The sequence below is a fragment of the Diadema antillarum genome, unplaced genomic scaffold (genome assembly GCF_040938485.1).
Source record: "Diadema antillarum isolate AM-2024a unplaced genomic scaffold, OU_Dant_1.0 scf00000084, whole genome shotgun sequence".
NCBI lineage: Eukaryota > Metazoa > Echinodermata > Echinoidea > Diadematoida > Diadematidae > Diadema > Diadema antillarum.
In genome coordinates this window covers 219994-292082 of record NW_027270973.1, presented here as the reverse complement: position 1 = coordinate 292082, position 72089 = coordinate 219994, and the positions used below count along the sequence as shown (strand labels likewise).

The window sequence follows — 72089 nt, the reverse complement described above, 5'->3', positions numbered from 1 at the left end:
TGTGGCGGCATCACAGCGTTCAGAGTGGAACGACGAAGACATAAGGATGACCAAACACGTAGAATGGCGACGGGCTGTGGTAGAGACTCCCTTCACGGTATTGCGATGGATATGAAGAAGTCGGTCGGCTGCTTCGGGAGAGAAAGTCTACAGACATCAAGGGATTGGTGGCGCCCTGCTGCTTTCGATGAGATGTCGTCTGCTGCAAACTGATGATGTCACGCTCCTGGCTGATGCGGAAAGTCGACCAGGAACCCGGTGATCGGCTGCTACGAGACAGGAAATCGATTGACATCGGTGAGTCGTTGATGGCGGACTTCTTGGGCGGCGGTGTGTTCTCCTGGTCGATGACGTCGCATTCCGTTGATCGCTTACGCTTTCCTGTGGATGAAGACTCTGTTCCCTTGATGTCGGTTGGCCTGTTGATCTGGTTGTCGCTGGTGTCTGGTTGAGCAGAGAGGGAGTTGAGTGAAGCTCGACGAAGGCGTGAACGGCGATTCTGGAACCAGACCTGAAGATAAACAAAGAACAAATCTGACGTTAGCATTTTGCTTCATGCATAAACATTTTTTTTTAAACATGAAACGTAACATGTTACTGCCAGAAAAAAAAAGTCATCAAATGTCGAGGAAAACATAAAGGACGTGCTTCTTAACCTCGGTCATTCATATTCTCGCTGTTGTGCTAGGAGTGTTTGAGTCCCAAATTTTGATTCATATCAGGTATTGCATTGTAATAGCAGTCAGTGAAGTGATAACTGTGATTTGAAACCATCAATCTACATTCCGTAATATCGAAACAGTATTAAAAGAGATAACCAACTTTGCTTCATCATTTGTTTTATACATCTTATACATCTACTTTACATACTTGTATTCTGTCTTCATCGAGGCCGAGTGAGGCAGCCAGTTTCTCTCTAGAAACGATGTCGGGATATCGGTCGATGTCGAATTCAGCCTTCAGCTTCTCCAGCTGCCATTCGGTGAACACGGTCGGACGTCGACGACGAAGGCCTTTGGTAGGAACGGACGTCGAGACTTGAGAGAGAATCGAGAGCGATTGACCAGACATAGTGAATTGGATTGGTTTTGTAAAGATGCCGGTTTGTAGGAAAAACCTCAGAGGTGCGACTTTACTTCAATAAAATCTGAATGAGGTATGGTGATAGTACCAAAGTAGCTGGTAGTCTTGCAGTGATTAAGTGGGTTATGAATTGGAGAAGCCAAGCACCACTTTCACAAGCCCTCAACGAGCAAAGTTGTTTGATTGGTCCAATAAACCGACCAATAGGCGTGACAGCATTAGCGACTGAAGTAAAGTTTTAGTTTCATGAATGCCCACCGACTTCAGCCATGCAAAGGGAAGTGCGAGTGTCCTAATCCATGTCGCAAATTACACGTTGTTACAAGAGAGCTATGACTTTTCCTTTGTTCACTAGCGGTCTGATTGTCTGTTCGCTGCCGACAAACCAAACAATACCCTTGTAGTATACCAACTTCCTAAGATCGACAAGGAACAAATGAAGTACAAGAACAATAGATTAAACCCTGCGTTCGTCGTACAGTCGATTATTACAGAACATGGTTCTATTTGCAGATCCTAGATACCATCCCGGTATGGTATTTGAATTAGTACAGACAGACAGAGTGTGATTTGATTCAGTGTCACGTTGCTGTTTGTTTTTGTTTTAATAGAATTATCAGTAAATAGCAAATATATAATTTTTGAAGGTGGAGGTATTTCGTTTAAGAGTATCAGCAATTTTGCACGTAAAGGTAAATTTGGCTAACAGTCAGACTTAATCACCAAATAGTTCATCTCTGAAAATCGTTTTGAAAAGCAAAACCAAATTCTCCCCCATGCTCAAGATGACCCTAGTAAATGCAGTCAAAATCAAACCAAAAAGGCACTGTAAAATTGTCATTAGATACAACTTCACACACGGCCACTAATGAAAAAAATAGAGAAAATGAATAGATTCGAAGTTTAAATAATTTATATGGGGTACTATCATCATCGACGCTTTTGCCTTTAAAAAATACGAGAAACATTGAATTGTCAAATCACATTTAACTCATGTCCGATTCGTTTAATGTTCTTTATTGTTTGTTTTTCTTAATTTTGGTGGCCCAACATTTTTTTTTTGTGGTCCCAGGGCACCTGGTCACCGCTATTGTCGACCATTGTGTAATGATATAATACGCATGTGTGAATAATATTCGATGTTGGATTTGATGCTCACTTTAACAATAATCTCAACCTGCAATTTGCTAAACGTAGTCAAGCGTCGATGTCGCTGTGTAGATGGTAGGAACGGACTTTGAAGTATGATCGAGAACACTGATCTCTTTGTAACTATCGATAGCTTACATAGAGTTTAGTGATCGAGAAGAGAGTGTGATAAATAACCCATGTTGGAAAGTGGATAGACCCTTAATGTAGTATAAGAGGAGAACTTTTGACATGTGAAGCCGAGTGATTCTTTTTTAATTCGATTCACCGTAAAAGTGATTTTGATGGGAAGTTCATTAGTTTCCATTCAAGTCTGATTGGTCAAATTAAATGACCAATGAGATTAAATAACGGCACAGATTGGGACGTAGTTCCGTATTATAAGTGATCTGTCACATGGGTATGTTCTCCCACTGGCTGATATAGTTCCATTCTAAACTGACAGGATGAGAAGTGTGCGGCAATTGAAACGACGCACAAAACAATACGTTGAGACAGTGGCTTTCTTCTCACCCTAAATGAGCACTTCATTATTGTGATCCTAATCCCTAATCCCACGTTTGCCTTTGTTCATGATGGGATGCGAGAAATTTAAGACCTGATGGTATAGAACTAAGTTTGTTGTTTGAACAACCCACACAGAAGAAAGGTATATCCTATCAAAGAGTTGAGATCAAAGTTTTGCCGAAGATTATTTTGGCGTAAAGTATCCCTGTCAATCATGGCCACAGTATGTCAATCGTGTTATCTTTCCATCAGTTAAGTTAAATTGTTCTGATAGTGCTAGACATAGGTTACGTTCAATTACTATACTGAGAGGATGGGTCATTATCTACTATACAGTAAACTGATGTTGATTCAATCCTCTAGGTCCTAAGTATCGGTGTGCGCACTATGTAAGCATACCATAATGCATTTGGTTGGGTATGTATATGATTATATCACTGTATCATGTATGTAAGCTTGTATGTATAAACCTGCTTTTTGATAAGAGAGAGAATATAGATGAGAAGAAGTGAAAACTTTTAAATCTGATAAATGGAAGGGAAAAGTTCATAATTATGTAAATATACGTGCAGATAAAAGTGAATAAAACATATTAAAGCCTCATGATGAAATTAAATGAGACGTGTTTCACCCAGAGCACACACTGATGAGGTCGTCACGCACAAAAGTCAATTAATTAGCAAACCAGCAACCATTGACAATAAGAAGACGAAATGGCAACTTCACCTCGTACTACTAACTGTGATTCAAGAAAAAAAGAATAATTTTACAGCAACTCTTCATCCGTATTCTGCACGTGTCACTTAAGTTATAACGCCATTAACAATATGATAGAATATCTGTATAGTTTTAAACGGAAAATGTCGTCTGAAATTATGTAATTGCTACTTGATATCGATTCCGGTTTTGTAAGAAAGCGTCAAGTCATTCTGGTTTGACAACAAGGAAATGATTTCCGTCTGAAGAAAAACGAGCTGAATGTGCGTATTTTTTGTTCACGCATGGACATATCATAATGCCATATTATTGTATAGACGTACTTCATTGCTTGGGTTGTGAACGTTTAGAAATAATTTTGTGTGTCCGTTTCCTTGTGGAGATTGGTGTTTGTTCGAATGTATAGCGTGTAGAGGTCTATAACAGGACACTTTTTAATGTCATATTATGACCTTTCCAAGCATGAGAAGACTAAACACTTCATTATTTTGCTTTCTTTGATCTCTCGGTCTTCCCTTAAACTTAATCTTTATCTCTCTCATATATGTATATATATATATATATATATATATATATATATATATATATAATAGAACAGAACTCAAGTTCATACTGATTTGAGTTCTGTTGATATTATTGGAATAACACGCTTACTTCTTGCTATATGTATATATATATATAATCATATATATATATATATATATAAGTAATATATGAGTGTGTGCCATAAGTCCGTGTTCATGAGAATGTTGTATGTATTCGCCTTTTCATACCATAGTCCGTTTGCAAGTTTGTGTAATACTGATTTGAAAAAAAAAACAAATCAAAACAGAAACAAAATACATCAAATGCACACACATTCTATACAGATAAAGCATTATAGTACACACACACACACACACACACACACACACAAACACACGAACAAACACATACACACACAAGCGACTATTTATACGAATTGATCCACCCACACATGTATTGTTCAAAGAAATTGATTTGGTAATAGACAGGTGCATTTATTTACAATCATAACTCAGAATTCTGTTCAAAGCTGCGTTACTATGATAACACAAACAAAACCGTGGCTCCACGTCACAGAACAGGTCGTCAAGACGAATGTCCAGAATCCACAAGGCCTGACTATTAATAAATACTGAAATCGTTAACAAAATTAATGATACATAGGATGGCGATGGTCTATAACTTTGCGGTAATAGAGACTCCAATGGTGATACGTCAGTCCTTCGAAAGTTCAGCAGCATCACAGCATTCAAAACGGTACAACGAAGGCGTAGGGGTGACCAAACATGTAGAATGGCGACGGGCTGTGGTAGAGACTCCCTTCACGGTATGGCGATGGATACGAAGAAGTCGGTCGGCTGCTTCGGGAGAGAAAGTCTACAGACATCAAGGGATTGGTGGCGCCCTGCTGCTTTCGATGAGATGTCGTCTGCTGGAAACTCATGATGTCACGCTCGTCGCTGATGTTGGAGATTGACCAGGAACCCGGTGATCGGCTGCTACGAGACAGGAAATCGATTGACATCGGTGAGTCGTTGATGGAGAACTTCTTCGGCGGCGGTGTGTTCTCTTGGTCGATGGCGTCGCTTGTAGCAAAGCATTTCCTCTTACGCAGACAGTGGGTCTCACTTTCTGCAACACCGAGACGGTTGTCGATGGGAGGCGAGTTGGACTTGAGGGAGGATGGACGATGACGTGAGCGACGGTTCTGAAACCAGACCTGGAAAGAAAATGATGAAATCAAGATTAAGCTAAGCCCCCCAAATCAACAGTCTGATGTCATCATCCTCATGCAAAGCCTAATCAATTCTGCCTCTTAAGACATTACACATCTTCGATTACTGCTTGATTTATATAAAAACTGAATCAGTATTCATTCAGTTAAAGCAAGAAGAATTTTAAATGAGAGGTTGTTTTGTTTGCCCCCAATGTTATGCGTACATTGGACAAAATTAAACTGGATATTTCAAATTAAGAAACTCTGTGACTATCAGCAATATTGATATGTAGTGTCATTTAAAAGTCAATTCAAATTATTTGAATTAATCAATAACTTAAATATTGGTCGACTACATCTTTTCATGCCAGATACTATATTTAAGATGACAATGAAACCTACGTGTATTCTGTCTTCATTCAGGCCCAGTGTAGTAGCCAGTTTCTTCCTGGAAACGATGTCGGGATATTGGTCGATGTCGAACTCGGCCTTCAGTCTCTCGAGTTGCCATGCGGTGAACCTAGTCTTACGTCGAGGACGAGGTCGCTTGGAAGGAGCAGACATCGGGACGTGAAGCAGAAGTGAGAGCGACGAATCAGCCATGTCGGATAGCGATTATAGCCTTGGAGATATTTGAGGGATCAGTGACGGGTAATCGTTCAGCCAGGTAAGAAGACAAATTGCTTGTGATTCCCAATTGATTCCGGTCCGTAGTTTTCATTTCATGGAAAGCTATAATTCCTATCTGTGCTGTGTGTATGGTTGTTAATAGTTGATTGGTCAGACTGTGTAACCAATGGGATTAACGGGATGGAGGAGGCGGTAAGTCTATTTCACTTTAAACAAAAGCAGCAGCCTCTGACAAGTCACGGATGGTCATTAATCTGCCGGCAAAGGTCAAACACTGCTTACTACAACAATGGACTAACAATAGCCTGATAGCTCGCGTGCGGTGCGTAAGCTTTAATCATCGCGCCTCTCCTCTCTATTCACGGGTCACACTTTCCGCCTTTGTTCGTGCTATTGTTCGAGATATGAATGGACCTGTCCCCTTTCAATGAGGGTGTTTTACTAGATGTGATTCAAGGTAGCCATTAGGCGCTTTAGTCCTAAAGAGTGTCCCGCGGAGTCTGTCAGTCAATGTCCGTCTGCCAATCACAATCATACTCGATACTTCATAGTGTCGTATAGAACGTTGCAGAACCAAAGTTGAAAAACCGAGATATGAATGCTACGCCAAAAAAATACAACAACAACAACAACAACAACCGAAGTTGATGTTTAAACAGGACATACGGTCATACGATAACTATTACCCTCTGTCCTCATTATTGAAAAGAGTTATCCTTACTCTCGATATCAAATACCCGTTTCGGGTTCATAATGCATAACTTTAAATGAAACAGAACTTTACGAAATTGTTTACTGAGACTACCGTCTACACTTTTGGTATTTTTTTGTTATTACATGTTGTAAATGTACTGTTTATCAACGGGTGTACTGATCTTTTAAAAAAAATCGAGTTATCATATTTGATGTATACGTCTTGGTCAGATGTATCACAAATCATCCTACATGCAGCAAAATTGAAATAGTATATCTCCTAATATTTTACGCTTTAAAGCGTAAAATCTTTGGAGATATAACTTTTTTAATAAACCATACTTGTATTTAACAATACTTGATATTGACCACACTGATTAAAATTTAGACATTCGTTGTTTCTATCCCTAACGCACATTTCAGGACAATTTTAAAACACCATTTAACTTTGATTAAACCTGGGTTTTTGTTTTATCTGCAAACGGTAAATAATGCCTTTAATGTCTAGTCAAAGAGACCGTTTTTGTAATGTACTAAAAATATGTAATGCATTCTTTGTTACTGTCTGAAAGCTTGCCGGAGACTAGCCCTACATATATCCTATATTACATCAGAAAATTAATTCGAGGGAGCAGGTGAAATATCCATGAATTGTAGTCACGTTACAGAAACGGCCCATATACAGTGCGCTCCCGTTATAACGAACATGGTTATAACGTTACAACGAAATAAAAATTCAGACCGCAACATTATCATCTCCATGCCTTTTATTGTTTATTTGTTCAGTTATAAAACGAAATTTCGATATAATGAAAGAAAAATGCTGGGCCCTAAAAGACTTCGTTTAATGGGAGTCCACTGCAATGCCTGCTGACAAACAACATTAAGATGACATAATGTCAAGGGTAATATTATTCCTGCTTTCTGAAAGTGGCAAGTCTAGTGAATGTTTGCCACTCCTTGCTCGTCTAAATGTCCCTAATTCATCATTGCCTGCAGCAGTACTGGTATTGCGCGGGATTGATCTGGAGTTTAACCCATTTCCTTCCACCCCGAAACATACTATCATCACTAATTTTACTAGTATTTGCATAAAATTCAGGTATATATTCTGTGTCTGAGACAAATATGCAATCACTGGCCAGAATGTGGTAGTTCAACGACTTAAGAATTTATTCAATTTTTTGTTTATCAAAAATATATGATGAACTTGTGACAGCGACATAATTTACATTTGAATGAATGAGAAGTACTTGAAAATTGTAATGAAGAGGAACTACCCTCTTCGCCACATTGTCCTATAACTTAGACATCTTAAGAGCTCACCAGCTCTTACCACATGACGTAGGACAATAGCATGTTGCGCTTACGCAGGCATATCGATTATTTTGCTACAAAGAAAAAACCAAAAGAATAAAGCATCAACAACAGTTTGCTCTCACAGTAGACTCACTCTCACAACCACTGGTAAACTAAGCAAATGGGTGGCCCCCTGGAAGAAGTTTCGAGATCAAATATTTGGGAATCATCATCAAAAACAATCTGAAATGAGGTAAACAGTCTAACACTGCTACCAAAGCAATCAAGATGCATAGAGAAAAGACGGCTAATCCAAAGACTAACCACACTCCGTAAGATACTCAACGCAGAACTGTATCTACCACCAGGAGACTATCTTCAGAAGAAGAGTTTAAGAAGTAGGCGAACACACAACAAACAGTTTGTTGTGTTCCAATGTGTTCCAATTCGCAGAATCCTTTTCCCTGAAGCCGTGAAACTCTGGAATGATCTCCCCCAGCATACCGAGGACATCAAACGCAGCACGACCTTCAAATCTGCACTTCAAAATTAATTCAAATCATGTAATTACTGTAACTTCACTCCCGTCCACTCCGAGTTACAAATACTTCCAGCTATAGTCCCTATAGGACCCTTCGGAAGTGACGAGCACAAAGTACAAGGTATAAAAAAAAGCTACAAGCCCGTTGAAGCATTGTTCTATATAGTATCACATTCTCACATTTTCTTGAACTTGAATATAGTCATGATTGAACAAACAATATAAGTAATTGTGCTAGTTTATACATAAAAATCACTACCTTTAGCGCAAATAACTTTTGTTTTATAAGCTTTAACTCTATAGTTACAATGCACTTTTCACACAGGTAAAGCATTTTCCTCAAACTGCAATTTCAACTTTTAAATCTGTGTACGCAATTAGTGACAATGCCCACAGGCAATTAGTATTGAACTTGCCACAAGGCCTAGACATGCACAGAGATTATCAAATGCAGAAGGAAATTCTGAACTACTTTTCCTCATGAAACTTACCTGACCTTACCTTAATCAATGAAAAGAAATAAAAACACACATGCAAGTAATAGGAATGAACAACTGAGGGCATCATGTAGCATAAACTTAATCGCAAACACCAGAAATTAGCTTTGTCCAGTGAATATCCCTGAAATTGAGTTCATCAGTCGAAGTACACGGAGGGTAGTTTGAGTCCATCAACGTCAGGTTTTCACAACTATACCTCCTGATTCTCAGGTCTCTTGTCCACTTCGGTTTTGTTAAAGTTATATCTGTATCTGTTCTTACGCTTCTTCTTGGGAATCTCTGCCATCCCTGCAGACAGGAATTAGATTGGAACTGGCATGTTTATAAGTCACAAATATTCCTGGACTTCTATTCTCATAAGATTCATGAAATCACAACTCCATTTTGATATACCATGTTAATTTCTTCTTCTTCTTTTTTAAACATATTTTTGTAATTTCGCTTTGGTAGTGTGCTGAAAAATAAGAAAATTAACTTAATTCTATAATTATATTATTCAATGCATGCAATAAACAAATTTGGGTATTGTGTCAATTACCAGCGAGAATTATGTTCATCTGAAATGAAAATGTTTACATATAAGAATCCCTTAATAAGACACAAAGATATTCAACTACCAGTATTGTTTTATAAGTACATCAAACTATAAGTTCTCATACATATTGCAGACATCATCATACCTCTCACAGTGCGTATGGGCGTATCCGGGAAGTCAACAGACCAGTACTGAGGTGGAGTTTTAGGTCTACTGTAGTGGCCACGGTGACGGGAACAGGTCTTCATCCTTTCAGCAAGTTCTTCGTCAGTTAAATTAAGACCTCTGTAGTATTGTTTTCAGACAGTGAGAAGAATAAACTGTAAACTCTGATTAGATTACCGTATATTTCAAGTGAAAGTAACAAGGTTTGTTCATTCGACTTTACAACTCAGCCGAATGGAAGGAAAATAAAGATCGCTTTTTGGCTTTGAGTAAGACAATTTTTGGCTCATGCAGTTTTCTGTGTCTTTATATGAATTATGTTGATTTTTTAAATTCTTTCGAAATGTTGGTAGATGACATGAGATGAATAGTAGATAAGGAACTCGAGCAGTAGTTCAGGTGAATTCAAAAAGATATCAGAGAATTTACAGTGTCTCTTCCATTGTTAGAAAGTACAAGGGGGATTTTGTCAAAAATACAGGATATAACTTTCCACCTCCTCCTTATTTTTTGTAGGAAATATATTAACAACAACGGCCCCTTTTTACGCTGATCAGCTGATTTGGGTAGAGAAGTGGTATCAAACGAAATATTGGTTCGTTATTCCGAAGGCTCGTTAGTCCCAAACCTAAATAAGGTTTCACCCATTCGTTATTCCAAAGGTTCGATTGACAAAAATGAAATAAGGTTCATTATTCCGAAGGTCTGCTAGTCCAAAAATGAAAAATGGATTCGTTATTACTCGCTTAATTAGATAAACCCTTTTTTGTGGGGGAGGGGGGACAAAATGGTGTTGAACTTGAAAAAAATATATATTTATTATCGAAATACGTAGATATAGTCGCAGCGAAGAATGATACATTTTTTTTTGAAAGCTTGTGTTGCATCAGCAAGTGGAATAGATTAAGAATCATTATCTGAAGAAAAAAGATAACATGCATTCCCCATATTCCTTGACCCACGGCCCATCATGGTGCAAATGTAGATTCTTATCCACCCTTTTATAGCACAGTACGAGAAAGCGAAGCGAGTATAAGAAAAATACTTTTTATATGAAAAAAGAGTTATTTTTTGACTAGACAAGATAGGCTATCCTTGTGAAAATCATATGTGCATGCTCATGAAAAATGACGGAACATCTGGGCGGGGGTTAGGGAATAGTGTGACAGACAAAAATGAGGAAATCTATGGTCAGCTGGCTTCTTTTAGTCTCCTGAAACCCTTGAGTGTTATGCTTTGGAATCCTCTATGAAATAAACAATTCAAAATTAACATTGATTATTTTAGCTTAAATTTTTTAGTTTGTTCGATATTACCGTTTTTTTAAACCGAAAAATACGACACAATATTTTATTAAGATACCACTTTTGTAAATCCGCCCATCCCCCCCCCCCTCCCCATGTGAAAAAAAACCCACCTCACCTGTCAGTCAGTGCCCTCCCCTTCCACCACGCCCTCCCATTCCAGTTTTTTCTGCTTTCGCAACTAATTATTTCAGCTTCGGTAAAACGAACCTTATTTCATTTTCGGACAACCGAACCTTTGGAATAACAAGCCTCCGGAATGAAGAACCCTATTTTCTTTTAGGATTAACGAAACTCCGGAATAACGAACCTTTGGAATAATGCTTCAAATGTTCGGATTAACCTTTTTCCTATTTTCGGACTGATGAACATCCTGGCATAGGAAATTTGCGTGTTTCGGAATAACGAACCTTCGGAATAACGAACCTTCGGAATAACGAACCTTTGGAATAACGAACATCACCTACTGACTTTCAACAGAAGTACCACGTGGTTTTACGTTTTCCTAGCGGTGTGAATGTTTATATTATGCAGATATTTCATGGCACTTGGTGCGAAGGCTACATGACTGATGCATTGCCTTCACCACAATATTGTTCCTATATACCAGAGACCCGGGGAGTTACCTATAGACGCACTCTTGAAGACTATCGCATTCAAACAAACTTGGGGGAAGCTTTGAGGGCCCGTGGGGGGGGGGGGGGAGGAGGGGGGGGACATTGTACTCCATTTGTGTATTCTATCACACTGGCAAATATAGCTGTCAAGTACAATGTATGTAGAAAGTCTGACAATGCATTTTCAAAAAGGAGATCAAACTGGCTCCTTGGTTGGTCCTGTCCCTTATGGGGCAACCCCCTAGATCTATCATAAATAACCTTGGAAAAGAACATTCACTAATGTACTATTTACTCAAAATATTTCTGATTTTGTTTTGCATCATTTTTTTCCTTAGATTCTCTAGTCTGGTGTGTCAGGGGGGGGGGGGGCATGGTTCCCATACATATTTGCAGGATTTGATGTGATATAAATTTCATGACGAAGCTACGGCTTTTTTTTTTCCAAATGGCGACAGCTAAACAAATCAATTTTGCGTTTTGAAATCTGTCGAACCAGGGAGGTGGAAGACTTTCTTCCACCTCCCTGGACGAACGTATTGCACAAAGAGTTAGAAGCCGATAATCCGATAAGTACACGAATATAATATGTATGGTATCTGAGAGTGTCAAAAGATTGAAATCAAGAGACATAAAGAGCCAGAGAAAGAGAGCATGGGGCGAGGACAAACCGACAGCATTTTAATTCAGACATTGAGCAGGTTTTTGTCACAAAATGAGAGTATGTAGGATGAAACAAGAGGAATATAGGGGAGGGAAACTGAAACTCTACAGAGGTACAACAATGTAAATAGCTGTGAGGAAGAGATACAGCGATACAGATATGAGTGATATCGTCAGGAAAGGTGATATTTCGCAAGAAAAGAAGGATAGATGAACTCAAAAGAAACTGCAAAGTTCCTGTCTCTGGAATGACATAATGCTTGTAAAATGAAATGACACTTACTTGACGACACTCCTCGCAGTCAAAGCCTTTCAGTTTTCGTCTCTCATCCCTCTTTCTTACCACGTCCTTAAACTTGTAGGGAGGTTCCTCATTCTTCTCTGGAACACTGAAGGGAAACAAGCACATGAACTGGTGTTACGGAGAGGAAAATGATACCTGATAAACTTCGGTATGATATTAACTGACTGACTGACTCTTGTTTCTTCTTTTTTCGACACCGATTATTTCTGAATTAATCAAGAGTAGTTTTATATTTGGAAGAAAGAAGCTATGCTCACCTGTCGAAATCCCTCAGGTGGTTACTAGGTCCACAATGGCTTCCTTCAGTCTGATTCTCTGAATCAGCTACAAGCAATATTTTCTCAGCATCAGCAAAACCTGCGCTGTTCTTCGCAGACTTAATTATTCGATTCTGGAAAGTGTTCTGTTCCCCCTTGTCATCTTGGTGATTTCCTCTCCTGTCTGCCTTGCCTGAATCTGATGCCTCATCTTCAAACATGTCTTCAAAGCTGTCAAACTCTGGATTCTCACTGTCACTATGTTCACCAACACTTGTGTGTCTGCAAAATGCACTCTCCCTTGGAAACTCCGGTTGGTTCTCTTCATCATTATTGTCTTCCAGAAAGCTGGATCTAACAGCTGCCTTCTCTGAATTTAGAGATATGGGTCGCTTCCTATACCCCAAGATTTTAAGCTTTGCAACATATAAACTGTCTGTATTATCATGCTTCTGTTCCATGACATGTCCTGCGTTTTGGACGTTTGAGATAATTTCAGGTTCTGCTGGAGGCTGGAGGAGCAGACAAGTTGTGTCAGAATCTCCACTCTCACAATACCCAGGACTCCTTGCCGGGCTTTTATGATAGCTTGTTGAATCATCATTGTTACTGAAACTTTCTGCCGGACCATTTTCATTCTGGTAATCATCCATCTGAGAATCCCCTGTAAGTGGTGACAGCCTATTCTGGTGTTTCTCCTTGTATTTTGTTGAAGATTGTTTCACTAATCGCCAAAATGTCCCTAATTCATCATTGCCTGCAGCAGTACTGGCATTGCGCAGGATTGCTCTGGAGTTTAACCCATTCCCTTCTACTTCACAATCACTGCTATCATCACTAATTATAATAATATTTGGATCAACTTCAGGTATAGATTCTGTATCTGAGACAAATATGCAATCACTTGAATCTAATTCCATTTCTTGACCCAATCCAGATGAACCTCCTCTATCATTTTGAGCAGTTGCGTCTTCTTTTTCATCCCGAGGTGCCTGTCTTCGATTTCCCAGCAAAACACCTGATGGGGTTGGATTCATTTTCAGGGCTATTTCTTGGTAGCATATACTTTTTTCTTCTGCTTGTTGGTGGAGAGCTTGCTGACTTTCCTTTCTATCCGGTCTGACAGGGTATCACTCTGACAAGAGTCTGAAACATATAACATCTTTAAAGCTTAATAACAAATCAACAAATTTTATGAACAAGGTATCCCACTTCTCATCATACAGTAAAGTCAGTATGCATCAAATATTACAGAATATTTGATTTAAGTACATTAATATTTTGCAATTTCGTTGACACTGTCCAAAATAACAGAAGTATGAATATTTTCAACAATTATCATTATTTTCATCAATAATACAACACATCTGTGATATGATAACATGAGTTACAATTTAATTTACATACAGGACGGTTGCCAAGAATAAGCACAAAACCTGACTGTTTAGCAACCGATAATGAACTAGAACCGGAATTTGTCAACACTGACAAATTAGGTGATCCGATCTTTTCGAAAATCAATGATTTGAGTCCTGATCCAAATATTCATGACCATACAGGTTTCATCTGTGTTGACGGGACATTGGCCGTGTGATGTTTGGATTCTCATTTAGAAAAGGGAGTGAGACCTGCCATCTTTGGTACCGAATTCCGTATACACTAACGGAAATACAGAATGAAGTATATTTGACCTTTGACCTCATTTTGCACACCCAAGATGGCGTCTGAGCAAAAAGTGATTATTTTTTATGAAATGATTCTTGTAACATGGTCTTTGCGTGTGCAAAATATGGGAAAGATAGGACATGTATTCACCAAGATACAGGATGAAACATTTATGACCTTTGACCCTAATTTACATACCCAAGATGGTGTCCGATTAAGTAGTTGTTATTTTATGAAATAATGTACGTGACATGTACTAAACATGTGCAAAATATGGGATTGATACCCATTGTTGTTGTTCATCTATTGCACAGAAAGTAGTAGAAAGAAAGAAAAATAAAGAAAAAATAATGTTATTTTATAGAAATTTGAAGGAGAAGCATAAAAAAATCAGAAAAAGATAAAGTAAGGAAAGCGAGATTAAGATTAACTAAAGAAAATGAAGAAAAAAAGTGTTTAAAAAAATTAAAAAAAATATTGGCAGGGGTGAGCCTCGAACCAGGGACCTTAGGATTACGAGTCGGATGCGCTACGCAATGACCTATTTCATTCTCCATAGGCCCTGTGTATTAAGCAAAATGACGCTGCATCGAAGCCTCGTGCCATTTTCAACCAAGGTTTTTGACGTGATGCCGACATCGTATGAAAAAATGGAGGGCACACTAACGATAGCCCAAAGTCTCAGCTACAACATATTAAAATCTGGGAGAAATTCACTGAAGCATAAGTGAGCTAGTGCTCGAAAAAGAGAGTCATGTCAATTTTCACTGCCAGAAAAACTGCTCTCCCATAGAGATAACACGTAAACTGGTCAAATTTGACAATATTACTTTCAATCCATTTTTACGAGGTGATGCCGTCATCCAATCAAAATGTTGTAGTAAAAATATTAATGAAAGATCATTTAATAAGCTACAACATACTGAAATCTGGGTGTAAATTGGCCAAGGATAAGTGAGATACGCTCGAGTGCACTTGAAATTTGATGACGTCATTTTGAAAATTTACTTTTTTTACTTTATTAAGAAATTTGATATCTTTTAATCATTTTGCCAGCATCGTCAACCCATGAAATAACATGTCCAACTCATCAGCTTTTAAAATATGTAAAGAAAATGGGGGGGTTACCGTCCATCCTGACGAGTAAAATCGGATTTAAAATTGGCGTTTTTTGGGCATCGTTGCACTGTATATTGCCATTGAGCAAATATCAGACTTTCTTAAAACGGTTTCAAACAAAATGGTTTCAAATAGTGCCATTCTCTACCTCATACATTTATTAATGAATAGTACAATGTTTTGTTTTTTGTTTGTTTGTTTTGTTTATGTCTCCTTCATAAAGTGCCACAGAGCATTCACTATTTCCTTTATTATGTGAAGATGTAATTTTTGAAAGTATATATACTTATTGTTTTAATTATGATGTGTATGGCATGCGTTGTCAGAGAGTTTATTATTATTAATATAAAAAAGGTTGTGGATCACAGGATCAAGGGCTTAACGACAAGTTGAGAAAATATAATTGTGTCTTTTTATATTATTATTCTCAAAAACGGTTGGATTTTTTTTATAATGTTATGTTTTAGCGTTTTGGTATTGCTTATTTGTGAGATCGAATTTTGGTGTAAAATGCGCAATAATATAACACAGAGCGTTGGTTATCGAAACAATAGTATATTTCTTTGTTAGATATACATATTGTACGTGAGAGTGTGTGTAATAGTGGAATGAGAGTTAGAAGAGAGAGAGAGAGAAAGAGAGAGAGAGAAAGAGAGAGAGAAAGAGAGAGAGAGGGGGAGAAAGAGGGGGAGAGATGTGCAATTATCATCCCCAGATGCTAATTTCGTATATACAATGCACATACAATGTATGTAATGCGAATCATTGATTGACTGATTTGATGACCGTAATGCGCTGTGTATAGATTGCATGTATTCTGATTTGGGAGTTTATGTATATTACGAAGAGAAGATTGTGAGGATTTTTTTTTTAAATCAAACTGATTATCCTTGTTGAGTAAAATGTGTTGATTTGAGTTTTATGATTATTTGATTATTTTTGTTTATCTGACTATCTTTGACTATTTTTGATAAACTGATTATTTTTGTTGCGTAAAATGTGTTGATTTGAGCCGTATGACAACACAACATCTGTATTAATTAATAAGTATAAATGACCGGTATACATAATTAACATAAACTCATTGTTTGTTTGTTTTTTGATAATCATTGAGAATAGTAATATATTATATTTTTAATATTTGATTTTGTTTGGTATTATAGGTTAATCTAATTGTGCAATGGTTCTGATAAATAAGATTGATCCTTTGTTATTTTAATGTATTTTTTTTTCATCGCTACATTGTATTTTGTGAGTATTTTTAATGTATACATGGCTATTGTTAACAATGTCTGTAATTCAGCCTCCGGGCTGCGAAAGATATTGACTAATAAAACACCATTTCAATTCAATTCAATTCAAATTGACGCGCGCGCGGAATTTCAACTTTGACGGGCCCGTATGACGTCATATTGAGTCGGATTGACTTGAAACTTGGTAGAAATATTCCTTGACAATTTAGGCATCCGATAAATGTAAAAAAACGGGAAATTTCCATTGCATATGAGCTGTGTGTGCGAATATGTGCGCGCGCGTACGCGTCCGTCCAATTTTTTCAATTTTTGAAAAAATGCTCTAAATGGTCTGAAACGTGTGCAAAAAAAATTTTAGCTCGATTGGAGCATACAAATATTTCAACGCGCGCGTACGCGCACGTTTTAACAATGCGATGAATTTTGAAAACATGAGTAGAATTCCCTTGAATTGAAATTTACGTGACGTAAACTTCATTGAAAAATTCCATTCCATTAATGAGATATGATTGAAAATGTGTTTTCATATAATGACGTCTTAGTGACGTCACGGTTGACTGATCACTACGATTTTACTTGACCCGTCGTCTTTGGGACATGATACATATATGGTATAATTTTGACATTGATAGGAAGTGGACTTTCTGAGCTAAACTCTGCACAACTTTTGTCCAGACATAAAGAAGAAAAACAAAGAATCAGTACAGATACAGAGGTGATCCGAGAGGATTCTCGGATCACCTAATAACATGAAGAAAAACAAGGGGGCCCAACATGATGCTGGTGGAATAAGGGTTAGGGAAAGAGAGAGAGAGAGAGGGAGAGAGTACAGGGGGAGGGGATGATGAAAAACTCCCGATACTGTCTTGCCAGATCAACTCCATATACTTATATAGACACATATGCACATAATCATAATAAGTTACAGTGATGTATAATATATGGTGTTGTTTTTGTCGTGCAGAAGTTGCATTGAAGTCACATTGAAAGAGAGAGAGAGAGAGAGGAAAAAAGAAAAAGTAAACAAACGAACCATCTACGAAGCGTAACATTGAATCGCCCTTTCAGGGTATAGCGGACTATGATTTGCCCGACATAACATGAATAATGAACAACAGAGAAAGAACGAATCCCAGTTATTGCATTGATTGCAGAGATATAGTAAAAATAGTGAAGTTTGAAGAATTTGATGACCTTTGACCTTTGACCATGAACATGTGTGTTCAAAAGTTGATAGGCACAAATTCATCCACTTACATACCAACGGCGTAAATCCGTACTGAGGAGTGGGGGGGGGGGGGGGGGGATGGTCACCATCACCACGATTACAAGCCCATAACCGGACCGGCGCAGCCTTTTTTTTTTTTGTCAGATGACTTTCGGCGGAAAATCAGACCTTAAAAGTATGAAGACATTTTTTTGTTGTTTTTGAAATATCTGTGAGAGGGAGCGGAGCGACCGAACGGGGGGAAGGTGTGTATGGGGGGGGGGGGGGAGGGGTATCCCTCTCCCACCCGAGGAAGATTTTGCATTTTCAGACCTGAAACTCAGCGATCTGGTGCACACTTTTGGTGAAATTTTTGTTTTCTTTTCTTAAAGAAAAACACAATAAGAAAATGAAATATTCACAATATATCATTGAATGAATAAATCGTGGTATTTCAGCTCTTGCTTCGCCTGTGCGACATCACTGTGAAGGCCTACTAAATAATGGGGCCTACTAAAGTATCACCGGCGTAGACAGGATTTGATCTTTATATAGGAGGAGCGGTTATGTGAGGGAGCGAAGCAAGCGAGGGGTGGGGGGGGGGGGGAGGGTGGTAGGGGGTTTCCCCCTCCCATGGTGAAATCTTTTTGCATTGAAAATTTTGACATTTTACAGTCCGTTTGTAGCTATATTCTTCCCTTTGGAAATTAAGGGGGGCACACCGGGCGCAACTGCTGTCAATCACTGGCAGCAACATCAAGAGAATGGCATAGCGATTAAATGCGAGCGAGCGAAGCGAGCGAGCTTCAAAAATTTTGACATTTTAGAGTCTAAAAACAGCCGTTTGTAGCTATATTCTTCGCTTTGGAAATTAAGGGGGGGGGGCACACCGGGCACAACTGCTGTCAATCACTGGCAGCAACATCAGAAGAATGGCATAGCGATTAAATGCGAGCGAACGGAGCGAGCGAGCTTGAAAATTGACATTTTACAGTCCCAAAAGCTGTCCTTTGTGGCTGTACTTTTTCGCTTTGGAAATTAAAGGTGGCGCACCGGGCGAAAACTGCTGGCAATTACTGGCAGCAACATTAGGAGAATGGCATAACGATTAAATGCGACCGAGCGAAGCGAGTGAGCTTCAAAATTTGGATATTTTACGGTCCCAAAAACTGTCGTTTGTGGCTGTATTTTTTCGCTTTGGATATTAAGGGGGGCGCACCGGGCGAAAACTGCTGGCAATTACTGGCAGCAACATCAGGAGAATGGCATACACGGCATAATGATTAAATGCGAGCGAGCGAAGCGATTGAGCTTCAAAATTTTGACATTTCACTGTCGTTTGTGGCTGTATTTTTTCGCTTTTGAAATTAAGGGGGGGCTCCGGGCGAAAACTGCTGGCAATTACTGGCAGCAACATCAGGAGAATGGCATAATGATTAAATGCGAGCGAATAAAGCGAGCGAGCTTCAAAATTTTGACATTTTACAGTCCACAAACTGCCATTTGTAGCTATATTTTTCGCTTTGGAAATTAAGGGGGGCGCATCGGGCGAAAACTGCTGGCAATTACTGGCAGCAACATCTCAGGAGAATGGCATAATGATTAAATGCGAGCGAGCGAAGCGAGCGAGCTTCAAAATTTTGACATTTTACAGTCCAAAAACTGCCATTTGTAGCTATATTTTTCGCTTTGAAAATTAAGGGGGGCGCACCGGGCGAAAACTGATGGCAATTGCTGGCAGCAACATCTCCCCCAGGAGAATGGAATAATGATTAAATGCGAGCGAGCGAAGCGAGCGAGCTTCAAAAGTTTGACATCTTACAGTCAAAAAACTGCCGTTTGTAGCTATATTTTTCGCTTTGGAAATTAAGGGGGGGGGGCGCACCGCGCGCAACTGCTGTCAGTCACTGGCAGCAACATCAGGAGAATGGCATAGCTGTTAAATACAAGCGAGCTTTAAGATTTTGACATTTTACAGTCCCAAAAGCTGTCCTTTGTGGCTGTACTTTTTCGCTTTGGAAATTAAAGGTGGCGCACCGGGCGAAAACTGCTGGCAATTACTGGCAGCAACATTAGAAGAATGGCATAATGATTAAATGTGAGCGAGCGAAGCGAGTGAGCTTGAAAATTTTGACATTTCACAGTCCCCAAAACTGTCGTTTCTGGCTGTATTTTTTCGCTTTTGAAATTAAGGGGGCGCACCGGGCGAAAACTGCTGGCAATTACTGGCAGCAACATCAGGAGGATGGCATAATGATTAAATGCGAGCGAGTGAAGCGAGCGAGCTTCAAAATTTTGACATTTCACAGTCCCCAAAACTGTCGTTTGTGGCTGTATTTTTTCGCTTTTGAAATTAAGGGGGCACACCGGGCAAAAACTGCTGGCAATTACTGGCAGCAACATCAGGAGAATGGCATACATGGCATAATGATTAAATGCGAGCGAGCGAAGCGATTGAGCTTCAAAATTTTGACATTTCACTGTCGTTTGTGGCTGTATTTTTTCGCTTTTGAAATTAAGGGGGCGCTCCGGGCGAAAACTGCTGGCAATTACTGGCAGCAACATCAGGAGAATGGCACAATGATTAAATGCGAGGGAATAAAGCGACCGAGCTTCAAAATTTTGACATTTTACAGTCCCCAAACTGCCATTTGTAGCTATATTTTTCGCTTTGGAAATTAAGGGGGGCGCTCCGGGCGAAAACTGCTGGCAATTACTGGCAGCAACATCTCAGGAGAATGGCATAATGATTAAATGCGAGCGAGCGAAGCGAGCGAGCTTCAAAATTTTGACATTTTACAGTCCAAAAACTGCCATTTGTAGCTATATTTTTCGCTTTGAAAATTAAGGGGGGGGGGGGCGCACCGGACGAAAACTGATGGCAATTGCTGGCAGCAACATCTCCCCCAGGAGAATGGAATAATGATTAAATGCGAGCGAGCGGAGCGAGCGAGCTTCAAAAGTTTGACATCTTACAGTCAAAAAAACTGCCGTTTGTAGCTATATTTTTCGCTTTGGAAATTAAGGGGGGGGGGGCGCACCGCGCGCAACTGCTGTCAGTCACTGGCAGCAACATCAGGAGAATGGCATAGCTGTTTAATACAAGCGAGCTTTAAGATTTTGACATTTTACAGTCCCAAAAGCTGTCCTTTGTGGCTGTACTTTTTCGCTTTGGAAATTAAAGGTGGCGCACCGGGCGAAAACTGCTGGCAATTACTGGCAGCAACATTAGAAGAATGGCATAATGATTAAATGTGAGCGAGCGAAGCGAGTGAGCTTGAAAATTTTGACATTTCACAGTCCCCAAAACTGTCGTTTCTGGCTGTATTTTTTCGCTTTTGAAATTAAGGGGGCGCACCGGGCAAAAACTGCTGGCAATTACTGGCAGCAACATCAGGAGAATGGAATAATGATTAAATGCGAGCGAGTGAAGCAAACGAGCTTCAAAATTTTGACATTTCACAGTCCCCAAAAATGTCGTTTGTGGCTGTATTTTTTCGCTTTTGAAATTAAGGGGGCGCACCGGGCGAAAACTGCTGGCAATTACTGGCAGCAACATCTCAGGAGAATGGCATAATGATTAAATGCGAGCGAGCGAAGCGAGCGAGCTTCAAAATTTTGACATTTTACAGTCCAAAAACTGCCATTTGTAGCTATATTTTTCGCTTTGAAAATTAAGGGGGGGGGGGGGCGCACCGGGCGAAAACTGATGGCAATTGCTGGCAGCAACATCTCCCCCAGGAGAATGGAATAATGATTAAATGCGAGCGAGCGAAGCGAGCGAGCTTCAAAAGTTTGACATCTTACAGTCAAAAAACTGCCGTTTGTAGCTATATTTTTCGCTTTGGAAATTAAGGGGGGGGGGGGGCGCACCGCGCGCAACTGCTGTCAGTCACTGGCAGCAACATCAGGAGAATGGCATAGCTGTTTAATACAAGCGAGCTTTAAGATTTTGACATTTTACAGTCCCAAAAGCTGTCCTTTGTGGCTGTACTTTTTCGCTTTGGAAATTAAAGGTGGCGCACCGGGCGAAAACTGCTGGCAATTACTGGCAGCAACATTAGAAGAATGGCATAATGATTAAATGTGAGCGAGCGAAGCGAGTGAGCTTGAAAATTTTGACATTTCACAGTCCCCAAAACTGTCGTTTCTGGCTGTATTTTTTCGCTTTTGAAATTAAGGGGGCGCACCGGGCGAAAACTGCTGGCAATTACTGGCAGCAACATCAGGAGGATGGCATAATGATTAAATGCGAGCGAGTGAAGCGAGCGAGCTTCAAAATTTTGACATTTCACAGTCCCCAAAACTGTCGTTTGTGGCTGTATTTTTTCGCTTTTGAAATTAAGGGGGCACACCGGGCAAAAACTGCTGGCAATTACTGGCAGCAACATCAAGAGAATGGAATAATGATTAAATGCGAGCGAGTGAAGCAAACGAGCTTCAAAATTTGACATTTCACAGTCCCCCAAAATGTCGTTTGTGGCTGTATTTTTTCGCTTTTGAAATTAAGGGGGCGCACCGGGCGAAAACTGCTGGCAATTACTGGCAGCAACATCAGGAGAATGGCATAATGATTAAATGCGAGCGAGCGAAGCGAGCGAGCTTTAAAATTTTGACATTTTACAATCCAAAAACTGCCGTTTATAGCTATATTTTTCGCTTTTGTTTGTCCCACTTTTATGGGGGAACCATACCCCCCCCCCCCATCGACGCCTCTGCATATGAGGGTGCTTTTGTTAGTGAAAGATCTGCTGCACACTCTTTGATAAATTAAGGAAATATACGTCAATGTCAAAAGTGTACAAAGTTTATCGAAAGGGATCCGGTATAGCGGAGCTTTTGTATGTTATGATTGGAATACAACGATCTGGTGCATAGTTCTGGCGATATTTGGACAATTTTCCATTAAGAAAGTTTGAGATTTGTCCTCATCTCGGGAATTGCTTGGGGGATAAATGATTTGTCTGCCTAAACACTCCCGCAGGGGCGGGGCAAATGCCCCTTCCACCCCCCCCCCCCCGAGATAGATTCGACGCCCCTGATCTTCCCTGAGTATGCCCATTAATGTATCCTGACTGAGTCATCAGTCACTGTCGTTTCTCAGGAATGATTCAGGAAATGGAGGGAGTTCAAGTATGGCGATATAATTTTTGTTATTGTTTGCTTGTTTGTTTGTTTTCGTATCATATTTTGCAGATGATCCCCAGTTACTCGCGTCATAGCATGTTTACATGTAGGCCTATACTATTTGACGTTGTCAACGTCTGAGCCATACCTCACAGTGTATGTCGATGTTACTTTCTTCGCGAGCGAGCGAAGCGAGCGAGCGCTTCAGAAAATTATGTATACATTTTCCTACAAGGTAGAATACTGTTCAGCTCTGTTACCTGTCTGAAGGCCGGCGTACAAACGTCATGCAATATGCCAAAATTGATACAATCACATTTCTGCTTCCTCCATTTTTTTCCTCAAAATTCAGGGGGGGGATGATTGTACAGGCCATCCCCCCCCCCTCCTCCATTTCAGGGGGGGGGGGGAGGGGATATATCCCCCCAACCCCCCCCCCCCGGGATTTACGCCCATGTTACATACCTTTGTCATGTTTCATTTGCATACCTCAAATTGTTGTTAAATTACGCTGACGGACGGAAAGACGGACAACCCGAAAAGATATCGGCGACACTTCGTTGCGCAGGCATAAAAAAGAAAACAGCCAAGAACTACAGAAACGACATGTAATATAATCTGTATTATTAAATGGACTTTGGAATCTCTTCAATCTGTTTGGTCAATTATCATGCACTGATTTTTCTGATCCACACCGAGTCATGTAGGCCATGGGCTAGTGGGGGTCAACGTGCACCCCCTCTGCACTTAACATTTATTGTTGTTTCCATGTAGCCCTTGGTCTGAAGAGTCAGAAAAGTGATGTTAACAAAAAAAAAAGTTGGGCCCAAGACCCGCCCCGTGACGTTTTGTGACGTCACTTCCGGAACGACCTTCTCGCGAATATGGGGGAATAGCATTTGGGTATTATCCTAATAAAGTGATCCCCATGCCTTTATTTTTCATTGATAACCAAAGATTTTGGTATTTCTAGATTCCTCAGAAGATGGGAAATATGATGCAAAGCAAAGTTTGGCAATATAAGCCCACAGTTTGTCGTCATCGACAACAAAATGGGCAACGATGTCGACAAAATTCAACAAAATTTTACAAAATGTGTGCAATTTTTCAAGTTTCACCCTTTAAGTTTGTATATTTTTGTGAAAAATTTGTTAAATGACTTGAAATTTGGTCTGGATATTAAATGAATATCCTTTTTTATTAAAACAAAAGATTTGGGCCTAATTGTAATCCGATCTTCTTCTGTAGACGTTCGAGTGCGCATGCGCGGTGTCTGGAAATTAGCCTCCGAAATGCCTTTTTTTGATATCCAGTATAAAAAATGAGTTACAACGATTCTTTTTATCATGTAAATTCAAAACTTTAATCAATTTTTGCAATCAGCAATCACCTGATTGAATAAAAGTTGCCTTAAAATGAGAAATCAAATATGACTATGGTTCTTTTTGATGATGACGTTGATCACGACATCGAAGATGAAGACGACGTCAAAGACTAGAAATGCGACATAGCTGGGATTCGTTTGCAAATCTCATTTTCAATTGATTGATTTTAGCGATAAATTTACAGTAAAGGAAATGAAGATAATGAATTTTCAATTCCACTGGCATTTTATTTCTTTGCAATAAACTCAAATCCTGCTTAAAGGGGAAATCCAGTCTAAAAATAAGATAATCTGATGAAAAAAGAGTAAAATCTTACGAGTTCAATGGTAAGAATATGACTGTAATCTGATGAAAAATAAGGAAGTTACTATTTTTTGCTAATTTTTGCAAAAATTTCTTGTACAGTGGATAAGAATATGCAAATGAGTAACCAAACCATGTCATAACCTCACAATTTTCCATTGATCGTGTACAAAAGATAAAGAAAATTCAATGTTTCAGTCATTGAAGTCTGACAAATGATGTTATTCCTGGTTGCATAACTTGGTAATAGTGATGTTAGATATATCATGATTTGAGCCTCGAGTATAATTGCGTTTGAATGAAAAACTGGAAATGTCAAAATTTTATGTACAAACTATATGGCAAGATGTGAGGGGATGACATGCTCACTTTGTCATTTGCATATTCATATCGACCGTTCAAGAACTATTTCCTCAAAAAATAGCGAAACTTCAAAATTTCATATGACTTCCATATTTTTCATGCGATTTCGATCACAATTTAACCATTGAACTCGTAATATCTTACTTTTTCTTATCGGACTAACTTTTATTTGGACTGGATTTCCCCTTTTCACAATTAAAACACTTATCTCAACTACGCTGCACTCACTGGCACATTTCTAAATACTGTATCAGGCGTGGATAATATTTTTGACATGATTTTTCCTCTATTTTCTTAAGAAATTGCATCCACATTGAACTTGTCACCGAAATGACACTATACATGATGCATAATAGAGACAATGGACTTTTAGAGGCCTAAATTACTTTAATGTTTGTTTGGGGTTTTTTTTAATTTGGGAATGCTTACTTGTGGGTTCTTGGCGGTTCTGTGGCATAGTGCATGGGTAAAACTTTCGACTCCTGATCGGAGGACCCGAGTTCGAGTCACGATTCAATCACGATGTACAATTTCTCGATGGGGGGGGGGGGGGGGGGGGGTTGTTGCTTAGAAAAGTGTCAAACTCGTGGACCTTGTTTGCCTAGCTTCAAACTTCCTTCAAAGGGGAAGGTAAAAACAATGTCGAGGCTGATGAGACATTTCATGCTGTATTTCCAAAGCTTGGTGAATCTTGAAATGTTAAAGCTGAGACGATGATGAACTGGAACGATTTACCTTCAGTTCAGTTCAGTTCAGTTCAGTTCAGTTGTTATTTCTGCATTTCAAAATCAATACAAATCAACAAATCAACAAAATACTTACATAGTCATTTACACAGCTAATATTCGTAACGTTTGGATCTTACATACATTTTTTTTTTCAAGAATGAATATCATATATGAAAGGAAGCAATAGGAAATGATAAAAATGAAATGCAGGGGACCATCATCATAAGCTAAGCTTGACGAGGAAGATGGCCCCAGGTAAAGCGATACATAAAGAAAATCTTGCCACTCACTGAGTGGGGGGTAATTGTGCAAAGGGCACAACGAAGAGATACATAAAGAAAATCTTGCCACTCACTGAGTGGGAAGTAATTGTGCGAAGGGCGTGCGGTGCAGTGCGGTGTGCATTGTGTTGGGATGAATCTTGGTTTGTACGTTGAGTGTTATTTTGTGTATCAGTGTGATGAGGTGAATGTTACTTCAGTTATGGCCGTGAACTCATTGTTTAGGGTGTTTGTTGACCAGGTGGTATGAATATTTATGTGTCAGAAGTATACTGGATTATGAGGGTGTTTTTTAGTTCTCGTTTGAAAATGTTCAACGACGTACGTTGTTTTAAATTAGGGGGTAAAGAATTCCAAATATCTGGTCCATTGTGCTTTAATGATTTTTGAGCTAAAATGATTCTGGGGTTTTCGAGATGGTAATCGGACGACTGACGTGTTGGATATGAATGAACGGTGAAATTTGGAGTGAAGAAGCCATCAAAAATTTTTGGAAGACAATTAAATGTATATTTATACATAAAAACAGCAGTTTGAAAGGTGTGAAGATCCTCAATTTTCAATGTTTTTAGTTGACGAAATAGGGGATTGGATGGGGATAAGTAACGGGAATTGGTAATCAAACGTACAGCACGTTTTTGGAGAGTAAAAATTGGATTAATTTTAGTTGAGCCACAGTTTCCCCAAACGATATTGCAGTATGTGATATGTGGTAAGATCAATGCATTGTATAGAATAGTCGGGGGAATTTTGAGAAATGAATTCAGTCGATATAAAATTCCTACAGTTCTTGAGACAGACGTGTGGATATTATGAATGTGATCGTTCCAAGTTAAACTCGAGTCAATTGTGATTCCTAAAAATTTAGTAGATCTTACTTCAGTTAAAGATAATCCATCAATATTGATATTATAACTGCTGTTAATGTTCTGTGAAGCAGTAGGTTTGAAACGTATAAAATTTGTTTTAGAGACATTAAGGGATAATTTATTACATATAAACCATCGGGAGACTTTGTCTATTTCCGTGTTCAGAGTATTAAACAGTGTTTCAAGGTTCTCATGGGAGTAAAAAATATTAGTATCATCCGCAAAAAGTACAAATTTAAGAGTTTTTGATGTATTTATTATATCATTAATATATACAAGGAACAGTAGGGGGCCAAGAATTGATCCCTGGGGAACACCACATACAATATTAGAATTCGGAGCTTTAGATGACTTAAATAGTACATATTGCTTTCTGTTGGATAAATAATCAATAATCAAAGAAAGTGCTAAACCACGAATACCATATCTTTTTAATTTGTAAATTAATATATCATGATCTATGGTATCATAAGCCTTTGATAAATCCATGAAAATTCCTATAAAATGTTTTTTATTTGCAAAAGATTCAGTAATCTTATCTAACAATTGAATTATAGCTAAATCGGTGGAATGGCCCTTTCTAAATCCAAACTGATTAGGTATAAGTAGGTCATTTACATGAAGAAAAATGTACAGGCGTTTATGAATAATTTTTTCCAGAATTTAAGAAATACTAGGTAATAACGATATTGGTCTGTAATTTGTTAAAAGAGAAGGGTCGTCTTTTCTTTTGAAAATTGGAACTACTTTCGCAATTTTTAATGAGTTTGGGCATATCCCAGAAGACAGTGAAAGATGTGCCTTGTATGGTAACAGAAGAAGGTGAATGCCCTCCAAACTTGTTTCAGTCCAAGTGCGGTGAAACGGCTAATGTCACAAAGGCAATAAACTTTGATCTGGCTATGATACCGCCCTGCTGAAACGTTTTAGAGCAGCATGTCCTATGCAATTATCAAACAAGAATATGAAAGCTAGCAACAAACCCAAACGAAAGACATGATGGGCAAAGGATGAAGACCTAATGCGACCTCTGTGGACCTGAAGGGAGGTGCTGCCGCGTCAGCTTGGGGACATGCATCCTGGAAGTCACTGTGGCTGATGAATCGGAGCCGATACTGGAATGGCAACAGTGACATGAGTAAAAATGGATTAATTCAGCATATACCGCACTCAGAAAATGACCATTATGGATATTGGAATTTGATTTGGTTCAGAACTCATGCGCAAATGAATGTCAGACACTGACAGGATGGGGAGATGATTCCGCATCAGCTTGGGGACATCTTGTTAGGCACCATGACCTATGAATCGGAGTCCGATACTGATAGCGACAGTGAAAATAGTGAAAATTAATTCATTCAACCAATAGAATCACAGAGTTACAATGATAGTGACATCGGAATTTAATTGTAACAGAGTTCATGGGCAAACGAGTGTCAGACTTTGAAAGGATAACTTAGAGCTGGTAAATGACTCCATCAATTTCAACATATCGGTATTAAACCAGTGGTAATCATTTGAAGCATTTCGATGTTGGACCCTCAATAATTTCATGGGAAGTAAATCATGCTGGAAAAAATACATAATAATTAGCAAATAATTTGTTATGAAACATCATGTAACCAATTCTACTGTGAACAATGTTACATTTACAAAGTTTCTTTATACTTTCAGATGGAATAAAAAAAAATAAAAAGAGGTATCACAAATAATTGGTTGGTGTTGACTATCAAGTATGAATGCTAATGATATTTTCAAAGCATAAGTTACGAAACCTGACTAAACAAAAAAATACTCATGAAAAAAAGGCTATTGGAATTTCTAGTATCTAACAGCAACCAACTTTTAGCAAAGAATGAATGTATTATATATGCCTCATATGATCTTTGAAATCAAATTCCTATTACTGAACTATCATTGTCTTATAACCATTTCAGATAATGTCCCATGAATTGGGATATTGCTTATAATAAACATGCCTTTATAGTCACATTAAATGATTTGTCGTGGTAAATTATGATAGAATTATGTTGTCATTATGATCAATAGAAATGGTGACAAGAAAGCTGTATAGTTGCCTCAAATTTCTCATTTTAAGCCAAATTTCTCTTAGTTATTTTCCTTTATATTTTCTTTCATGCAAATTATAATACTTGAAGTTTCTGATCTTTTGACGAAAAACTGATTGCTAGACAGCAGAAAAGAACTAACGGCGGCTTGTTTCACACACCTTGCATGCACACTAAACATCTTAAAAGACTTCAGGATTGTTATAAAAAACATACTAAATTCTCTTTAAAGGATTTGAGTTTGTTGAGAAGGCAAAATGCAGATGTAATCAAAATCTTCTTTTCCTCATAGCTAATAGTGTTAATCTTTAAAGGTCGTCTTAAAGTAATTGCTAAATTCAGTTGAATTTGGTATTTAGACGAAACTCCAATGTAAATTTTGTCATCGATGCCGCTGTCTTTGCCGTCATCACTGAAGTCAAATGTATGTCAGCAGGTGTTTGATGATTTAAACAAAATGATTAAAGTTCCGATTCTACTGGAAATATACGAGTTAATATATCAAGTTACTAGTCACCAAAAAAGACACTTTGTTGGTTCTTATTTCGCACTTATCCTGCCCTCTTGAACATCTACAGAAGAGGCCAGGATTAGAATAATGGCTCATTTTGTTATTTTTTAAATGAAAAATGGCTGTTTATTTAAAGGAAAAGTTCAACTTGACAGACATGTGACATGTGGATTGAGTGAATACACCAATATTAGTAGAACACATCAGTGAGAGTTTGAGGAAAATCAGACAATCCGTTCAAAAGTTATGAATTTTTGAAGTTTCTGCTCGCTCACTGCTGGATGAGAAGACTAATACAGCTTGTGATGTCACTGTCATGTGTAGAATGATATAAAGAAAATAAAAAGAAAATTCAACATATTTTCACTTTTCTTACAAAATAAAGAACACTTGACTTGTCTCTGTCAGAAGGCAGGAAGAATAATATCCTTAATATAAGGTACTGACTTGTGGAAGAAATATGCACGTGTTTCAAAAAATAAGATTTTGTAGAATTCTCTTTATATTTTCCTTACATGTATATATCGTTCGTTCTACGCATGTGACATCGCACACTGTAGTAGTCTTCTCATGCAGCAGTGACAGTGCAGATACTTTAAAAATTCAAAACTTTTGAATGGATTGCCCGCTTTCCCCAAACTTTTACTGATGTGGAATTCTACTAATATTGCAGCATTTACTTCACCTACATGTACACGAAGTTGGACTTATCCTTTAACATCCAGACTAAATTCCAATTGATATAGTGAATTAACCACAAAGTAATGAATATCTAAGTTAGCATAAGAGCTTGTGCTGACTTAGTTTGTCGACCTCACTTATGCCCATTTCGTTGTTGATGACCTGCAAGTCTCTATTGCCAAATTTTCGAAAGAAAATAGTGAAAAAAAATCAAAATAGTTTAGGTCATACTGCGTATTAATCAAATGAATATAAATTCAGTGAAATCAACGGAATAAACAAACAATCAGATATTGACGTTGATAAAATCATTACCAACGAGGAAATGTACATATTTGACTGACCCAACTACAAACATGACTTACAATATTTTACGAAATTCTAAAAGAGACTAAAACATATCTAAAATAACCTCTGCTATATCGTAATTCTAGTCTTTGACGTCGTCTTCATCTTCGATGTCGTGGCCAACGTCATCATCAACAAGAATCATGGTCACCTTCGATTTCTCATTTTAAGGCAACTTTTATTCAATCAGGTGATTGCTGATTGCAAAAATTGATTAAAGTTCTGAATTTACATGATGAAAAGATTCGTTGTAACTCAATTTTGATACAGGACATAAAAAAAGGCATTTTGGAGGCTGATTTCCAGACACCGCGCATGCACACCTGAATGTCTACAGAAGAAGATCGGATTACAATTAGGCCAAAATCTTTTGTTTTCGTAAAAAAGGATATTTATTTAATATCCAGACCAAATCTCAAGTAATTTAACAAATTTTTCACAAAAATATACAAACTTAAAGGATGAAACAATTTTTAAAAAATTTTGTTGAATTTTGTCGACATCGTTGCCCATTTTGTTGTCGATGACGACAAACTGAGGGCTTATATTGCCAAACTTTGCTTTGCATCATATTTCCCATCTTCTGAGGAATCTAGAAATACCAAAATCTTTGGTTATCATTGAAAAATAAAGGCATGGGGACCACTTTATTAGGATAATACCCAAATGCTATTCCCCCCATATTCGCGAAGAGGTCGTTCCGGAAGTGACGTCACAAAACGTCACGGGGCGGGTCTTGGGACCCAACTTTTTTTTGTTAACATCCCTTTTCTGACTCTCCAGACCACGGGCTACATGGAAACAACAATGAATGTTAGGTGCAGAGGGGGTGCACGTTGACCCCTACTAGCCCATGGCCTAATGCGTCCGGTAAAATCCGAACGCATTGGCCGTGCGTCAGGTAACATCCGAACGCATGGCTCAAAGTGTTGTGTACCACACTCGTGATGAAAAAAGGTTGAATTTCATGAGTTTGCAGGTCTATTTACAAAACGAATGGAATGATACACAGGCCTATTTCTTAGATCATTTAGAATGATATGTTGACGTTTAACTCCAGAAACAGTCTGAAACCCACGAGCGCAGCGAGTGGGTTTGAATAGTTCTCACCACCACTCTGTCCTGTGCGTAATTTGTATAACACTGACTGTGTCTGGACAACAGATTGGAAGCTACAAACAAGTGTATGTGAAAGCACAATAAGAACAGAAGATACCGCAAAATTAGTTGTAAATGGATCAATTTTTCAGTCATCGTAGTCACAACATCATGCAACAAGTAGCAAAAGCTAAAAATAGTCTGTTATGTAGTGGGATAAATTGACAATGTATGTAAATCCGTGCATAAACAATGTGAAAATGAATATTGCTTTGGGACAAGACTCCTCAGGGTCAAGTCATGCCTTGCTTTTGTGTTCGATTTCTTGTAAAACTGTTTCTGAAAGAACATACACGACATATTGTGAAAGTGTGCACTAACAATTGTCTCTGTATAATCACAACTGCACCCTATCATGGGCGTAAATCGCGGGGGGATGGGGGATGAATCCCCCCCCCCCCATGGATGAGGGGGGATGGCATGTATAATCATCCCCCCCCCCCCCCCCGAAGTTTGAGAAAAAAAAATGGAGGGAGCAGAAATGTGATTGCATCAATTTTGCCATATTGCATGACGTTCGTACGCCCGCCTTCAGACAGGTAACAATGCTGAACAGTATTCTAGCTTGTAGGATAATGCATACATAATTTTCTCAAGCGCTTACTCGCTTCGCTCGCTCGCGGAGGAAGTAACATTGACATGAGGTATGGTCCAGACGTTGACAACGTCAGATAGTATGGGCCTGCACATTAACTTGCTATGATGCGTGCAACTCGGGGCCATCCGCAAATTACGTACGAAAACAAACAAACAAACAGTAACAAAAATTATACCGCCATAATTGAACCCCCTCCATTTCCTGAATCATTCCTGAAACGACGATGAATCCGATGACTCAGTCAGGATACATCTATGGGCATACTCAGGGATGATCAGGGGCGTCGAATCTATCTCGGGGGAGGGGGGGGGGGGGGTGGCAAAGAGGCATTTGCCCCGCCCCTGTGGAAGTATTGGGGCAGACAAATCATTTGTTCCCCAAGCAATTCCCGAGATGAGGACAAATCTCGAACTTTCTTCGTGGAAAATTGTCCAAATACCGCCAGAACTATGCACCAGATCGTTGAATTGCAATCATAAGCATGCAAAAGCTCCGCTACTGGATCCCTTTCGATAGACTTTGAACACTTTTGAGATTGACGTATTTCCTAGTATTTTATCAAAGAGCGTGCAGCAGATCTTTCACTTACAAAAGCTCCCTCATATGCAGAGGCGTCGATGGGGGGGGGGGTGGTACCCCATAAAAGTATTGGGGACAAACATATCATTTTGCTCCTCCTCGTAACTCCCGAGATGTGGAAATGTTCTTACTTTTTTGATAGAAAACTGTCTAAATATTTCATCCAAAGATGGCTGAATTTCAATTCTGCAAATACAAAATTTCCCTCGTGTAAGAGGGGGTTAGGCCTACCCCATGCCTCCCATACCCTCCCCGTTCAGTCCTTTTCACTTAATACACTTTAGATTAATAGATTTTAGAATGTTTAATCCAAAGTTTGCACCAGGTCTGTTACTTCAGTTTTAAAAATGCAAAAGTTCGGTGGGTGGAGATATCTAGATACTTTCAATTAACGGAGGGTCCCCCCCCCCAAAAAAAAAAAAAAAAGAAAAAGAAAAATCCTGATGTTGCTGCCAGTAACTGCCAGCAGATGCGCCCGGTGCGCTCCCCCCCCCCCCCTTAATTTCCGAAGCGAAAAAATAAAGCTACAAAAGGCAGTTTTGCGACTGTAAAATGTCAAAAATTTTCAAGCTCGCTCACTTCGCTCGCTCGCATTTAATCGCTATGCTCCCGATGTTGCTGTCAGTAATTGCCCACGGTTGCACCCGGTGCGCTCCCCCCCCCCCCCCCTTGTTAATTTCCAAAGCAAAAAAGTATAGCTAACGGTAGTTTTTGGACTTTAGAATGTGAAAATTTTCAAGCTCGCTTGCTTTGCTCGCTCGCATTTAATTGTTATATGCCATTCTCCTGATGTTGCTGCCAGTAACTGCCAGCAGTTGCGCCCGGTGCCCCCCCCCCTTAACTTCCAAAGCGAAAAAATATAGCTACAAACGGCAGTTTTGCGACTGTAAAATGTCAAAATTTCAAGCTCGCTCGCTTCGCTCGCTCGCCTTTAATCGCTATGCTATTCTCCCGATGTTGCTGCCAGTAATTGCCAGCAGTTGCCCCCGTTGTGCCCCCCTATTATAATTTCCCAGGTGAATAAGTATAGCTACAAACGGCAGGTTTTTTTAAGAATGTCGAAATTTTCAAGCTCGCTCGCATTTAATCGTTAAATGCCATTCTCCTGATGTTGCTGCCAGTAACTGTCAGCAGTTGCGCCCCCCTTAATTTCCAAAGCGAAAAAAATGTAGCTACAAACGACAATTTTTGCGACTGTAAAATGTCAAATATTTCAAGCTCGCTCGCTCCGCTCGCTCGCATTTAATCGTTATGCCATTCTCCTGATGTTGCTGCCAGTAATTGCCCACTGTTGCACCCGATGCGCCCCCTCCCCACTTCTTAAAATCCAAAGCGAAAAAATATAGTTACAAACGGCAGTTTTGGGACTGTAAAATGTTAAGATTTTTAAGCGAGATCACTCCCTTCGCTCGCTCGCATTTAATCGTTAACACCAATCTCCTGATGTTGCTGCCGGTAATTGCCAGCAGTTGAGCCCGGTGCGCAACCCCCCTAATTTCCAAAGCGAAAAATATAGCTACAAACAGCAGTTTTATGACTGTAAAATGTCAAAAATTTCAATCTCGCTCGCATTTAATTTTTATGCAATTCTGATGTTGCTCCAAGTAATTTGTTGTTTCACACCGTCATTCTAAAAAAACTTATAACGTTGCTCAATGACTGCGCTGTGGAATGTATCACATATCGTTATGTATTGTAGTCCCCATTAAGAGTGCAGACTGACGGCGCACGCCCACACACACATACACACACACACACACACACACACACGCATAAGCATACACACTCTCAATATTATTTTCCACGAGGTGCCCCTCCCCAATGTCTTGACCCACGGTACGCCACTGTGTGTGTGTGTGTGTGTGTGTGTGTGTGTGTGTGTGTGTGTGTTTGGGGGGGGGGAGCACCAAGCTTCTCCCCCCCCCCCCCCCCCCCCAAGGCTGCGCCGGTCCAGTTATGGGCTTGTAATCGTGGTGATGGTGACTATCGCCGATCATCCCCCCCACACCCACTCCTCAGTACGGATTTACGCCCTATTTGCGCCCTATTTGCACCCTATCAATATTCACAAGTTCAACCTGTCCTATATGTGCTACAAGACCCAATAATATTTATAATTTCATGAATCGATACAAATCAATCACAATATTACAGCATCCCATATTTAGAAGTTTGTATTTGCTTTTTGTTATTTTTCACAAAGTAACAAATCAGGATCTTGATACAGAAGATTCAGAAATTGAATGTATAATTGGTAAACATTTTTTTATTCAGATACTCACATAGATTTTCCAATGGAAAGTAAATGGTTATTGTTAGTAATCTTGTAAAGTCAATTGTAACGGTGGACAAGAAACCTTATGTCACAAGAATGATAAAGATAACTTTACCAGTTGCCCTTTCTTGCGGCACACACGTAGGAATGGATTCCTCCATTTGGCAAATTTTCAGTCTGATTGAAAAAGAGAAACATAGGTCTGTGAGTTATGTGCATACAGTATCCTGTATGCGTGATGCATGGTCTTATCATAAACAAGAAACATCTGTTGCCATGTAATGCAAATGCATTCCCAAGGAACCAACTTCACTCTCATATTATCAAGTTTTATAATATTCAATGAGAAAGACTAAAAGATCATGGGCATTATCTATCTAGCATCCTTAAGACAGAATAACAGGGACATGGTGAACAAAAATTCAAATGACTAGATTGTCCAATGATACACCTCCGAAGCAAATTTGACCAACTTCCGACAAGAGTTTAATGTGGCTGATAGAGAACATAATTACACAAACAATACAGCTTGGCTACCTACAAATGAATGTGAACGGAAGCATGACAAGAAGCTAAAACGGCGCTTTAAAAAAAGGGTGAAAAAAAGCAAAGCTCGCGGTGAGCTGCCTATGACAGAAATACATTACATCACGAGACATACTAAGAAACAATGACAACAAAAATAACAGTTGTGACGTCATCAAATCATGTGGAGAAAATTACATGGAGAAAATCCGTCCTGAAAGCACCTATACAAGTGTTCAGAATGAGGACTGACATTCTCCTTTATCTATATTTATCTATTTTCTGAATATAAACAAGAAGCCTGACTCCTTCATTAACTTTTTGTGTGGGAGCAACAACGAAAATATACAAGCTGTTCTTGGAAATTCGATGAACTTTGCAAAGTTTAGTTGTGGGGAAACTGGGACTCACGCGGAAAAATTCCTGATGAGACGTGTAGATAAATTTAATTCTAAAAAAAGTCTTACTAACGGCAAATAAATCACAGTGGTCATGTTATCATGTCAATAAAGATTTAAAATTAGAGGAACTACTAACCGGAAGACTTAGGCCCTAAGCATACTTAACTTAGTATCGATCTTAAAACAGGTGTCTTGCCCTTCACTTGATAATTACTTGAACCACTAACTATAATTATTATAGTATGTTTCGATACTCAAACGAATGAAACATCTGAATGGGTACTGACTCGACTGTACTCTAATTTTATCAAAGCATTGATCAATGGAATAAACCACAGTGATTGTGCAAATAAATTATGAATCATATTTAGAAGTCGCGCAGACTTTCATAATTCCACAAAGAATTCATGAAACACAAACGTTATTACTGCAAAAGCACGTCAGGATTCAATTCAGAAATCAATCTTCGGCAGCGCACTTGCCGGCGGAGTAGATGTCGTATCTTCGAAGAAAATGTCGGCAGAGCAATATCGTCGGCGGAGCAAATTTCGGCGGAGCAAATTTCGGCGTGTAATATGCGTGTGTGTACACATACAGTCTGTATGTCGTTATATGCTTACCAAGTTTGCTGTACTTCCTGGGTCAATATTGTTGATTTATGTCTGGTTACGAAGAAGGCCTACATTTTAGGCATAGGATCACAACCTGTCGTCTGTTTAGCGTGGACGAACGCATGAACGTGCTCATTACTTTTATGATCTAAACTATGATATGAGGAGTTGGTTTTTGGACAGAGAGATGCATTATATAATGTTGCAGTGACAAAATGATCTGGCGATCCAAGCAGCTTTCAGAGGAGTGGTCGTATTCTTTTAACTCTCATCGCTTACCCGAGTATAGAAGCGGGTTTTCCCCACATCTCACACACTATAGAGAGTCTTTCTGAAAATCAAATAATGAAATTTTGTCTTGTTCAGTGAGCTGTTCATACGACATTGAGGTGAGATGAGAATGTTCTCGAACAAGAAAAATGTAAACAAAAGTCGTTATATTATAGGATCACTCAAACGGAATCTGATTAAAACAAGACACACACTTATTTAGAAAATTGTATCCTTGTATCCTTATGTTGTATATAATCTGATTCCTTTGATTCCCAGGAATTTCCAAATCATAGCAAAGTGCCAAGGTTATGTGATAATGTAGAAATCGTTTGATGTTCTGATGCGTACCAAGGAAACTAAACTATGTTCCTGTTAGTTTGTTAGCATATTATTGTTGTATATACCATTAAATGTCACATGGTGTTAACATGGGTATCGGAACGTTCTGGTACATGGGGGGGGGGGGGGGGAGGTGCCGGTCCTGCATGGCTTAGCATTCATACTGAGTAAATTCACACCCGAATCAAACATTTATTTTGAGACATGCATACATGTCACGGTCTGCAACAGACTTTGATAAAGTTATAGGAGTGGGAGGTTATAACCAATGTCGGTTCAGCAATCTCTGTAACATCCATATTGAGCTGCAACACACAGGATTTGTCGATACCAAATCCCTTTTTTTTCGGTTTGGATTTGTGATACATTTGGCAAAAATAAAATATTCTTAATCACCCGAAACGATTCCCTTTATAAACAAGCATGGTCGGGGAAAAGCGAGCAACACTTAATAGAGTAGCATATGCCAGATTATTTAGAATGCATACCCTTCGTGTTTTCTCCTGAAGAACTGGAAACAATGTTGACGCTCCTGGTATGACGTCGAACAGAACCACCTTTTATATGCACAAATCATTTACGCATGGAATGATTTCACACATTTCTTTTATTATGCTATATGCAACAGGGAGACATGGGTCTGACTTTTCTTTCTTTCTCTCTCTCTCTCTCTGTCTCTCCCCCTCTATATCTATCTTATGACCATGCATACCTTATGAACACTAAGCTTCCATGCTATTTAAACGCATTAACTTTAACATGATAAAATAGTACAGCATGCAGAAGTCTTATAATATAACATGAAATCATGCAATTCTCTAAAAAATACGCACCTCGAAAAAGTTGAAATAAAGAAGAATATTGTCATACGGTCTTAATTATTAACAGATATCAAGAAACCAACAATTTTTGCTGAATTAATTCAAGTCAGAATCAACCAGAGTGTCTCAGTCAGAAAACAGAAACAGAGTTCTGAAGTCGGAAGCATCCAGGTTTACAGTATATCGTTCGCATCAAAGTGTCACATTAACGTAACGCATTTCAGTCATAAGTCACTCCTATATCAGTGCGGGAGCATTGCAGCGTTCAGTGCGGATAACAAAGAAATAAGAATGACCCAACATGACATAGCGGCGAAAGGAGATGAACAATATTACTTCGAAACTTATTTAATACATTCCCGCTTTTAACACGCTCGTATTCTGTCTTCATTGATACCGAGCATGGCAGACAGTTTCTCTCTAAAATTGATGGGAGATTTTTGTTTGTTTGTTTGCTTGTTTGAATTATTTTCTTCAACATAATTTCGTACATGAATCAGATTCTTCTTAGTAAAACCTCACAAAACATCAATGTATAGATTTCAATGTACATGATTCTAAGGAGAAAAGATAAACGTGTACATTGATACCATTAATACCAAGATATATCTAATTACGAAATTTGCAAATGATAACCTAACGCGGGTGCTCGAACATGTGGCAGCCCAGGAAACCTATCGACGCCTACTTTAGTTAAGCAAAATGGAGAAAAAAAATCTGAATATAATGCATTCAGTTTTCATAATATTTTAGCGCATATAGACAATGATAGATACTATTAGAAATATGTTAAATTATGATTATGATGAAAGTGTGATGATAAAAAGAAAAAAATGTGATCATGAAAATGAAGGTGATGATGATAAAATAAAATGGTAAGCACAGAAACATTGTGTATATTTACTGTTTACTGTAGTTCACAGGTAAAAATCTGATCAAAACAAAACAAAATCGATGTTCACAGATTGTAGTCTGACGGTAACATAATTTTCAATGCGGCCTTACAGAATATAACATTTTACATGATTTAACATATCGATCTATATCGGATTTAAAATATTCGTGGATGTCAAATTCATCCTTAAGCCTCTTAAGCTGCCATCGTATACAGCTGAAGATCGCTTTCGCTTCCCATGCACTGTATTCCACCTCAGGTTCTGCGAATTCGTTGTCGATTAGGGAAATAAAGGTTGGAGATTTACAATGTGCACGCATTCTTTCCCGGAAGAGGTCGTTCTTCAGATCATAGTTCAATCTGGTGAACGACACTCCAAGACTTTAGTCTTGTGTCACCGCTGTAAATAGCCCGTTTCATTCCTTTATTCGCAAAAAGAATCCTCACGGTATAGTAACGTTCATGCCACTTAAGACCAAAAAGAAAACTACCAAAGCCAGAATGCTCTGCTAGACAAACAAATTACATCGACAAAATCCATGATTCATGGATGATTAGTATCGCATTGTCAAGCAATTTATAAAATGAGTTTATATATAATGGAAAATTATAAATATACACTACAAGTAAGTTTTGATACCCATTCATAGACCTGCGCCGCAGGGATTGTGTACCTGATGTTGTTGTGCTTTAAAAAAAGAAGAGAGAGAGAAAAAAAAAATTGGGGCCCTATTCAACAAATAATTTGCCCCAATAATTTGTTTACCTGCGTCATTACAATAATCCCCAAACCACTTTGGTACATGCAGTAAATGATAGCATTTTACCGATTCGATCTGAAAGGCATTTTCCTCTAAATAATGTTGTATCATTAGAGCACTAATATTGCAAAACAAATGTTGTAACTTGCCCTGATTTACCTTAGAAATGGTCAATCATCCATAAATTACTTCAACTTTTCGACATGGTTAAGGTCATTACAAGTGTATGAATATTCATGTTAGTAGACGCGGCACATGCATGTGCAGTCCATTATCACACATGCAAACCTTGATTTTCATTACGATATTGTACTCACTGAGAGTAAATCCCACCAACGAATTCATTCTTCTTACATGCTACTGTATGACAAAATTGTGTATCACATTTCACAATATCGCATCAAATATGTAAAGTCTATCTGGAGTGCAGAAAGCAATCTCACCACTCTCAAACTCTTGTAGATGGTACCAATTTCTGGCCTCCGGTTCTTGTATTTTGAAATCAGTGATGAGATTGTGCACGTGCTCCAAATCTCTCGTGTAGCGATCGATACTGACAAGACCTTCCTCGTGCTTCACCCAGGCTACAATGACCGAATCATCTCTACAAACAGCTGGCCAAGCACACATACCCTCCTTCATCAAGACATCTTCCTTCTTCCCCTTACCATCTAGGCAGACGACTGTTGATCCATCGTTCAGTATCAGTTTCCCCGTTGTATGAAAGGAGAATAATTGAATAGGTGTATATCCATCACACATTATTTCCCTGACAGCCTTACCACCCTGTGGGGTAAATACCTCGATCTTTTTGGTTTCCCTATAACTCACGTAGATATTATCATCTCTATCCACAGTGAAACCACCAAGCACTGGTTCTTCATCCTCATCACTATCCACAGCGAGACCACCAAGTACTACTTCATCCTCATCACTATCCACAGCGAGACCACCAAGCACTCCTTCATCTTCATCACTATCCACAGCGAGACCACCAAGCACTCCTTCATCCTCATCTCTATCCACAGTGAAACCACCAAGCACTCCTTCATCCTCAATCATCATCTCGAACGTGACTTCAAGCTTCTCCCACTGTGGAGTGTAGAGTGACATCTCGTTGTCTGTATCACATACCACACATCGGCCATCAGACAGGAATTCAAACTGACAGATGCAGACATCCTTCAGCACTGCCTGCTGTAACTCGCCATCTGGGGAGTAGAGATGGATTCCGCCGTTACTCGATCCCACCGCCACCTTACCGCCTGGTGAAAGAGTGATACTTTGCATGCTATCTCCGTTAGGGAGCTCTACTTTTGCTTTGACATCCCACGTGTAACCTTCCAGCTCGCCAAGATAAAGTTCATTGACCTTTACGTGTCTACAGAATGAAATCTTCTGAGCTCGTTTTGCCACACCTCTCGGTGATTGGTCGTCAGGATCATCTCGTCCCAGAAAGCTCTTCAAGTTCTCACACAGCGTGTCGTGTGCAAACAAGGCGTCTTTCTCCAGCGGTACCTTCACACCATTAGTTACCAGCTCTTCCATTGCGTACATTTGATGAATTGTTTGGCGACTCTCTTCCTCCATGACTTGAAATTCCTTCTCGAATTTTTCAGACAATTGTTTCACTTGACATTTCAGGGTCTCTCTTCTGGCTGACAATAGTTGTATGTATTCCTCGTAGGTCTTGTCAATGTCATCATTGAGGTTTCTCATCATGTTTGTTATTTCATTTCGTTGTGTCTCTATGAAATCTATATGATTTTCAATGGTTGTTTTCTTTGATTTTGTCCTTTCTTGTAATTCCTTGATATTTTCCATCAATTTCTCCTCATGGATAGCTGCCTCTTCAATCTGGTGTCCTCCTTGTAAGTGCTTTAACACGACGCATTTATGGCAGACGTACTCTCGACAATCGGTGCAGAAACACTCTTCATCATCGTTGGGGTGTTTCGTACACTTCCGTCGTCTCTTAAGCGGAACTTTTCCCGAAACCATCTCACTCATGGCTACCACTGTGTGAGTGGAGAACGGTGTCCAGCCGGAATGTTTTGAGTCACATAACTTACACATATATTTCCCACAGTCCTGACAGTAGGACACAGCTGGTGGATTTTCGTCCATCTTACAAGCTGTGCATGTTGGACTTTTGGTTTTTACTTCGTCCACGAGAGAACTCAGGGGTACGTTTGTTTGTAACTTACCCACATCTCCACTGGGTAGGGGCGTTTCTTTCCTGCATACAGGGCATGTTATAGCTTGTTGGCTTGTCTGAGTTTGAGAGATACGTTCCAAACAGTCTTTGCAGAAGATATGAGAACATGTCAGTGATTTAGGTTGGTTGAAAAGTGTCAGACAGATAGGACACTCCAGATTCTCGCTGCTGATTTGATGAAACGTTGTCATGGTGTCTGTTTGTCTAATAGCAAAAGATTCAAACGAAATAAAACAAAAAGCATACGAGTACAACAAGAAATATAATACTAGCATTTATCAAGATAAAAAGAGAGGTTGGTGGGAAGCAGGGTGTAAAATGTTTGGATTCGTAATAAAGGACTAAGTAATGAAGCGCATCTTAATAGATTTGTGTAAATTTATGTTCACTATATACATATTTTTCTATGAATGCTTTAAAACCGGCCTCAATAAATCTAATTTTGGTGGTTCATTTAAGGAGATCACAATTTGTGTAAACTTCGATGGGATGCTTTCATTATTTTCTCGTCCAATATAACATCCTTCATTGTTGATTTGAATACATACACTATACGTACCGCAATTCTGGAAGACTCCCCCCCCCCCCCCGATCTTGCCCAATAACACACACGATAATCAAGCAAAGGAATATCATTCAAACAATAAACAAAAAGAGAAAAAAGAGCATCCTATCAGTCCGAGTCTTTTTTTAGGCCCATTGCACTTTCTTGCTTCTGCTAACTGTAACGAATGCTAGATTTTCGCTTCCAAGTTATTAGATATCAATAATTCAATTCATTTAATTCATTTCAATTAATTTTAATTCATTTCAATTCAATTCATCTCAATTTAATTCATTTCAATTCAATTCAGTTCAATGCAATTCAATTTATTCGGAATTTTCTGCATTGAGCATAATGGTACAAAATAAAAATGATATACAGTCATTTTTTTCTAACACACAAAAGGTATATCCAAACATTATTGAAGTTTATGCTTGCAATGGGCAGTTAACAGACTGAAGAATAGAAAAAGAAAACACGTCGGTTGAGAGCTACTCAGGATAGTGAAACAGATGGTCTTACTAAATTATGGTACATGTCTTGTGAAATGTGATTCTTTAATTGGTATTTGTGGGAATGAGTAAACTTTGTGGGAATTATTTCTTTAAAGAATGATACAGCAATTAAATCTTTGACACCAGGGGAAAAATAACTCGTGCAACAAGAGAAAGAGAACAAGGAAGAGGACGCTGACATCGCCGTAAAAATTTACCGATATAAACATCCTGAGGTGTGGATACTCTATTAATACAGTTCTGCCCATTACAAGCATATTTAGGCGCTAAGTTAAAGTTTACAAATTATTACCAACTCGGCTGATGTATCTAAAATGTTGTTGTCATGTTAACAACTTTCGGGGACTCAGATTCGTTGAAATGCATCTTTTAATCAAGGAAATATGTCTAACATCATAATTTCATGAACCAATTATAGCTGCACATCACAACAAAGGCTCTTTGAGTAAATTTGTCATTTATCTGCAGACGCTATAAAAAAGTTCAAAAATAAACCTGAATAGCCACCTCTCTCTGGAGTTTCAGTCGTTTAAGTTATGAAGAGGAAGTGATTGAGTAGGCCACTGTTAATACAGTAAAAAGGGAAGTTCTAAAGAGGTCTGACCTGTTCCACGTTCTACTAATGTCTCCCAATCCCTCAAACGTCGATCGTTTCACACTAATTTGGGATAAAGTCCTATTCCTGAGACAATGATATATAGTCAATTCAATACAATTTTTATTTCATTTTACGACAACAACATATAGGCATCACTTTGTGGGAGATACTGATAAATACATTTTAAAAAGAAGCAGCAATTCAGCAATGTTCAGTGCTTATATGCGTCGATCAGTTGCGATGAAAACATCACGACGGAAGAATTTCATGAATTTGAATGATGCCGCGCAGTAATGCATGCTATATGGATTAGAACTAGCACTTGCTGTCGGGCGGAAGGTCGGTGGTTCGAATCCTGCTCGAGTATGTACGCCCATGACATTTATCATGGCTACTTCTAAAGGAATGATCAATTCAGTGTTTATTTACGTCGATTTAGGGCAATTTGTCAATCAGTTGAAAAAAGCAGCAAAAATAATAATAGAAATGCTGACCTAACAAACAAGGGAGAATCAATCGTAAGCTTATTCAATAAACATGGATCAAATTTGTAAAACTACGTGTCAGCCACAAGAATCATGCATGCGTGTATATCGTTTCGTATGCTTACCAATTATGCCGTACTTCCGGGTTCAATATTGCTGATCTATGGTTCCGAAGTCCTGCTTGGAAGTATGGGATCACAACCTGTTTGTCTGTTAAACGAAGGCAAACACTTTCATATATTGAATATGGTCTTACTTTTAAGACCAAGACCCAAAGAAAATATGAAGAGTAAGCTTTTGAACAGAGAGGTGCACTATGTAACACTGACAAAATGGCGGCGATGCAAGCAGTTTGAAGAAGAATGTCTGCACATTCATCGTGACCGTTCACTCTGAACGCTTCTATAATAGAGAACTTATGTGACATATCATACGCGTGAATGAATAAACAGCGCATTATGAAATGCACTTTGTATCGTGAGCTACTCATCAGACATTGATGAACATTGTCTCAAAAGAGAAATATATCAACAACAGTCGCCTTTTTAAGGGATCACTTCAACTAGAATCTGAGTAGAATGAGACAATAGGTTATTCAGAAAATTTCGTCTTTTATCCTTTTGGTACATAATCATCATTTTTTTTTTTTCATGTAGCATATCATGTAGCAAACTAAACTTTATTACTTGTTTTTTCCTGTAAGCATATATGATTATTGCATTCCACTTGATGCTGCATGGTGTTAACGAGGATACCGCAACCTTTTGAAGTTGTGGGAGGGGTGGTTTAGGGTTAGGGTTTGGCACGTGGTCCTGGGTAAATTCACGCCAGAAGTAAACATTTATTTTTAGACATGTATGCATCTCACAGTCTGCAAAAGACTTTGATAAAGTTATAGGAGGGGGAGAATATTATGTTTGATCAACAATCTCCGAAACATTCATATTGAACTGTAAAACATAGCAGTATCTTCTTGACATTTTTTTTCTGTTTGTTTGCTTATTTGTTTTACTTTTAACTTGGTTAGTTTTGTGAGACATTCTGCCGAAGATATATATTTTATTAATCTGAAACGATGCCCTTTATCAACAACCATGGACAGGGAAAAAACTTGTCCTTTTTAATCTGTTGGATTAGAGAGTAGCCATATTATTTAGAATACATATCCTTCATATTTCATCACTAAACTAGAAACACTTATGTCATCCCTGCCATGTCATAAGCCAAAGCTTCGAATTGAGTGAACTGATCCCTACCAGTCATATACTTTTGTTGTTGTTGTTCTTTCCATTTTTTTTTTTGGGGGGGGGGGTGTATTGCTGGTAGCGGGTTTTTAGTTAATATTGTAGCTGACAGTTATTGGCAAAGAAAACATTGGACTAAATAATTAATCTTTATTGGTAGTTTTAAGCATCAAAAGCAAATGTGATTATGGTACCATATAGTAACGAGTTTGACTCGGTGGAGGATTAAAACATGGTTAGTACTGATACAGAATCTCCTACTCATGTTAAATATTTTTCAGGAGTGCAGTGAAGCTCCAGTCTATGTCAAAGTTGACGCTGTTTTGTTTGTTTGTTTGTTTGTTTGTTTTTTGGGAGAGGGGGTTGTTTTTGAAAAACGTGGCGCCGGCCATGAAGTGTCATCAAAATCAGAATCCCTTCCACCACCATCCTAAAAAAATATATATATAAAATGAAATAAAATAAGAAAAAAAAAGTAGAATGAAACATATTTCGAAGTTTAACATATTATGCTCATGAAATGATAATAGCAACCAGATTAATATCGGACGATTGAGATTATCATGAGGTGATAACATGAGGCACATGAACCTCCACTGACTTTCCTTTAGTTAAATTGATTGATTTAGCATTGCTATGCAAAAGGATGGTCTTATGTCCTTCAACTTAACTTGCACCTGCTTCTTCTGACTATATATATATATATATATATATATATATATATATATATATATATATTAATTGCTGTGTTTTATTAGTCAAATCATAGTCATCAATCACCGCGACTAATTTGCATAAACCGTGTCTTTGTGGCCTATATCTCTCTTTCGACAAGAAAAATAAATGAGATTGCGGGAAATTACACTTTTTCATGGAAAAAGTTAACTCATCAGTTCGAAAAGTGTTTTATCTTTTTATTTTTGAAGAGTTTACCCTCATGGTATAAACTCGTGTCAAACAAATTTCTTCTTCACTCCTGCAGATTTGTTAAAGGCAAGAATTAAACAGAATATCTGTCATGAAAGAAAGATATTATTCAGAGGCCAGCTGCTGGGGTGAAGGCTCAGGTTTGAGTTTTTTCAGTTTGTCTCCCTCTACAAATGAAATTTTTTAAAGATCGCAACTGCTGATCTGTAAATTAACAAACATGCCGGAAAAAAGGAACCAGTGGGATTCGAACCTGGCATCTACTGCTTTCCGGGCAGCGACACTACCATCAGGCTGTCCCTGGTTGCCGGCAGTGACACGATGAACATGGAACAAATACCCAAGCTTCGAGATTCCGACATTGTTATGTTAAGTAGTCCAAGACGGACAAGGCATAGGATAAATGAAAGAAAGATATTAATCAGAGGGGTGAAGGCTCAGAGTTTGAGTTTCTTCAGTTTGTCTCCCTCTACAAATGAAAATTTGTTAAGATCGCAACTGCTGATCTGTAAAGTAACAAACATGTCGGAAAAAAGGAACCAGTGGGACTTGAACCTGTCATCTACTGCTTTCCGGGCAGTTTTCCTCCCTCTACAAATTTTCATTTGTAGAGGGAGACAAACTGAAGAAACTCAAATCTGGATATCTCTCATGTTACCATGAGATGTGTATGTGCTGTGGTTCGATTACTGTGTGTACGTACGTGTTAATCAAAGTCGCACGGAAGTTTGTTTGTTTTGTTTTTGTTTTTACTTCATACCTGATCGATTTCTATCATTGTTGTGTGCTGTTTCATCATAACTCTCTTTTCACCTCACTCTCAATTTCACTCAAGCACAAACATACCTACGAGCTTTATCACATAAACGTTTACACACACACACACACACACACACACACACACACACACACACACACATATATATATATATATATATATATATATATATATATATATTTATTTATTTATCTATTTATTTATTTATCTATTTATTTATTTATACATAAAATGTAATTATATTGATTGAATCATGCGATCGGTAACCTCTTTTACCGGTAGTTGGTAATGTAACTGCCAGTTGATGCTAAATATTACTGTCGACAAAATCATTTAACTGCATCGATAATTCAGCAAATGACAGCGAAGTGATTATGGTATCAGTTTTTTTTGACAAACAGCACGGCAAGTACACAATCGTTGACATTCACATCAAAACACCCAAATAAAGAATGCCTGACCTCGCCAATCATGTTTCCACGAAATGTTAACTAACGAATCAGAGATAAATCGTGTGAGGAAGTCTCTTTTCACCACAGTCCAATTGATGTATATGGACTGGGTGCATCTGTGCACCATATCGGTGTGTTCAAATAGCTGAGCTGTCATCAGAGTCCTTCATGTAATGATGGGCTCTGGTTGTCATAATTATAGAAAGGGCGCCAGATATCGTTCATTGGCCATTATTTCTGGTCTTTTCCCTCCCAGCCTCTCTCCCTTCCTATTTGCTTACCTTCTCCCCCTCTATCTCTCTATCTCTCTCTCTTTCTTTGCTGCAAGGCAAGATGAGCTAAAAGAAGTTGTGACATTCTGGGAGGATTACTAACAACATTCAAAGGGAATATAACAAATACAGCTGCAGTCTTTACTTCTGTATACAATGTGCCGTTGTGATTTACCCAGTAGAATCGAATACTTTAAGAAAACACTGACGATAAGATTAGCGCGACAGTTATTGACATAGCAGCAGAAAGTGGATGTGTAATATCACCAGCAGTAGTAGTTATGATAATGATAATAGTGTAGTGACATGACCAAAAAGAAGAAAGGAAGCAATTATGATCACTCTAAGTATCAATCAAACAGATTAATAATTCTTCCATTCTTGATCACACTCCATAGGATGAATGCGAACATGGTATCAAGAATCTAACGAGAAGCTTATTCCCGTATCATTTACTTCGATTAATGCTCCCAAAACATTGGCGAAATTAAAGGGATGGTACAGTATTGGTGGAGATGAGAATTGGGCTTTTAACTTTTTTCATAAGAGGTTTCTCAATATCTTACCAAAAAAAAATGTTAGAAACCTGAAATTAGGTCTAAACCAAAACTACTAGTATACGATCCCTTTAAGGCCGATTGATCTTTTATTGCCGATGCGACCTGATAGAGTCTGCCCTATAAAGATAGAATTTCATAAGCATTGTTCGGAATGACTGTTTGTTTGTTTGTTTGTTTGTTTGTTTGTTTGTTTGTTTGTTTTACAGTAATGCACACATACATGAATAACCAAACAAACACAAATGCACATCGAAACATGGAAACGAAATTTTCAAAACGTATTAGCGATTTAATGAACTTTTGCCACGACGTATGAAAAACAAACACAGGGAAGTACGGATTATCAAATAATTGCAAGCATACAACAAAAAACATGCAAATTGGACATGTAAAAGAACCAGAGTATATGAATAGACCTAGATTACAAGTTATTTTGGTACACATGCTTATTATTATTCGATTAAAGTTACATCGGGTGAAACCCTAGACTGTTTCAGTTCTTGAGAGAGAGAGGAGAGAGAGAAGAACAGACAGCACAAAGAAGAAGACGAGAAATAATGGTATATATACCATAAGGCGGTAGATATATTATGATCAGATTTCTTAAAGGTGTGATGCGGAGGAAGTGATTATATCGAAACAATAACAGTTCGGTCATGCTACAGCAAACAATACACAGTTCTGTAACTTTAATTCTTATCTATTTTTTTTTATTTTCGCTCCAAGTATCGGTACACAGAAGTTCTCGTTTTGTCTTGGCTGGGGTAATGATACTATCACCATATAAAATGTGCTGTAAAGGATTGCAAAAGAATGCCAATCAGAATTATGAACCATTTTAACGCTTTATACTACCAGCATTAACCAATGTGTTTCACTTTAATGACAAAATAAAAGAGCATGTAATATAAAACTTGGATGATATTAGCTCAACATCTTCAAAAATGTACTTTTTAATCATTTGCATTTTAGCTATAACTATGACAACTCCATGAATGGGCGAAATTGGCCTTACAATCATAAATATATACCATGTCGACTTGGTTATACAATAAGTATATGACATTACTCAAACATAGTTTTGATGCTATGCTACAAATTAACGATCAAAGTATTTCTCTTAACTTCAAATTAGTTAGTGTTGGTTTTACTGCTTCTCGATCATTCCATTTGAAACTAAAATGCATCACCTCAAACTCCTCCGTTACAACAAGTGACGTCTGTAATTCCAATACGTCACCAAAGGGAAATGATCTACAGCAGACCACAAGAAATATCAGCAGATAGAAATGTATATGAAATAGAAAAAAAGATAAGAGAGAGAGAGAGAGAGAAAGAGAAAGAAAGACAGAGACAGAGAAAGAGACAGAGACGATGAGGGATTAATTGAAAAGGGAAAAGGAAATGTGACGGACACATTCATTTTGTTAACAACATGGCCTGTACGATCATTTATCACAAAAATCTAGTAGAATTCTTTTACCCAAGCAGTCACGTCTCACGCAATACATCTATACAAATTTTCATAGTCTCTAGCTTAACAAAACATTATATACCAACTGCGTATGGAGGATGATGGAGACAGTTCCATGGCTGATAACCACAGCGTGTTTCGACTTGAGAACCCTTTTGTGCCAGTGAGTCAAATGTGCAAAACTTTTACACACAAATCTATGGACAGGAAACAAACATAGCACAAATGTTCGGATACAACATGAACAGGTGATGAATTGCTCTCTTAAAGCTGAAACATAAAACCACTGTTCATCCTCATGGGCTATTTTAGTCCTGCGGGATGTGAGTTTCTGGGTTCAAGAACGAGGCTACACTACCGGTCATACATAATAACATTAAATGTTGTACAAATTTTGTACCTCAGTTACAATTTCACTCAATGCATTATTGAGAAGACTAACACATTGATACAAACAGAGCAAAACAATCGGATTCAACATCAAAACGAATTGTTCTGTTTGTTCCTTACTCTACCAAACCGAGGTGTATGCCAAAATCAATCTTAGAAACTAGATTATTCTAGTCAGCCTGCATGGTAACGTGTATCAGACTAATAATATTCTTATAACTTGTGTTGAGCAATGTTACATGCAAGTAAATATGTATGTGTTGTTTGAAGGTTTGCATGGTGAAGTAAATGAGGAAGAAAGATTTGCGGTGACACCATGTGTATGTAGTCCTTAACCGGATCGTTGTTTGGCAGAAGAGCCTAGAAAGAGGAGAAACCAAGAGGGAAGCGACATATGGGGGTTGTGAGGAGGGCAAAAAGTGAAGAGTGGGAGACAGTAATGGGCTAGAGGTTGAAGTTGCACTAGTGGAGACGGTAGAGAAAGGAACACAGAGAGTGGTAAGGAAGAATAGTGTGAGAATCAAGTAGGATGTTCGGACATCGTTAGGAGGGGAAAGATGAAATAGAAGGGAAGAGGAAGAGGAAGGAGTTGAATGTTGGAGAATCATGGAGATAGGGGAGAGCCGTAAAGATTCATGAAACCAAGAAAAGAAAAACGAAGTCGGCGAACAGTGTGGCTATGGAATGCGGAATCAATGGAGAAAGGACGAATAATCCCTCGAAGGATGGGTAAGTAGAGGAGAGATGAGAATATGTTGAGAGAAGGGAGAGAGAGAGAGAGAGAAAGGGGGGGCGAGGGGGGGGGGCAAAGAAAAGAAGTAAAAAAGAACAAATTGAGATTCAAGACGTAAATTAGAGGGAGCTAGTATGGATCCCAGAGTGAAATGCTGCTGAGGAGAAGGGAAAAAATTTTGGAGAGGAACAATGACAACAACAACAACACACTCTCTCCACAGCACATTCCCCCCTCTACTTCTTCCTCTCATATCTCTTCCCCCACCTCTTCACAACAGCGCCCACGACGTCAACCGCGCCTCCCACTCACGACCACACCTATCGCTGGCAGTGCCGTATATTAAGAGAGTCTGGCCAACTCGGTTTTCGGCTTAGGTGTTTTGAAGCCTGTGATTGGTCAAAAGCTGGTCCCGTGACCTACAGGCGCCATGTCGTTACCAAAGTCAATCACGCGGGCGCGAGCAGAGCTCATACGCAGTGCCCATTGTTCATTACGCGCAGCTACGCGCTAATATTGCTTGCCTTGGGGACTTCCCCTGAATATCAGTCATGGTGCAGTGGGGCTATGTCATTGCCGTAAGGTTGTCAACTTTATTGAAATAGAAGGTACAACACGAAAGATATCTTGATATCTTATTGCCATAAACTGAAGATTCGTCATGCCTACCTGCGCAGCATGGCGTTGCGCGAACCGACCTGGCTCTTAGTGTAATGATGCACCGCTTTCCGACAGATCCAAAACAAAGGAAAAAGCGGGAAATCAGAGTGCGACGGGAAAATATATATCTGATTTGTTTTCTTTGGATTCCTCGCGGTGTCTTTCAGACTATCCAAGTTTTGATTCACATTTGTATGTCTCCGCCATCTATAACATAAGAAAGTGTTGCCTGAGGCATTTGTTTTGGTCGTCCGTCCGTCCTTCCGTCTGTCCTTCATATCGCAATCAATATTGTGGACACCGTTTGAGGTAATGAAACTTGACATGTATGCTTGTGTGAGTGGACGAAGTTTTGTTCTTAGCTTATAGGGCCTAAACTTTTGTGTAAACACGCTCAAAGTGAAAGGTCAAAATCATGTATATAATGGTTAAATTCCTAAAATATCACTATTTCCCCCATATCTATATGCAATATCTGGAGGTATAAGTACAGGTATTTCCAAACGAAACTTACTGCCTGACCGTGATTTTCTCGTGATTGTATTTATTTTTATTTTCTTTTAGGGGGGGGGGGGTATGGGAGGGGGGTAAGGGTCAAGGATCAATGTCAGATAAAATGTAATATTAAAATTCTACTATCTATTGTTGAAATACTATTACCCATGCAGTTCCTTAATACCTTGGAAATTACCCAATTCACAAACTTAAAACAAAATATGGTACACGTATTTGCATACCCTCATTACTACACAATGACGCGTGATAGGAAAAGATTTGGCCATGATGGTCAAAGGTAGGTGAAAATACTGAAATGACAGAATTTTATATTTTTTTTAAAATAACCGTTGAAAGTGTTGCCATGAAAATAGTAGTAAGTAAAAAGTAGTGAGAAGTAAGCAAAAGTAAAAATGCTCAAATTCCTTAATACTTCCTCTCTTAAACAATAAAAGACATCCATTCATACCTAATTCAAGGAAAGTAAACATTCGACGCATCAAATTTAGTGACAAATTTGCCATTTTTTCTGCCAATTATGTGAAACTGTCGTGTAACATTGTCAAGACGTACTCTACACCTGCTGAGAGAACAATGTAATATGGCGGAGGAACACCGGTCGCCATTAGGACATCTTTATTTGTGTGGGTTTTTTTTAATTATTATTTGGCACAGATGTCACTGAGGATATCCCTCATAAAGTACAGTACTTGTGCTTTCGTTCAACATGTCTTTTTTTGAATATTATTTTTGAACAATTTTAGATCATTTTTACATACCTTTATATCGGTGACGTTTTCATGTTGTACATTGTACATAGGTACATACTAATCGGCCTTCATGTCAGTTTCATACATAATGGGACTAAATAGGATGGTAATTGATGATTACAATGTATTTACGTGCGAAACAGTAATAACTGTGGAATTCGTCTATCCTCTGCACAGCTAGAATTGTAAATTTATATATCATGTTGTTATACAATATTCTTGTTCCCTGGACAACGACTTACTGTGAATTCTTCTTTTATTTTCACAGCAATAATTCATCATATATTCAGGAGTTATGTCCTTTAGACAGCTTCCCTATTATTTATACGGTATACCTGTGTGCTTATTGTGTCTATTTGAATGTGTAAAATGATTGATTGTTGGCTTTGTTCAACATGGATGGAATGAAAGAATGTCCCCCCCCCCCTCAACCTACCCCCTTTCTCTCCCCCCCCCCCCCTCTCTCTCTCTCTCTCTCTCTCTCTCTCTCAAGCAACACCGTGCCTTTGGGACGCCTGCGCGTACACACTTAACCCTCCAAGCGCACACGCTAAAACCATAAGCGCACTGTACGCTGGGTAACGACATGGCGTCCAATTTATGAGTTGGCCAGACTCTCTTAATATACGGCACTGATCGCTGGTTCCAGAAGACGCCCTCACCGACACAAGTCATCCACTCCACCGGCGTCCACCCCAACTACTAACCCGGACTCCAATCTCCGGCCACGACCTACTAACAGCCAAGTTAGCTCTCACAGATATACTCCGCCATCAACACACTCCGAGAACAATAGAACGCATCAACGACCGCAACACTCCACCAACAGCCGACGCTCAGCTCGCCTGCGAGCCCGCCTCAACCGACCACTTCCATCTAGATCCGCATTCTCCATATATAGCCCGCCTCTTCTCAGATCACCCTTCACTTCTGACGAAGGACAGTCAACCTGCCCGAAACGTCAAGTTCCTCGGTTCTCCTAGTTATTCTTATAACTAGACTTCTTGCTCTATTTTCACTAGCACCTTTACTCAGTGTTTCATTTCTCTTTCCACTCTCTCTCTCTCTTACATTTTTGTCTGTTTCTACACTACTTACCTTTTCTTTCCTTCTCTGTTCTCTTCTCTTCTTTCTTCTTCTTTTTCTTTTATTTCTTCCTTCCATACAACCCAACGGTCCTTTTCAGGACCACTAGTATTAATTTACACATTTCTCCACAGGTTATTGCTCTTGTCTTCTCTCCTTAGGTCTACACTTTAACCTCATTTTGATTTCTTATTTTTGCATTTCTCCCACAGGAACCTGTTCAGGATTTAACTGTCATCAAATTTCCTCTCCAAAATTTTTTCCCTTCTCCTCAGCAGCATTTCACTCTAGGATCCATACTAGCTCCCTCTAATTTACGTCTTGAATCTCAATTTGTTCTTTTTTACTTCTTTTCTTTGCCCCCCCCCCCCTCGCCCCCCCTTTCTCTCTCTCTCTCTCTCCCTTCTCTCAACATATTCTCATCTCTCCTCTACTTACCCATCCTTCGAGGGATTATTCGTCCTTTCTCCATTGATTCCGCATTCCATAGCCACACTGTTCGCCGACTTCGTTTTTCTTTTCTTGGTTTCATGAATCTTTACGGCTCTCCCCAATCTCCATGATTCTCCAACATTCAACTCCTTCCTCTTCCTCTTCCCTTCTATTTCATCTTTCCCCTCCTAACGATGTCCGAACATCCTACTTGATTCTCACACTATTCTTCCTTACCACTCTCTGTGTTCCTTTCTCTACCGTCTCCACTAGTGCAACTTCAACCTCTAGCCCATTACTGTCTCCCACTCTTCACTTTTTGCCCTCCTCACAACCCCCATATGCCGCTTCCCTCTTGGTTTCTCCTCTTTCTAGGCTCTTCTGCCAAACAACGATCCGGTTAAGGACTACATACACATGGTGTCACCGCAAATCTTTCTTCCTCAAATATGTATGTGTTAATGTAAAAATAAAATGTGCGTTTATTCATTTTTATGGCCCTGTCCAGCCATTTTTTTTTTGTTTCACTTCATAACCCCTTAAATCTGACACCAAGTTATTCATTTCTCTTTGCTATCACCTGTTTTGCTCAAGATCAGTATCAATTTTTAAAGTGATAGTCACTCTAACATTTGTTTGTGTAAACGAATACGAGATAAATGTAAAACAAAAAACAAAAACACGAGATTACGGCTGAAGATTATGAGTTGTAAAATGTTGACAATGAGAACTAAAAGTATTCCATGGAAGGCTGAAATGTTTATGAAAAAGGCATATTTTAAGGGTTCCCTGTTAGGTTTACAAGAAACAGATATGCTATTGTACCAATTCATCAAAAGAACAGGGTCCCCCCCCCCCTGCATTGCATTTCACTATAATGCCATGCATAAGTGGAGCTGGGTGGAGCTATACAAAACCTGATATTGTGACTTCCTTGTGAGTTCTCGTGATGATCAGACTTGTGATACTCAAAGTAGAAAAAAAGTGCTCTGACTTAAATTCATACGCCATTTGTTTAGAACCAATTGAAGGACGTTTATATTCAAATATATTTTCTTATGTCAGAATATTCTAAATCTCCACAGATGGGTCCAAAACTGGCATGTCAACACACTCAAACAAAAGTGTTTCATTCGAAGGCATGAAAATCAGTACTGAATGGTTTTCCCAAGCACACACTCAGTAAACGTTGGATGGACGTTTGACTTGGAATGACCAGGAACTACAGATGAAATGGAGGCCAACAGATTTAGCGAGATGGAAAGAGCCTACGATTGATAAGTCATAGGCCTAGGTAAGTAAATGTTACAGATTTAGATTCCCCAAAACTACTTTGGTACTTGCAGTAAATATTAGTCTTTCAATGATTTGATTTGAGCAGCATATTTCTCCAAACAGTGTTGCATCATTTAGAGCGCTAATATCGTAACTGACCCAGTTTTACTTTTAGAATGGTCAATCATCCATAAATAACTGTCGGTCATTACAAGTGTACGAATATCCATGTGAATTGACGTGTATGTGCAGTCCATTATCATACATGTACACTTTATTCATTACGATATTCTACTCACTTAGAGTGTCCCACTAAAGAATCGATTTTAAACATGCTACTGCATGACATAATCGTCTATGACATTTCACAATATTCAAATATGTAGAGTCTATCTGAAGTGCAGAAAGCTATTTCACCACTCTCAAACTCTTGTAGATAGTACCGACTTCTTTCCGGTTTTTGTATTTTGAAATCAGTGATGATATTGTGCACATGCTCCAAATATCTCGTGTATCGATCGATACTGATGAGACCCTCCTCGTGCTTCACCCATGCCACAATGACTGAATCATCTCGACAAACTGCTGGATAGGGATCCATACCCTTCTTCTCCAAAACATTCTCCTTCTTCCCATTACCATCAAAGCACACGACATCTCTAAAGTCTAATACCATCAGTTTCCCCGTTGTCTGAAAAGAGAATAATTGCCAAGGTGTATATCCATCACACATTATTTCCCTGACGGCCTCACCACCATGTTGGGTGAATACTTGGATCTTTTTGAGCTTCCTATAACTCACATAGATATTATCATCTTTATCCACAGTGAGACCACCAAAACCTCTTTCATCATCAATCATCGTCCCGAACGTGACGTCGAGCTTCTCCAACTGAGGAGTATAGAGTGACACCGTGTTCTTTGGGTCACGTACAACACTTTGACCATCAGATAGGAATCCAAATTGACGGATTTTGACATCCTCAAGCACGGTCTGCTGTAACTCGCCATCAGGGGAGTAGAGACAGATTCCACGGATATATTACGATCCCACCGCCATCTTTCCGTCTGGTGCACGAGTCATACAGTTTATGATGTCTTTGACAGGGAGCTCCACGTCTGCTTTGACATCCCACTTGTAACCTTCCAGCTCTCCAAGATAAAGTTCATTGACCTCCACGTATCTACGGAATGAAATCTTCTGAGCTCGTTCTGCCACACCTCTCGGTGATTGGTCGTCAGGATCATTTCGTCCCAGAAATCTCCTCAAGTCCTCACACATCGTGTCGTGCGCAAACAACGCGTCCTTCTCTAGCGGTACCTTCATACCATTAGTTACCAGCTCTTCCATCTCTCTAAAAAAAATCGAGTGAAAATATTCACTCTTAAAAGAGTGAATACAAAAAAGAGTGAATTTCGAGTGGAATTGGAGTGAATTTTGAGTGAAAATGCTCATTTTCACTCATTTTGGAGTGACGTCAGGGATCACTCCAAAATCTTCGAGTGATCCCTCACGTCACTCCAAAATGAGTGAAAATGAGCATTTTCACTCAAAATTCACTCCAATTTCACTCGAAATTCACTCTTTTTTGTATTCACTCTTTTTAGAGTGAAAATTTTCACTCGATTCTTTTAAGAGAGAGTAGGCCATGGGGTGAAGCTGAAAAAGAGGCTTAGAAAATGGGTTTCGTTCCAGCAACACTGGCACTACTTTCTGAATGAGGAAATGTGATGTTTTGTACATCCTAAATATACTGTAAAAAGTTCTCCTCGAAATATCCTGTAGTTTTTGCGAAAATCCATATTTTATAAACTGCGACCAGCAGCCCAATACACATATCGTAATGGGGCTGCGGATTGTAGCATTTAGGATCATGACAGAATAGTATCGCGGACAAATGTCAACCTTAAATCGAACAAAAATTCTTCAATTTGAAGACTTACAAGTAAGGTTGAAGTATTGACAACAGGGTTCGTGCAAGGTTTGGTTCTACAAATAGTCATTTTCTGTTCGAATTGATGACTTAATATGACTAGGTCGAGAGGAATCTGGGAGAGCTACGCTGAATTGACGGTCAGCGCAGGCGCACACATCACTGCGCACAAATTTCGTATCCATTGACTGGATATAGATGTCTGTGCGTGCATGCGCTGGCCGTCAATTCAGTGTAGCTTTCCCAGTTTCCTCTCGACCGAGTCACATTTAGTCATCAATTTGAACAGAAAGAAACTATTTGCAAAAGCAAACCTTGCACGAACTCCGTTATCAATACTTTAAATTTATTAATAAGTCTTCAAATTGAAGATTTTTTCCCGATTTTAAGTTGATATTTGTCCGAGATAAAACATCCGTCATGATCCTGTATGCTACAGTTCACAGCCCCATGACGCTATGCGTATGGGGCTGCTGGCCGCAGTAATGCGTATGGGGCTGCTAGCCGCAGTATAGTTCCCAGTGTTTCTAAGCTGAAATACATATATATGCACATTTGTAAAGCACTGCTTTTAGCCATATACCTAGAAAAAGTGAAGTTTTGGTTTAATAGTTGCATTATATCTCATGTTTCAGCTTTTCCTGATGCTGGCTTATGCAAGGGATCGAGGACAAGAGCAAAGTGGTTCGAGACCATATGAGACAGAGCACTGACTGACCGTCAGAGGTCAAGGCAAATGCCTTAAATTCTGTTCAAAGACATGTTATTAATCAAATGACTAATCATTCAAGGCAAAAAAAAGAAAGAAAAAAAATTCAGTGCGTTTGTTTGTGTGTGTGTCCGCGTGCATGTGGGAGAATCTTATTGTACACACACACACACACACACACCCTCACATGCACACACACATACGCACACACATAGTTATGAAGATTCAATATACCCAAGTGTATTAAATATTATTCTACATGCCTTTGCCATTTATCACATCAGCATCATAAAAAAGATTATCATAAACATGAACACACATAATGATATAATACATGTATTGATCAGTGCATTACACATACACAGGTGCATAAAAACGCTGACATATTATATACACTCACACGCACACATACAAACTCATTTACACACATGAGACATTACTACAATATTAAACAGATCATATTGTTAATCAGTAAACATGTTTTTCTTTTCTTCTTCTTCTTCTTCTTCTTAAGAAGCTTTAATATACTTAGATCACATAGCAATCACGTTGTTCATGAAATATTATACAGTACTTTAGAAAATTTAATCTTCATAAAATTTCCTGAAGTTTGCGTTGCTATCATTAGGTTATAACTTGGTGGGACACTACCTCCTTTCATGTAAAATAGCTCAAAATGATAATCAGTCAAATTTTCTAGTTTTAATAACTTTAACATTCCATGGTCCAAATATCCTTGAAAGGGTGTAAAAGTTTTGAAAAATGTCAATATATGAAATAAAGGCAAAATTATAGTTTACCCATTCATGAGTGAAAACTGTTGGATTCTGTATTGGAGGCAATGTGTACCTGAAAATCTTGGAGAGAATAAAACAGGTTTGGCATTAATAATTATGATAACATTGCAATTAACTTCCAATATCAGAGGATCTGTGCAAACCTGACTCAACTTATGCACAATTTTCATTTGACTGGTATTAGTTTTAGCAAACTGATTTTGTACTCATACCTACATTGTACTGACCTTTCTACATGAACATTTTGTTTCAGTATTAATAATAGTTACATTTCCCCCCCCCCCCCCCCCCCCAGAGTGGGAGAAACAAATTTTGATCGTAGTCATTCAGTTTTATGAAAAAAAACACACTTAGGAAAACATCTTTGTTCTTAGAATAATTCAACCCTAATCAAATCATAATAGTGGGCAGAAATGTTTGCTAAAGGGCGAACAATCACATACTGAGGCAAGGAGTCAAAACATGTTGCATAAACATTGGCATTCAAAATACAGGAAGCAATCTTTATTACAAAGACATTTTATCATGCACAACTTTGGTAAGATGTCAATTCTTGAATATCAATCTCATTGACCAAAGCATTGGTGCATATACAGTACATTCTGTTGTTTCTGAACTTTGCACTGAAGTTCTTTGTGTATGTGTGTGAATGTTTCAGTGGTGTATATAGGCCTATATTGCTCCATTTTATCAAGGACAACTTATAGTAAAATGACAATGTTTTCATGCTTCAATATCAATCGTATTAACCTATTTCCCTTGGCAAGTAATGAGCAGGTTGACTCTGTTGCAAATGATGCATTTTACAGGCAACACAACAGAACCTGAACAGCTTCCAGAAGAAAATCTTGATCTTGCTGTGAGCGTCTTAGGGGAGGAAACAGATGCTCCTGCTGACGGACAAGGCTCCTCCTTCAGCTTTCGTTTCCTAGCGAGATTCAGGCGTTTGTTATCTATAAACCTCTTGTAGCACGTTTCATGGAATCCTATTTAATAAAATGGAGAAATGAACAGCAATGATTAGCCGTTGGATTTTGTTAGGGGGGAAAAAGGCTAAACGCTAGAGGGAGGGGTTGAACATTACACTCAATATATCATTAAATGTACGGTAGACTATTGACTGCCAATATTTGAATCTTGTAATTACCAATAGGCCCTAGTACTATGCCAGGTAATCATTAACACCTCATGATCATAGTCATCATCAACTACTTTAACTTGTACTTGCAGTGCAATTACTGATTTTAAATTACATCTACAGCTTTCAGCACCTGATCACATGCAATATCAATTATCATAATTATGAATACAACTGCCTTATCATCATTAATACTAGTAATCCTTGGCCTTTCACTATCACCACCACCCACTGCTTTATAGTTTGGCACAACATAATGGTAATCATATGTTTTAGGGAGTTTAATTATTGAAATTGTTATTGTCATTGTTGGTTTTTTAGACCTATTTATATCAAATATTAATAAGTTAATTTAATGAGATGCTAAATGTGTGTTTTGAGGGGAGATTCGCCAATTTCGGGGTGAGAGAAACAGGATGGATTTTTAATATTAATACTCCATGGCCTAACTACACGCAGCCGCTGTCGCTATTCATGAAGGAGTCGCACAACCACACTGAAAAATGACAACGTCTGCGAAGGAATAGAGGTGCAGCCGCTGTCGCTACAGCGGCTGCGTGTAGCTATCCATGGCCATGATTATGAAAATATAAATCTACATGCAGTTTAGACCTTTTTCAATCCAGTCCTGTGTGTCAAGATTTTTATTTTACAAAACAATATCACCGATCAGCTACATCAACCTAACCTGGGCTGTACATAGAACAACATGTAAAATTACATCTAGGCTACATTATAACGGCGCTATGCCATGCCAAGGTGATATTCAAGATAATTTATTTAAAATGTAACAGACACGCTAACGGCTAAGCTACTGCAGTAGCGCCTATTATAACATACACAAGCAACGTTCATCAATAACGTTGTACTTGTAGTCATCATGGTCATTAACATTACGCATATATTGAGAGAGACTGCACTGCAGTGTCGACTGCTACGACTGTACGCACGTAAACTAACCTGTAAATTATCCTACGTAGGTTGCAGTCAGTCCCCCTGAGCTGAGCAGCTGAATCACTTCGTTCTGGTCTGCGATTTTACGGTCTCCCCCACTCAATTTGATCCACTCTTTGGCACACAAAATAGGTTTCGTCTATCTTAGGTTTGTCATAGCAGTGAAATTTTCAAACTTCATCGATGTTACATGCATAATAACGCATTTTAAAAGTTTCGGCAGAGCAGACGACGTAGACGCGTCGACAGGCCACAGAACTCTTAGGGGGCGGCCATTTTGACTCGTAAACAATAATTCTCGATTCGGATTGGATAACATACATCACATGATCGTTCGCGAATGAATATCGTACACGGCAAAGTGTACATATTCAGCTCCTCAGTGACAAAAAAGTTCAGTGTTTCCCCCTAAATTACCAAAATACTGCAGGAGGGTTTGTGTCGAACTTTTTCCTGTAGCCTTTTTGGTTATTTGTTTACATGTAGCTGTGGAGAAATTTTAGTGCCGCAGTTGTCGGAACGAAACAAGCGAAAAAACCAGCTCACCCCATGGCCAATAGCGTTCATGTGATGGATTGTTTGGTAACTCTCGTCAGCCATGACTTGTAATTCCTTCTCGAATTTTTCAGACAATCGTTTCGCTTGACATATCAGCGCCTCTCTTATGTCTGACAATCGTTGCACGTATTCCTCGTAGGTCTTGTCGATGTCATCATCGAGCTTTCTCATCATGTTTGTTATTTCATTGCGTTTTGTGGCTATGAAATCGATGTGGTTTTCAATGGTTGTTTTCTTTGATTTTGTCCTTTCTTGTAACTCCTTTACATTTTTAATCAATTTCTCTTCATGTATAGCTGACTCTTCGATCTGATGCCCTGCTTGTAAGTGTAATATTCCGCACTCACAGCAGACGTACTCCCGACATTCAGTGCAAAAACACTCATCATTGTTAGGATGTTTCTTACATGTTTGTCTCCTATCAACCAGAACTTTTCCTGAAACCACCTCACTCATGGCTGCCACTGTGTGACTGGAGAATGGTGTCCAACTGGAATGTATTGAGTCACATGATTTACACATATATTTCCCACGGTCCTGACAGTGGGACACGACTGGCGGCTTGTCGTCCATCACACAAACCGTGCATGTTGAATTTTTGGTTTTCACTTCATCCACGAGAGAATTAAGTGGAACGTTTGTTTGTAACTTACTCACATCTCCACTGGGTAGGGGCGTTTCTTTCCTGCATACAGGGCATGTTACAGCTTGTTGAGTTGGCTGAGTTTGAGAGATGCGTTCCAAGCAGTCTTTGCAGAAGGTATGAGAACATGCCAGTGATTTAGGTTGGTTGAAAAGTGTTAGACAAATGGGACACTCCAGATTGTGGCTACTGATTTGATGAAACGCTGCCATGGTGTCTGTCTGTCCGATAGCTAAACAAACAAACAAAATAAAACAAAACAAAACAAAAACACAGCGGTAAACGCAACAACGAGAACAAGCAGAAATATGATATTAGCTTTTAAACGAGAATTTAAAAAGAGAGAAGTTCATACGAAGCATGGTGTTACTATGTTTGTATTGATATCGGAAAAACTACTAACGCACAATCTGTGTGAATATTATGTACCAAGTTTACTATAAATCTTTTAAATTCGAGCTTAATAAATTTGATGAATTGTTGTTCATTTGAATGGAGGAGAACACAATTTGTGTAAACTTCGATGGGATGCTTTCATTATTTACGCCCAGGATAGCAACCTTCATTGTTGATTTGAATACATATGTCACACTTACCTCAATTCTGGATGACTGCCCCCCCCCCCCATCCCCAATAACATACACACAAAAATCAAGCAAATAAAAAATAATTCAAACAATGAACTAAAAGAGAAAGAATAGTGACAAAACATCTTATCATTCAGTCTTTCTTTCAAAATAGTCCTACCTTCTTGCTCCTACTATAACTGAAGCGAATGCCAAATTTTCTGTTTCAAATTATTCAAGATCAATAATTGACTATTTAATGAGTAAAACAGTTTCATCTTTGACATGTATAATCAACAAAATATTTCCAGCTCTGCTGATATTCAAAAAATGTTGTTGTCATGTTATTAACTGAAGCGACTCAAATTCATCGAAATGCATTTTAGGGAAGGGAACATGTCTGACATAATCGATATTATTTTCCTGAACCAATTAGCTGCACACTCAAAAGAAACGCTCACCGAGTAAATTTGTCCCGTACCTGCTGACTCTATAAAAGATCTAGTTAAAAAATAACCATGAATGGCAATTTACTCTCTTTTATTTCAGTCTTGAAGAAGAAGTGATTAAGCAGGCAACTGTTAATACAGTAAAAAAGGAAGTCCTACTGAGGTTTCACTTGTATCACGTTCTACTCATGTTTCCAAATTCCTTAAACGTCGATCTCTTAACACAAATTTGTGATGAAGTCCACAGACGTTGGTTTATGCCAAGTACATTTTGAACAAAAGCAGCAAAATCATAACAGAAATTATGAACGAACAAACAAAGGAGAATCAATTCTAAGCTTATTTGATAAACATGCATCAAATTTTTTTAAACTACGTGTCAGGCATGTCAGGCACAAGTAACATGCACGTGTGTTTATCGTTTCGTATGCTTACCAAGTATGCCGTACTCCCGGGTTCAATATTGCTGATCTATGTCTATAGTTCCGAAGTACATTTAGGAATTGGATCACAACATGTCTGTCTGTTCAGCGAAGGCAAACACATTCACATATTGAATGTAAACTTACTTTTAAGACTAAGGCCCAAAGAAAATATGAAGAGTAAGCTTTTGAACAGAGACGTGCACTATGCAGCACTGACAAAATGGCGGCGATTCAAGCAGCTTTCAGAAGAATGTTTGCATATTCTTCAAGACTTTACACTCTAAACGCTTTTATAATATGTTTCCGTGCACCACAGAGCAAACAAAAAGTGGCGTTCCTTGATTTTACGTGAGGATTTAAAAAAGGTGAAACGGGTCAACCTAGTCAATTCTGAGTTTCCATACATTCTGAAAGAGCTATTCTTCTACATTATTCTTGAGGTTGACATTATGAATTGAATGGGAAAGTGGGCTTTCAGCAGTTTTTCTACAACCCCTTTTGCTCTTTTGGTAAAGTAGTGTGATTATTTTTTTTCTTAGAGGCTCCTTTTCATTTCTTGACAATCCTTTGCTCACTCTTCACTTTCAACTCTATAACTTTTGAAAGAATAATGCTACTGCTTTGAAGTTGAGTTTTATCATGGACAGAATGTGTTAATAGAGCATGTATAGATTCAGCTTAACCTCATAACCCCTTCGTTGTTGTTGCTATACAGAGGTTTACATTTTTTTTTTTTGTCCCAGTCATGGCACAAGTAGCACGGCGTAGGAAAGATTAAGCGCTTGAATATAGACCCTGTACTTCAGAGCCTCTTTTCTCAGTTCAAACTTTTCCACAGTGTGGGCCTTCTTTCCAATATTTATATAGGTTAGGAGAATTCATTTGAATTGAATTATCATACATCATTTTAAACATTAGACTCTTTCAGAATCGAATTTTCCCTTATCTAAAAATCCACATCTGGCTACGTTTTGTTTGTTTTGTGGCGCAGAGTCATATGGAATTTAGAAGTGTGTTTTCCCCATATCTCAAACATTATGTGCTTATCTGAAAAATCACAGCGCATTGCGTGCCACACACGCTTCAATGAATAGCCAGCGCATAATGAAATTTCGCTTCATGTATAGTGAGCTATTCATCTGACATTGATTAACATTTTCTCAAAACAGAAATATATCAACAAAAGTTTTTTTTTTTTTTTAAAGAGATCACTTCAACAAGTATCTGAGTAAAATGATACAATTGGTTACTCGTCTTTTATCCTTTTGGTACATAATCATCTGATTTTTTTTTTTTTTATTCCTGAGACTTATCAAACCACGAGAATTTAAAGAGTCTAGATTGTGTGCTGATGTATTCATCATTTGATGTTCTGATACATATCATGTAGAAAACTAAACTTTCTTACTGATATATCTGTAAGCATATGATTATTGCATTCCACTTTATGCTGCATAGTGTTAATTAGGATATCGCAACCTTCTGGAGTAGGGAGAGGGGTGGTTTAGGGTTACGGTTTGCTGGTGGTCCTGGGTAAATTCACGCCAGAATTCAGCGTTTATTTTGAGACATGTTATATATGCAACCCCCACACCCCTAATTGTCTCAAGGGGGCGACCAATGTTGTACAGAGGCGGATAAATGTTAGTCTGGTCTGTTAGCTTCTCTCTGTACTAGTCGGCGGTTAGCTAATCACATAGACACCAGGGGCAGATCTAGCTTTTTATAAATGGGGGGTTGGGGGTGGTATGCGAGGGAAAATTTTTTGAAAATCTGTGTGTGAAAAAGGCATTTTCTTGCATCTAAAACACCATTAATAATAATAATAATATTAATAATAAATAAAATAGATACATAAATAGAAAAAAATAAAATTACAAGTTAAAAAAAAAAATGGTCCCCGGATTTTTTTTTTTTTTTTTTTTTTTTGGGGGGGGGGGGTTGCAACCCTCCCCCCCCCCCCCCCCCCTCTAGATCCACTTCTGGACACCAATGATCAACAAATTTCCAAACGTCAGAAAGAGACTGAATATTGCTTCACAACAACAGTGAATATAAAATGCGGGGGAAGGATAGAATTTACATGGATAATATTAATGCTGCTGACAGCATATTTATTCACCGACCTGCCTTCTCGTAGGTCTGAGCCAAATACTTAAACACAAACAAATTCCTTTTCTTATTACACAATTGAACACATCACTGATCACTTAACTCTTCTACACCTTTGGAGACCGTTTCATATTCTACCATCTTAATCTATGGGAAAGGGAGGGATTTGGTTTATAGGGAAAATTATGTTAGTGGGTGTGGCCACTTATCTCGACATCGGCATGGTCGCGGGAAGAGGTTCTCGTCTGCATGTCGATCGAGCTAGTCCAAGGGCTGGAGCGTCCGTTGACCGGTCTGCTCTCACTGTTTCCTTAAACAGTTCGTCACCATCGCCGTCCACGTTGTGGCAACCTTACAGGACGCTTCAACATCTCTGATGACACCAATTGACTATTTGGAGTTCGTTACACCCCAGCCTGGTGTAAACCAAAGTTCTGTCTTGTCGTGGTGTACAGTTTCTCAACTTGTCATGTCGTTGTTCACCAGTTAACTCGTTAACTCTTGGGCATTTCAACCAAGATCCTCGTCACATTCACAGCGTTGATAGAGTTTAGTTGGTTAATATGGAAGGGAGCATGATGTACAAGGAAAGGGGATCTCCTGACTCTAACTCTGTGGTCTCCAACTATTCTTGGCCCTCTCTATCTTCTGGTCTCTCTAATCACGTAGCTCCTCTGCTCGGATTTGGCACAGTTAATTTCAAGCATTAAGAGCGAATGTTATTATTGTACTATATAGTAGCGATTCTGAGTACATGGAGGATTTAAACAAGGCTAGTACTGATACAGAATCTCTCACTAATACATTATATCAAATATTTGTCAAGAGTATAGTGAAATTCCACTATGTCAAAGTTGACGCTGGTAAAGACTGTCAAAATCAAACAAATAATATTGCAATGAAGGTGTCATCAGAATTAGAATCCCTTCCAACCCACCTCCAAGTAGAATAAAGACTTTCGAAGATAACAATACATGCTCAGAAAATGGTGATAGCAATCAGAGCATACTAATATCTGACAATTTAGATCACTCTTTATGAGGTGATGGCGTGAGGACCATAAACCTTCACTGACTCTCCTTAAGTTAAATTGATTGATTTACCACTGCAATAAAAGAATTGTCTCATATCTTTTAGCTGAACTTCTTCCAACTATTGATCTGATGTGTTATAAAGTCATATATTAACAAGAAAATAAGATCCATAGAATTTTCACCCACCAACTAATTCAAAGATTCGTACCGTCACGAGAACATTACTCAAACTAATTTGCATTAAACATGTCTTTTTGATCTACATCTCTCTTTCGACAAGAAAAAAAAAGAGAGAAACTTTGAAAGGTCATAACTTATCAATGCTTGTCTGGTTTTATAGGAATATTCTTGAGTTTGAATTTACACTTTTTATGTGAAAAAGTTAACTCATCAATTCAAAGTGTGTGGGTTTTTTTTAAGAGTATGCCCTCAGACCCTCGTGCTATAAACTTGTGTTAAACAAATTTCTTCTTCACTCCTTGTGTGCTGTAGATTTGTTAAAGGCAAGAATTAAAAAGAATATCTGTCATCATGATCATGATATTATGAGATATGTATGTGCTGCTTGTGGATTATTGTATGTACGTACGTGTTACTCAAAGTCGCACGGAAGTTTGTTTGTTTGTTTTTTGCTTTTGCTTTTAACCTGATTAATTTCTGTCATTATTCTGTACTGTTTCATCGATACTCCATTTTCACCTCACTTTTAATTTCACTCAAGCACAAACACACCTACGAGCTTTAACACATAAACGCTAACACACACACATATGCCTCACGCACACACGGAAACACAGTGTAACTTATCATACATGTACACACATCCATGAACAAGAAACAAAATCATGCGATCACTCTACAAATGCCAATGGAATGAAACAGCTTGAAATGAATAAGATCTACATGTCAAAAGGCAATGTTTATTAATAGAGATCATGATAAACAACAATGTTGCTGAATTCAAGTCAGAAACATCGCGAGTGTCTCAGATAACAGAAACATAGTTCTGAAGTCGGAAGCATGCTGAAGGGTTTGTTTACAGCAAAGAGTCAAATAAATATCTCAACATGTGATATTACACATCACATCTCAGTCACTCTTATAAAAAGTGTGGCAGCATCACAGTGTTCAGTGCAGTACAACGAAGACGCAAGGATGACCAAACATGTAGAATGGCGACGCGCTGTGGTAGAGACTCCCTTCACGGTACGGCGATGGATACGAAGAAGTCGGTCGGCTGCTTCGGGAGAGAAAGTCTACAAACATCAAGGGATTGGTGGCGCCCTGCTGCTTTCGATGAGATGTCGTCTGCTGTAAACTCATGATGTCACGCTCGTCGCTAATACGGAAAGTCGACCAAGAATCCGGTGATCGGCTGCTACGAGACAGGAAATCGACTGACATCGGTGAAGCGTTGATGGCGAGCTTCTTGGGTGGCGGTGTGTTCTCCTGGTCGATGACGTCGCATTCGGTTGATCGCTTACGCTTTCCTTTGGATGAAGACTCCGCTCCCGTGATGTCGGTTAGCCTGTTGATCTGGTTGTCGCTGATGTTTGGTCGAGTACAGAGGGAGTGTAGTGAAGTTCGACGAAGGCGCGAACAGCGATTCTGAAACCAGACCTGAAGATAAAGAAAAGAAAGACATGACTTTATCATAACTATGTGCTTCGTGCAGAAACAGAACTTGTAATGGACATAAATCCTAGAATGAAACTGATACACAATGTATTTGAGGATATTTAGATAATAGTTGGAGGGCATGGCAAATTGTTTTTATGCAACGACGGATTAACCACAAATAAGTCACAGATTTCGAAAAAAATAATGAATTGCTAGCTCCGTCTGGCTGGTGCTGAAAATATTTGAGTTCTATATTTACGTAGGTAATATGATATTCATTCTAAATCAAAATGTTAAAAAAATCCAAAGTGTAAACTGCAGCTACATTTGACAACCGTCTTATCATTTTGTCGTTCAAAGTCATTCAAACAATTTATAACATATATAGACTTGATGATATATGTATACATCTCTATCATAAATGTATAGATATCTATGAGATCAAATGAAATCATTTACAGGATTCTTCTTCCGTGGTTGATTGCATTTATTCGTTCATACAAAGTAGGTGAAGAACATCTTTAGCTTAACAATTATTTTACAAAGCCCTGATTTTACATACTTGTATTCTGTCTTCGTCGAGGCCGATTGAGGCAGCCAGTTTCTCTCTGGAAACGACGTCGGGATATCGGTCGATGTCGAATTCAGCCTTCAGCCTTTCGAGCTGCCATTCGGTGAACATGGTCGGACGTCGACGACGAGGGCCTTTGGTAGGAACGGACGTCGAGACTTGAGGGAGAAGGGAGAGCGATGAATCAGCCATACTGATTGGATCGGTTTTGTAAAGATGCCGGTTTGTAGAAAATACCTCAGAGGTGCGACTTGACTTCAAGAAAATCTGAATGACGTGTGGTGATACTACCAAAGTAGCCTTGCAGTGATTAAGTGGGTTATGAATTGGAGAAGCCAAATATCACTCGCTCAAGCCATAAACAAGCAAAGTTGTTTGATTGGTCCAATAAACCGACCAATAGGCGTGACAGGATTAGCGAATGAGGTAAAGTTTTAGTTTCATGAATGCCCACAGACTTCAGCAATTCAAAGGGGAGTGTGAGTGTCCTAATCCATGTCGCAAATTACACATTGTTATAAGAGAGCTGTGACTTTTCCTTTGTTCATTGGCGGTTTGATTGTCGGTTCGCTGCCTGCAAGCCAAACAATACCCTTCAGTTTGCCCTTGTACCACCTTCCTAAGATCGACAAGGAACAAAAGGAGTAGAGGAACAATACAGTCGATTATTACAGAACCTGATTCTATTTTCAGATCCTGGATACTATCTCGATATGATCTCTTAATTAGCGCAGATTTTGATTTGATTCAGCATCACGTTGATTCATGCTTTAGGTTGAATTAAAATTGTCAGAAAATGGCAAATAGTTGTTGAAATTTGATGTATATCGTTTAAGTGTAACGGTAATTTTGCACGTATAAGTAAATCCGACTTCGGCATCGCTAGGAATTTATGACTAACAGTCAGATTCAATCACCAAATAATTCATCTCTGAAAACCTTTATGAAGTGCAAAACCAAATTCTCGCCCATGCTCAAGATGACTCTGGTGAGTGCAGTAAAAATCAAACCAAAAAAGACACAGTGAAATTGTCATTAAATACAACCTCATTCACGGTCATTTAAAAAAAAAACAACAGAGAAAATGAATATAGTCGAAGTTTGACTAATTTGCATGGGGTACTAACATCATCAACTCTTTTGCCCTAAAAACATAAACGAGAAACAATGTGTTGTCAAAACACATTTAATTCCTGTCCGATTCATTCAATGTTCTTGACTTTTTTTTCTTTTATTTTGGTGGTACAACATGTTTTTTGTTTTTGTTTTTGTTTTTGTTTTTGTTTTTTGTTTGTTTTGTTTTGTTTTGTTCTGTTCTGTTCTTTTTTTTTTTGGGGGGGGGGGGGTATTCTATGTTCCCGGGGCACCTGGTCACCGCAAATGTCGAGCAGAGTAAAGTAATTGGTCCACACTTTAACATCAATCTCAAGCTGTAATTTGCTGAATATAGTCAGGCGTCGATGTCGCTTGGTAGGAACGGACTTTAAAGTGTGACACTGATCTCTGTGTATACTATCAATAGTTTATACCGGGTGTCCCAAAAAAAGCGGAACGGTGGATTTTCAGTACCTTGCATTCTAAAAGTGATATATTTTTTGACATCATTAGAAAGAACATCTTCCGCAGAAGACCATGATACCAAAATCATTAAATTTGGTTGTTCTACGCCAATTTCTATAAATGCAGTCATTTTCAATTTTTTGCGACTTATGAGATAATAATTTGGGTGCGACACGCGTTCCATACGGTGAATTGTGTAAGCTCGTTGATCCATGTCAGCAAAAGATAACGCTTTCATATTGGGAGCGCGCACACACACACACACACACACACACACACTGTTTTTTCCTGGCCTGTGCCCAATGTGAAAGCTGTATCTTTTGTTGACATGGATCACCGAGCTTACACAATATTCACCGTATGGATCGCTTGTCGCACTCAAATTATTATCTAATAAGTCGCAAAAATCCGGCGAAATTTGACAATGACTGCATTTTCAGAATTGGCGTAGAATAAAAAGTACTGAACCAAATTTAATAATTTTGAATTAGCTATGTTGGAAAGTCGTTAGAGACTTTAGTATAAGGCATGTAAGGTGAGAACTTCTGATGTGTGCAGCCAAGTGAAATGTTTATATTTTTTGATTCCCCGTATGACCAGATGTCCTAGGTAAGTTCACCTGTTTCCATGCAGAAAAAGTCTGACAGGTCAAACCAAAAGACGAATGAGATTGGGTAATAACGGCACAGATTGGGACGCAGCTCCGTGTCATAACTGATCTATCTGTCACTTGGGTTCTTTCACTGACTGATGTAGTTCCACTTGTCAGGTATAGACTAAAAGGATGAGAAGCTTGCGGCAATTAAACTGACCCACGAAGCAATACACTGAGACAATGGTTTACTTCCAACGAGATTACACTAATCTCTTTGCTTTCTTTTCACTCGAAACGTGCGCCCTGGTTGTTATGATCCTATTATAATCCCTAATCACGCGTTTGCCTTTGTTTAAGACAGGATGCAAAAAAATCTAGGAGCAGATCGTATAGAATTAATTTCGCTCTTTGACCAACCCACACAGAAGAAAGTTCTATCCTATCAATGAGTTGAGATCAAAGTTTCGCCGAAGATTATTTTGGCGTAAAGTATCCCTGTCAATCCTGGCCTTAAGGGCTTTTTACACTTGTAAATTTTTGCTTAGCCCCGGACTATCGGTGGGGCTAAGGGGGGGCCTTAGCCCCACCGTTGGTACGGGACTATCCTTAGCCCACTTTCTGTTTACACTCGTTTTTGCCAAAGTGGGCTAGCCCCACCGATAGTAC

General features: G+C 38.7%; 4 protein-coding genes across 4 annotated transcripts; all 4 read right to left on the bottom strand.

Annotated features, from left to right (window-relative positions):
- Positions 1–19: 19 nt before the first annotated feature.
- On the bottom strand, positions 20–1071 carry LOC139717860 (uncharacterized). The gene is made up of 2 exons (XM_071629350.1): positions 871–1071; positions 20–511 (listed from the first exon to the last, which is right to left on the bottom strand). The coding sequence occupies exons 1-2, from the start codon at positions 1069–1071 to the stop codon at positions 20–22; spliced, it is 693 nt and encodes a 230-aa protein (XP_071485451.1).
- A 3658-nt stretch (positions 1072–4729) lies between these two features.
- On the bottom strand, positions 4730–5800 carry LOC139717859 (uncharacterized). The gene is made up of 2 exons (XM_071629349.1): positions 5600–5800; positions 4730–5200 (listed from the first exon to the last, which is right to left on the bottom strand). The coding sequence occupies exons 1-2, from the start codon at positions 5798–5800 to the stop codon at positions 4730–4732; spliced, it is 672 nt and encodes a 223-aa protein (XP_071485450.1).
- Positions 5801–40237: 34437 nt separating this feature from the next.
- Positions 40238–57109, bottom strand: LOC139717858 (uncharacterized). The gene is made up of 4 exons (XM_071629348.1): positions 56813–57109; positions 56284–56449; positions 50164–50180; positions 40238–42229 (listed from the first exon to the last, which is right to left on the bottom strand). Exons 1-4 carry the CDS (start codon positions 57107–57109, stop codon positions 40238–40240), a joined length of 2472 nt encoding a protein of 823 aa, XP_071485449.1.
- Positions 57110–68205: 11096 nt separating this feature from the next.
- LOC139717857 (uncharacterized) lies at positions 68206–69460 on the bottom strand. The gene is made up of 2 exons (XM_071629347.1): positions 69260–69460; positions 68206–68697 (listed from the first exon to the last, which is right to left on the bottom strand). The coding sequence occupies exons 1-2, from the start codon at positions 69458–69460 to the stop codon at positions 68206–68208; spliced, it is 693 nt and encodes a 230-aa protein (XP_071485448.1).
- Between the last annotated feature and the right edge of the window lie 2629 nt (positions 69461–72089).

Bases quoted from the DNA above. Each gene is read 5' to 3' on its own strand.
- LOC139717860 (XM_071629350.1), bottom strand. From the start codon at position 1,071: ATGTCTGGTCAATCGCTCTCGATTCTCTCTCAAGTCTCGACGTCCGTT. The intron at 512-870 runs GTATGTAAAGTA...GTTTATCTTCAG, and splicing joins TCGATGAAGACAGAATACAA to GTCTGGTTCCAGAATCGCCG.
- LOC139717859 (XM_071629349.1), bottom strand. From the start codon at position 5,800: ATGGCTGATTCGTCGCTCTCACTTCTGCTTCACGTCCCGATGTCTGCT. The intron at 5,201-5,599 runs GTAGGTTTCATT...TTTTCTTTCCAG, and splicing joins TGAATGAAGACAGAATACAC to GTCTGGTTTCAGAACCGTCG.
- LOC139717858 (XM_071629348.1), bottom strand. From the start codon at position 57,109: ATGGAAGAGCTGGTAACTAATGGTATGAAGGTACCGCTAGAGAAGGAC. The intron at 56,450-56,812 runs GTGGGATCGTAA...TTCTCTTTTCAG, and splicing joins CACCAGACGGAAAGATGGCG to ACAACGGGGAAACTGATGGT.
- LOC139717857 (XM_071629347.1), bottom strand. From the start codon at position 69,460: ATGGCTGATTCATCGCTCTCCCTTCTCCCTCAAGTCTCGACGTCCGTT. The intron at 68,698-69,259 runs GTATGTAAAATC...CTTTATCTTCAG, and splicing joins TCGACGAAGACAGAATACAA to GTCTGGTTTCAGAATCGCTG.